This window comes from Nannobrachium achirus (assembly GCF_963921795.1).
Source record: "Nannobrachium achirus genome assembly, chromosome: 3".
Lineage (NCBI taxonomy): Eukaryota > Metazoa > Chordata > Actinopteri > Myctophiformes > Myctophidae > Nannobrachium > Nannobrachium achirus.
The window spans coordinates 8,269,200-8,341,288 of record NC_137812.1 but is presented as its reverse complement, the minus strand read 5'-3'; the positions used below and the strand labels follow the sequence as shown (position 1 = coordinate 8,341,288).

The following is a 72,089-nucleotide window of genomic DNA, read 5'->3' as shown; positions in this document are numbered from 1 at the left end:
GAGGCGGGGCTTAAGTAATAAGTCCCTATTGGCCATTTAAGTCCAGACACCAAGTTTCAAGACGGTACCATGCTGTGAACTGGAGTAGTGGCTGTTTAAAACCCAGCCAATAGGAATACAGAGGGGGCGGGGCTTAATCAATTACAGCTCATCCCTATTGGCCGGAAAAAGACCAAAGTATTGTGTGCATTTTTGTGCATAGTTTTTTACGAATTACAATGCCATGGTAAGGGTCGATCCATACCGTTATAAGGAGCCTAACTAATTTCGGTTCGGCAGTGTCCAGACCCAAATATGGGTTTCCCCTCCCGGCTCGGGGGGGCGTCAACCGACTTTAGTCGGCTCCACGGTGCTGCCAAAATGTTGTGACCTCCCGACTTAATTTCGGTACTTAGCGGTGTCTTCTCATTCATTCAGCCCGGCTTCAAGTGCATATTCTCGGCTGTGAATCCAAGGACACACACACACACACACACACACACACACACACACACACACACACACAGCTTTGGTGGATGTCTCGCTACTCACCGACCGTTTTAAAGAGAAAAGAAAAGCATAGACACAACTTTGCTAATGTTCCGTGTTGATAGGTTTTCCACGACGAGTTGTAACTGCGTGAGGATATGCATGCAGCAAATGAGGCGGCCGCGGAACGTCTATAATGTGAGCTTGTAGATTAAATGTTTTCGAGCGTTTGTGAGAGTCAGTGAGAGAGAGAGAAGAGACCTATGGAAGAGACCCCGTGTCCCCGTCACTGGTGCTGCTGCCTGCTGGTGCTGCTACTCAATGGACTTCCAGTCATTCAGCGCGAGGGTCAGTGAGATATGCCCTGCAACGCTCATCTATCGGCCACAAACGTCGTCATGCCATGGACCTCCAATATTTACAAGCGACTAAGGCATTAGCCGTTAAGAAAGTATGGATGAACTCCCCCCGAACCTAAATAATTTTGGGTCGGGGAGCCCTCCCGAACCGAAATTAGTTAGGTTCCTTATTAGAGTGTGAAACGACCCTAACGCGGATCGGAAAGAAAAGTAATAGCACACCATTCCCGGCCGAGCCGCACATTTGGCGTAAATCGTGCGGCAGTTATTACGTGCCGAAATTTCCCCCATTCTAAGTCAATGGGGTTTTTTGGCATAGTTTTTTGCGAATTACGTCGCAATGGTAACGCGGATCGGAAAGAAAAGTAATAGCACCCCATTCCCGGCCGAGCCGCACATTTTGATGTATATATTGCGGCGGTGGTGTAAATCGTGCGGCAGTTATTACGCGCCGAAATTTGTGGCGAAACTAACGAATGACTTAACTAGAAAAGAAAATTTCTAAGAAATTTTAAGTGTGCCTGCAGCTCGCCAAGTGTGTGCAACCTTGTGTAGCGGTTGGTGTTAGCATTAGCATTTTTAGCATTAAAATTAACATCAGCATTAGCATTAGAATTTTTAACATTAGCATTGTTAGCCTTAGCTTTAACATTAGCATTTTTAGCATTAGCATTTTTAGCATTAGCATTATTTACATTAGCATTAGCATTTTTAACTTTTAGCCGTTGGGACTGTGGATCACCCACCGAGTTTGAGACCAGTAAAGTGTTGGGAAGTGGAGTTATGGCTGTTTAAAGCCCAGCCAATAGGAAGGCAGAGGGGGCGGGGCTTAAGAAATTACAGATCATTCCTATTGGCCGTGTAAGTCCAGACACCAAGTTTCAAGACGGTACCATGCTGTGAACTGGAGTTATGTCTGTTTACAGCCCAGCCAATAGGAATACAGAGGGGGCGGGGCTTAATCAATTACAGCTCGTCCCTATTGGCCGGAAAAAGTCCAAAGACTTGTGAGCGTTTTAAAGTTTAAATCACGTTGCTAGGCAAAAGTATGCCAGATTAATGTGGCGCCAAAGTTTCTGGTTTTCTTTTTTGGGGGCCCCCATTCAAAGTCAATGGGGTTTTTGGGCGTCGTTTTTTGCGAATAACATCGCCATGGTAATGCGGATCGGCAAGAAAAGTAATAGCACCCCATTCCCGGCCGAGCCGCACGTTTTGATGTATATATTGCGGCGGTGGCGGAAATCGTGCGGCAGTTATTACGTGTCGAAATTTTGTGAAGTGATTATTATTAAGTGTGCCTGCCATGCAAAGCAATGGCAAAACACTTATTGTAATCCGCCATACTTATATAATAATAATAATAACTAGAAAAGAAAATTTCTAAGAAATTTTAAGTGTGCCTGCACTCGCTAAGTCTGTGCAACCTTGTGTAGCGGTTGGTGTTAGCATTAGCGTTATTAACATTAGCATTTTTTTGCATAAACGTTAACATTATTGTTCTTCATATGACACCACCCACATGTCTGTACGACAAACGGTTCACGAGAAAACGGGTCACTTCCTGTTTGGTGAGGGGCACTTCCTGTTTGGCGAAATAGGCCCCAATTAAGTTTAAGGACTCTTAATCTTGTCATTTGACGCAACCCGCGTGTCTGTATGACAAACGGTTCATTTTGAGAAAAAAACATTTTGAGAAAAAAAAAATTTTGAGAAAAAAAAATTGAGAAAAAAAATTTGAGAAAAAAAATTGAGAAAAAAAAAATTTTGAGAAAAAAAAATGTTGAGAAAAAAAAAATTTGAGAAAAAAAAAATTTTGAGAAAAAAAAAAATTTGAGAAAAAAAATTGAGAAAAAAAAATTTTGAGAAAAAAAAAATTTGAGAAAAAAAAAATTTTGAGAAAAAAAAATTTTGAGAAAAAAAAAATTTGAGAAAAAAAATTTTGAGAAAAAAAAAATTGAGAAAAAAAAAAATTTGAGAAAAAAAAATGTGAGAAAAAAAAATTTGAGAAAAAAAAATTGAGAAAAAAAATTTTTGAGAAAAAAAAATTTTTGAGAAAAAAAAAATTTGAGAAAAAAAAAAAATTATGACACCAGCCGCGAGTCTGTACGACAAACGGTTCATGAGTTATAGAGGCACTTCCTGTTACAGAGGGGGTGGGGCTTAATCAATTACAGCTCATCCCTATTGGCCGGAAAAAGACCAAAGTTGTGTGTGCATTTTAAAGTTTAAATCACGTTGCTAGGCAAAAGTATGGCAGAGTTATGTGGCGCCAAAGTTTCTGGGTTTTTTTCGGAGTCCCCCATTCTAAGTCAATGGGGTTTTTGGGCGTAGTTTTTTGCGAATTACGTCGCAATCGTATCGCGGATCGGAAAGAAAAGTAATAGCACACCATTCCCGGCCGAGCCGCACATTTTGAGATATATATTGCGGGGGTGGCGTAAATTGTGCGGCAGTTATTACGTGCCGAAGTTTCCCCCATTCTAAGTCAATGGGGTTTTTTGGCGTCGTTTTTTGCGAATTACGTCGCAATGGTAACGCGGATCGGAAAGAAAAGTAATAGCACACCATTCCCGGCCGAGCCGCACGTTTTGATGTATATATTGCGGCGGTGGCGTAAATTGTGCGGCAGTTATTACGAGCAGAAATTTTGAGAAAAAAAATTTTGAGAAAAAAAAAATTGAGAAAAAAAATTTTGAGAAAAAAAATTTTGAGAAAAAAAAATTTGAGAAAAAAAAATTTTGAGAAAAAAAAAATTTGAGAAAAAAAAAATTTGAGAAAAAAATTGAGAAAAAAAATTTTGAGAAAAAAAAAATTTGAGAAAAAAATTGAGAAAAAAATTTTTGAGAAAAAAAAAATGAGAAAAAAAAATTTTGAGAAAAAAAAAATTTGAGAAAAAAAAATTTGAGAAAAAAAATTTTTGAGAAAAAATTTTGAGAAAAAATTTTTTTGAGAAAAAAAAAATTGAGAAAAAAAAAAATTTGAGAAAAAAAGAAAAGGTATGACACCAGCCGCGAGTCTGTACGACAAACGGTTCATGAGTTATAGAGGCACTTCCTGTTTGGTGAAGGGCACTTCCTGTTATAGAGGGGGCGGGGCTTAATCAATTACAGCTCATCCCTATTGGTCGGAAAAAAGACCAAAGTTGTGTGAGCATTTTACATTTTAAATGACGTTGCTAGGCAAAAGTATGGCAGAGTTATGTGGCGCCAAAGTTTCTGGTTTTTTTTCGGAGTCCCCCATTCAAAGTCAATGGGGTTTTTTGAGCGTAGTTTTTTACGAATTTTGTCGCAATGGTAACGCAGATCGGAAAGAAAAGTAATAGCACACCATTCCCGGCCGAGCCGCACATTTTGATGTATATATTGCGGGGGTGGCGTAAATCGTGCGGCAGTTATTAAGTGCCGAAATTTCCCCCATTCTAAGTCAATGGGGTTTTTGGGCGTCGTTTTTTGCGAATTACGTCGCAATGGTAACGCGGATCGGAAAGAAAAGTAATAGCAACCTATTCCCGGCCGAGCCGCACGTTTTGATGTATATATTGCGTGGGTGGCGTAAATTGTGCGGCAGTTATTACGTGCAGAAATTTGTGGCGAAACTATGGACTTAATTAATTAAGTATGGCGGATTACAATAAGTGTTTTGCCATTGCGTTGCATGGCAGGCACACTTAATTAAAAAGTCAAGGAATAATAAAAAATAAAAAAAGGTTTTGAGCTTGCAGATCGGCAATAAACCTATGCCATCAACACAACAGCACTAGAGTTGTGTTTTAAGCTCTCCTTTTCTCTTTCTCCCCGACGAGTGACGGGGTCTGTTTTGTAAAATCCATCGCTCTCTCTCTGTCAGTGCAGCGTTTCCTGGACAGATGCATGCATGGATGTTACACAGATATTGGTGTCGGGCAGAGCCTACAGAAATGTGTGACCGGCGACCCCATCGCCTAGTAGTTGCATGGCTGTTACACACAGACAAAGGAGTCCAGGGCTTTAGTGAATAAACTTTACACCTGCTATAGGCCTACTTATTTTAGTATTTTGCTATTTTAATTCGCCTTATATTATTTAGTTACTTTATTTATTTTAGAGATATTATTTCGTTGTTGTTATTGCTGTAGGACTATTATTCTGATTACTATTCTTATAAGGCCATGATAATAAACCATAAAAGTCAAGAAGACATGCTATTTAAACTAGAAGAGAAAATTTCTAAGAAATTTTAAGTGTGCCTGCAGCTCGCTAAGTCTGTGCAACCTTGTGTAGCGGTTGGTGTTAGCATTAGCGTTATTTCATTTGACGCAACCCGCGTGTCTGTATGACAAACGGTTCACGAGATCAAGGGTCACTTCCTGTTTGGTGAGGGGCACTTCCTGTTTGGCGAAATAGGCCCCAATTAAGGTCATGGACGATTAATGAATTAAAGCTGCAAGCAGCGATGACCGGGCCCTCGCAGCTCTACCCACGTCACAAGGCCAGCAGCCAATCAGAAACCAAACAGGAAGTCAGCCATTTCGACTAATTAGTGGCGTTTTGGAGCATTTTTGGCCGTTATCACGGGTCGCACTTTAACGACAGTTTTTTGAGAAAAAATTGTTTTGTGAGAAAAAAAAAATTGAGAAAAAAAAAATTAGAGAAAAAAAAATGTTTGAGAAAAAAAAATTGAGAAAAAAAAAATTTGAGAAAAAGAAATTTGAGAAAAAAAAATTTTGAGAAAAAAAAATTTTGAGAAAAAAAAGTTTTTGAGAAAAAAAAAATTTGAGAAAAAAAAATTTGAGAAAAAAAAAATTTGAGAAAAAAAAATTTGAGAAAAAAAAAATTTTGAGAAAAAAAAATTTGAGAAAAAAAAATTTGAGAAAAAAATTTTTTGTGAGAAAAATTTTTTTTGAGAAAAAAATAAATGTATGACACCAGCCGCGAGTCTGTACGACAAACGGTTCATGAGTTATAGAGGCACTTCCTGTTTGGTGAAGGGCACTTCCTGTTATAGAGGGGGCGGGGCTTAATCAATTACAGCTCATCCCTATTGGTCGGAAAAAGACCAAAGTTGTGTGAGCATTTTACATTTTAAATGATGTTGCTAGGCAAAAGTATGGCAGAGTTATGTGGCGCCAAAGTTTCTGTTTTTTTTTCGGTGTCCCCCATTCAAAGTCAATGGAGTTTTTGGGCGTCGTTTTTTGCGAATTACGTCGCAATGGTAACGCGGATCGGAAAGAAAAGTAATAGCACACCATTCCCGGCCGAGCCGCACGTTTTGATGTATATATTGCGGGGGTGGCGTAAATCGTGCGGCAGTTATTAAGTGCCGAAATTTCCCCCATTCTAAGTCAATGGGGTTTTTGGGCGTCGTTTTTTGCGAATTACGTCGCAATGGTAACGCGGATCGGAAAGAAAAGTAATAGCAACCTATTCCCGGCCGAGCCGCACGTTTTGATGTATATATTGTGTGGGTGGCGTAAATTGTGCGGCAGTTATTACGTGCAGAAATTTGTGGCGAAACTATGGACTTAATTAATTAACTAGAAGAGAAAATGTCTAAGAAATTTTAAGTGTGCCTGCAGCTCGCTAAGTCTGTGCAACCTTGTGTAGCGGTTGGTGTTAGCATTAGCGTTATTTCATTTGACGCAACCCGCGTGTCTGTATGACAAACGGTTCACGAGATCAAGGGTCACTTCCTGTTTGGTGAGGGGCACTTCCTGTTTGGCGAAATAGGCCCCAATTAAGGTCATGGACGATTAATGAATTAAAGCTGCAAGCAGCGATGACCAGGCCCTCGCAGCTCTACCCACGTCACAAGGCCAGCAGCCAATCAGAAACCAAACAGGAAGTCAGCCATTTCGACTAATTAGTGGCGTTTTGGAGCATTTTTGGCCGTTATCACGGGTCGCACTTTAACGACAGTTTTTTGAGAAAAAATTGTTTTGTGAGAAAAAAAATTTGAGAAAAAAACTTTTTTGAGAAAAAGACATTTTGAAAAAAAATTGTGAGAAAAAAAAATGTTGAGAAAAAAAAGTGAGAAAAAAAAATGTTGAGAAAAAAATAATTTTGAGAAAACAATTTTGAGAAAAAATTTTTTTGAGAAATAAAGATTTGAGAAAAAAAAAATTGAGAAAAAAAAATTGAGAAAAAAATGTTGAGAAAAATTTTGAGAAAAAAAAATTTTGAGAAAAAAAAATTTTGAGAAAAAAAAATTGAGAAAAAAAAAATTTTGAGAAAAAAATGTTGAGAAAAAAAAATTTTTAGAAAAAAAATTTGAGAAAAAAAAAATTGAGAAAAAAAAATTGAGAAAAAAAAATTTTTGAGAAAAAAAAATTTTTGAGAAAAAAAATTTGAGAAAAAAAAATTTGAGAAAAAAAAATTTTGAGAAAAAAAAAATTTTGAGAAAAAAAAAATTGAGAAAAAAAAAATTGAGAAAAAAAAATTTGAGAAAAAAAAAATTGAGAAAAAAAAAATTGAGAAAAAAAGAAAAGGTATGACACCAGCCGCAAGTCTGTACGACAAACGGTTCATGAGTTATAGAGGCACTTCCTGTTTGGTGAAGGGCACTTCCTGTTAAAGAGGGGGCGAGGCTTAATCAATTCCAGCTCATCCCTATTGGTCGGAAAAAGACCAAAGTTGTGTGAGCATTTTACATTTTAAATGACGTTGCTAGGCAAAAATATGGCAGAGTTATGTGGCGCCAAAGTTTCTGGTTTTTTTTCGGAGTCCCCCATTCAAAGTCAATGGAGTTTTTGGGCGTTGTTTTTTGCGAATTACATCGCAATCGTAAAGCGGATCGGAAAGAAAAGTAATAGCACACCATTCCCGGCCGAGCCGCACATTTTGATGTATATATTGCGGGGGTGGCGTAAATCGTGCGGCAGTTATTACGTGCCGAAGTTTCCCCCATTCTAAGTCAATGGGGTTTTTGGGCGTCGTTTTTTGCGAATTACGTCGCAATGGTAACGCGGATCGGAAAGAAAAGTAATAGCAACCTATTCCCGGCCGAGCCGCACGTTTTGATGTATATATTGCGTGGGTGGCGTAAATTGTGCGGCAGTTATTACGTGCAGAAATTTGTGGCGAAACTATGGACTTAATTAATTAATTAAGTATGGCGGATTACAATAAGTGTTTTGCCATTGCGTTGCATGGCAGGCACACTTAATTAAGTATGGCGGATTACAATAAGTGTTTTGCCATTGCGTTGCATGGCAGGCACACTTAATGAATGTTTCACTTCTGTTGTTTATACGCCATTGTAAAAGAAAGGGGTAAAACTATTTTTTTTTTAAAAGAAAAAAAAAACGGGCCATTCGACTACCATTCGACTATCAACACAATGACTAAAATCATAGTCGACTATACAAATCCTTAGTCGGGGACAGCCCTACCTCAACCTGGTATGGAGCTAGCCTGGCGGGCCAGCCTCTCCACACAACACCACCCCCTGGCGGTGGTAAATGATGTGTGTGATAGAGGCTGGCCCGCCAGGCTAGTTTGGAACAGGGTAGCCATTTTGCCACGGCAGGCTAAACAAAATTTCAGATTTCAAAATAAAGTGCTTACTGAAGGCTCACGGGTCTCACTATACGTGTCGCTCAACCAGAATTACTGGCTGCTACGGTATTTAATAAAAACACATTTTAATCCGATCGTTTTCAGTTTGTCTTGTTTTTTCCTGATTTTCCAAAGACCTCTCAGACAAGCAAGTAAAACTAAGCACGTTACAACCGAAAGATGGGGTTGATGTGCATGAGGAAAACCAAGAAATACAAAGAAAAACAGATTAAAATGCTTTTTATTAAACAATACTGTAGTGGCCAATAATTTTGGTTGAGCGGCACGTATTTTGACACCCTTGAGCCTTTAGAAATCTGAACTTTTGTTTAGCCTGCTGTGGCAAATTGGCTACCCGCTCCAAACCAGGTTGAGGTGGAAGCATGACGGTCGTGTCATATGACCGTCATGTTTCAGGGCAAGTACACTTTGTACTTATTGTTACAAGTAACTGACCTCTGTAAGTATACTTTTATGAATATTGTGCTGTACTCTCAAATTCTCACAGTCACAGCATCCTGTACTTCAGCCTTAGCTTTATATAATTGGTCCTAGTGACTGATCATTGGATTACGTTGAAATTGTTTGTAACTGAAGCTGTAGGTTGAAACCATTTTGTCCACTGGGTGTCTCTCGAATATGTAGCAGATCTACACATCACCAACACCAACATTTGGAGTCTCTGTGGTCTGTTAAATCAGAGATATGGAGTGTGTATATCAACCTTTGAACAAATCCACTTTTACATAAAATTGAATTAATACAGACTACAACAAAATGATCAAATCCAATATATCTTTGTGTCTCCATAGCAGGGACGTGCTTGGCCCCTGATTCAGCCCGGGAAAAAGAGTTGGAGAAGCCCTCATTGCGCGCTATAGAGAGAGATCTCTCTCTATAGCGCTGCTGCTACTCAAAGATTTGACAAGCCAGTGGGCCAATTGAGTTATAATTCGTCGTTGTCGGGTGGAAACCTTGTATGTCCAAAACCGTTTGTTTTGTATTTATTATTTAAAAAATCGCACACGTGCGAAGTGAGCGGTGCAAAGGCATGATCCTGAATAGCGTAACGAAAAAATAAATATAGATTTTCATATATGTATGTTCATTATTAATACTGTAATGGGGGATGCTGTAAAACAGCATGCGCAAATCTTCATTGCAACCAGTCATGTTTATATGTTACGTCAGACCAGAACCCCTGGACAGTATATAAAATGTGAAAATGTAGGTTATATTATTCCACTTACAAGACAGAGACATATTATAGAAGAAGTGCAACTGAAGAGAGGGTTATAAAGCAATTAGGAGACAGAGGGAAAACAGACAGGAGGTCAGACAAACAACTGTGCCTGTTTAGCGTTCAGATAAACAGCCTGGCCATTACACACAACAAACTGATGAGAATAAGCTTTACCGAGAATATGGAACCCAGATGCAGGAAAACTCCTAAATGCCGCATACAAACTGTCTTAAATCCTGGTTGGTGTCAGATCTCTGCCTGTTTAAGGTTCAGACAAACAGCCTGGCCATAATCTGCAAGTGTAATGTAGTGTGGCCGCTGTCTTGAATGAGTTTGTATGCATAGAGCCAAATAAAGCTTCTTGAGGGTTATAAAGCAATTAGGAGACAGAGGGAAAACTGACAGGAGGGCAACCCAGCACTTCTTGGCATTGTCCGTCAGTCAAAGTTAGAGAGAAGAGAAAGTCTGACAAACCCAATATCCTGGACCTTTCCTAAACCTTAAACTGGCAGATTGAACAACACACAGGATTTGAAACAGTAATCATAGCCTGCAAGGGTAATGTAGCGTGGTTGCTGTTTCAAATCCTGTGTGGTGTTCAATCTGTTAGTTTAAGGTCTAGGAGAGGTCCAGGATATGAAACAACCTGGCCATTAGGCCTGGACCTTTCATGAACTTTAAACCGGTCTCAAGTGCAAGTGTAATGGCCAAGACAGATCTAAATTAACATGAACAACACAGCATTTGATTGGTCTGTTCTGTTTGGCTAACACATGTCGTCATGAGTAGAACGGTTTCTGATTGGTCAATTCTAATGTTTAGTTACTCAACTAGCCAATCGATGAAGAATGAAAGAATCGTCCCGTGCTAATATGTTTTAACTAAATAACCCGAAAGTGAAACATAGGAGCGGTTTGCACCGCTCAAAAATGAATTAAACTATTGAAAACAGCCGATCTACAAGCACACAACGCCTCGCACCGCGAGGCGTTGTGTGCTTGTAGATCTGCTGTTTTCACTACTTTTGTGCGACGGCCTTGTATGATGAAGCAGGGCTTTGCTTTGCGAAAACATTTACACATTTGAAACTTGGAGATCCGAGGTTTCTGCCCGACAGTGACGATTTACTTTGTTGGCCGCCCAGCCCCCAAAATGGAACGAAGGCCAACATTTTATTTTTTTCCTAATGGCCGGCCTGGACCGGCCGGGAATGAACCGGACGTTCGGGAGTTGTCCCGCTTTTCCCAATGGCCAGCACGTCCCTGCTCCATAGGGAACCACTCATCAAATTATTGGCTTAGGAATGCGACAAAAACAAAACAAATATCCATGAATTCAAGTCTCCATGGGGTGAGTAATCGGAAGCAAAAAAGTCATTTTGGGGGTGAACTATCCCTGTCTATTTGTATCAAGAAATCATACCATTAGCAAATCAAGTGAAATCATGTGTCACACAGTACTCAAATGCTTGTCAAATATGTATTAGAAGTTTACAAAACTAATATCGATCCATCTCAGCAGACATTAATGACCAAAGAAATATATTCAATACAAATTGTATTTATAGTAAAGGAACATGATCTGTAAAAGAGTATAATGAAAATAATACATGCTTTACATGAGCAAATAATGCCATTAATTAAAATGATATATCATGGATGCATATCAAAGTTGATTAATATGGTAATGAATGAGTAATGAAGAAAGACATGGAAGTAAATGTTAAGTTATGGAGAATAGAACCTCAGTGAGAGGTTGTATTCCCGAGTACAACATTTGAACGAATCCACTTTTACATTTACATGACATTTTAGAGTACAACAAAATGATCAAATCCAATCGAAGGTAAAATATGAAGTGGAAAAAATATATAATTTTCAATTATAATAATAAAAACAGGGTTACATGAAGAAACAAACAATAAAAACAAACAATTACTTCAAGAGGTGAGTCTTACGGAGTGCTTTTCACATTGAATAAATGTTAATGTTAACAGCAAACAATTACACTAACGCTCCCCCATCCCCGACAGGATGATTTCACCCTTAAAATCTATTAAAGTTCCTCACCAGATTCAAATTCACCGCAACATATTTACACGAAACAGCAGATTATTCATTCAAAGCCAGGTCAGTGTGAGGTGTGTTCAATGCTCTGTCTAGAGAAGTAGTTGGTATCTGGGCACTGAACCTCTGAGTTTCTTATCATTAAACTATTTGGGTCACTTGGCAAAAAATAGTGCATCAATCGTAACTATAGGTTATTAATTTCCCGGTCAGTGTGAGGTGTGTCCAGAGCTCTGCGTAGGTTCTGCCAGAACAGTCCAGGGTGCTGTCCAGCCTGGGTCCAGCTCAGGTAGGTGTGACTCTTCACCAGCCTCCTCATGTGATAGTGGGGAGACAACTGGTGGGCTGGAATGTCCTCCAGAAACACCAGGATCAATACGTCCTTCTGTTCATCAAACAGACGGTAGCTGCACACAGGAGACCAGAGGACAGTTACACTCAGTCAAGTTGAATTTACAAAGGGAATATATTGATTGGTTAAAGAGATGATTGAATATTTAACACCTAAATGGAAAATGTTTTTTCTTTTTTGATAAATACATCTGTGCATTTTCTGTTGTCAGGGTTAATTTCATAGGGGGTGCTGTGAAAAGATCAGTACAGTAAAAGTTCCAGTAAGTGATAGCTGGTAGAACAGTTCCAGGACATAAGACGGGCGTAATAGTGAATCGTAGTGACATTCGGGCAAGCGCTGCCCTGGCGCCCTCCCTGGCGCCCTCCCTGGCGCCCTCCCTGCGTTCTCATTGGCGGAATGCAAGACTGATAAAACTGAAGACACCGACATTACTTTTCCAGCAACTGCGACGGAGGCGTGCCCTCTGAAGCGACCTTGATCCACGTGAGACACTGCAGAGTGAGCTAAAGCGAGCAAAAACCAGCTAAAGTCGCCGTGTCGAGCGTTGCAAAGGTCACTTGAGCCGACTCAGCGCCGTTTGAGTTGTAAAGCAATGTTCGGGGGTGAACTGTCACTCAAAGTTCCTCTGGCCAATCACAGCGCGTCTTTTCCGGGACTTGACTGAACGTCGCTATCATCCACTATCACGCTGGAGACTGTGGGGGTTCCATTTTGGGAATGAAAGAATGTTTGTTGTGGTGGTTTGACAAAGAGGGCTCTATTTTGATTGTCTTAAGTACCAGCTCTTATGCCTTCAATGCCTGTCCATACTGTCTCCGACCACCGAACATTTCGGGGGGAAAGGTCTGGTTCAACTACAAAATGATGTCACTTGCATCTTCTGAAAAGCATTACCCTGAATTAGAGTTTGGAAAGCTGCACGTCGGGAAGTTGTAACTCTCAGATGAAAAGTTTGGTGGTGGGAGACAGTACAGGACTTTAAGTTAAGGCATAGGAGCTGGTACTTAAGACAATCAAAATACAGCCCAGAGACTCTTTTAAACGAAAGCCAAACCCAAATCAGAACTTCAAACCACTAAATATTGTAGTCTATAAACTTAGACGTGAATAAGGGGAGCTTGGTGCAAATGAAGAGGATATTCTGATGGTGGGTATCATCAACAAACACATTCACAGAAACAGAAAACACACATTCAATGAATGTTCAATTCCTCTATAGTGTAAGGCATAATGTTTTTTGCAAGGGTTATGTGACTTATGTCCGCTTCCCTGTGTTTGCTGGTCTGATTGAACGGTGGGGTTGTAGCGATCAGACTTTGAAGTTATGGAGATAACGTTCTCTGTCTGCAAGTTGTGTTGTATAAACAGAAAGCAAACGGCCCAAATAGAGGGTGGACCAAACCTGCTTCCGGTTTCTGCCTCCATGTTAATAGGTCCGTCCCCATAATGGGTCCGTGTTGAAACAATTCGCGGAGGATTAGTTCCAGGCTATTTTTGTTCCGCTGCGATAAAACATTTTTTTTTTAATTAAAGCTTATTAAATTCTCTGGTTCCTGGGGTTCTTCCTAGCTGAGAAGCAGTACAAAGGGTTTTTTTTATAAGCCACAATAGGCTGTGGTTTACCATGGAAATGAGAAATGAGACCAGTCACTGGGCAGAGTGCTTCAGATCCTCGTATAGCTGTTCTAACATCACAGTAAAACCACTGCCTTGAATTGCTTTTCTAAAATGGTTACTCATAATGCCAACGTGAAAATCGTAGACATATCTCAATTAAAGGATTTAATTGTTAAACAGTTTTTAACCATTTCAGTATCAGTCAGTTTCCAAGGATGTAAGGTTGAGGGAGAGGTTAGGGGGATGTGCTGAAGCTTTTGATTGGTTGACCGATAACTATTATTATTTTGTTGTTATTATTATTGTTGGTATTATTGTTGTTGTTGTTGTTGTTGTTGTTGTTGTTGTTATGTCAGCAAAATGGCACCCCCACCTGGCCATCTGGATCTCTCTAGAGCACCATTCACTCTCCAGGTAATGATGGCTGATCACACAGATGGTCTTTCTGCTGCCATAGATGGCATCTGCAATGTTCTCTATGATGGGTTTACCTGTAAACAAACATACCGTAGATACGTATATCATTGTCTCCGCCAAGCCGAAAGGCAAGACTATGTTTTGTACCCTGTTTGTCCGTTAGTCTGTCTGTTACCAGCTAATCTCCGGCACTGTTAGCCCGGTCGCTGCCAAATTGTTCACACACACTCCCTGGATGCCAATTCAGAACCTCTGCCACAGATTTTTCACATGATGGGCCCGTTATAGCGCCACCATGACGCAGATTTTTGCAAAACCTTTTATTACAGAACTCCTTCAGATTTTGTCAAAAGATCATGCAAATCAGTAGACTAGACAGCATCTCTATAGTCATGTGATCAAGACACATCTGTCATATATTTCATATTCCTTCCTAATTGGCTAACATTGGCTTCCAAAGTTTGCAGGATTGGACTGTTTTTAACAAAATGCCTCAAATCATGAACACAGTATGTGATTTCTGTGAGATTTTGCACGCACATTCCCGCTAGGTCGAGGAACAAATGCCACCCTTTTCACATTGGCCTGTTATAGCGCCACCACTAGGTCGACTTTTTCAAAACATATTTTTGGAACAAAATGCCTCAAATCATGAATGCAGTGTCAGATTGCCATGAAAGACCGAAGAAGACAGTGCCACCAGGAGGCCACAATAACCTACAGTACCTGCCCTGGCGGAGACCTGTGCTGGGAAGAACACTGGTTCTAGTTCATACTAGATTCAAGCTATTACACTTTTTGAGAGACAGAAAGATAGAAATGATTATTACCCGGCTAGTTTGAATGCTTGATTCTGATTGGTCAGTTGCTGAATTCAGCGGTCTGTTATTTCTGGATAGCAGGCCGCTCGGCTCAATAACAGACCGATGGCTAATCAAAGACTCAGAACATGTGCTGCAGTCAAGCTGCGCTGCATGAATTTAGTGCCGTATCCAACATGTCAGCCATGTAAACAACCACACAGCGACATTTAGAACTAAACGTTGATCTCAGGAATGTTTTTTTAAATATTTTAAGCGAGAAATAGACGACGTAGTATCAGAAAATGGATTCTATCTAATCAGCACTTCCTTGTTTTCCAAGGCGACCGTGTCGCGCTGGAGGGACGACCAGCGCAACACTTGTGGAACACTTCCAGCTGTCTGTAAACAAGGAAATACTTTGTTTTGTTTTTAGTTTTGAATCAAATTATTCATTTTATTTAGTAGCCGGGTAATAAGCGGGATAAATACTGGCTCCTTGGGGGTTGTCCATATATAACATCCCTTCGAACTGATAACTTCTAAGTTATCAGTCCGTCGGGATGTTATATATGGACAACCCCCAAGGAGCCAGTATTCATCCCTTACTTAGATAACATAATAACAATGCTACTAATACCATCGTTTTTCAAACAGAAAGAGGTTCCTACAGACATATTTAAATGAATACAGTATTATTTAGAGACTGAGGGGTTTGTACCTGGTAGGAAGTCTCTGTGGTGCAGACAGAGTCTCCAGCCCTGCTCTCCCTCCAGCACTGGAAGCATTTCTCTGACAACCCAGAGCTCATCGTGAACGTTGTAGGAGATGAAGGCATCGTAGCACTGAGGAGACCCTCTCTTTCTTCTCTTGGCATCATAAAGGAAGGCCAGGAAGAGGTAGTAGGCATAGAGAAGATGCAACCTCAGGAAGTGGTAGATGAAGGATGTGAGCAGAGTCAGCACAATCACACAAGTGGAGGAAATGTAGCAGATGAAGCTATTGTCCACAAAACAGGAATGATAGTCAAAGTCCAGAAACCTGGTTCCCTTTTTAGACAGAGGATAGGCACAAATGTAGCGATGAGCACCGACTACCAGTGTTTGGTTGTTGTTCTGCATCCACTGCTGAAAGTCAGCATTAGAACAATCACAAGCGAAAGGGTTGTCATTCATTTGAATATACCTGAGAGCTGGGAGAAACCTGAACACAGAGACATTGATCACTGTCAACTCATTCTGGCTCAGGTCCAGCCAGGAGAGTTGAGTCAGGTTGGCTTGTGCTAGGAAATCCAGGGACTTCAGATTATTACAGTTTATTAAGGAAAGAGTCTTCAGCTGTGGTGCACATTTAAATGAGTCTGGGTCTGGTTGTTCACCATAGACATCCAAATGTTCCAAAAGTTTCATACCAGAGAGCATGTCACATATACTTGGTACTAAGGATGGTGAACTGAATTGTATTGTTAAGCTTTTCAGGCTCTGCAGTAAGGTGGTATTACAGTTTTGCCATTGTAACTCATGGGGAGGAGACAATGTCATTTTTAAGGGGTCATTAAAATTTAGACAAAGTGTTTCAAGTTCACCTAGTCCCTCCAAATAGTTGTTGTTCCATGGATACCATTTATTGAAATCGGATTCTATGTCTAATTGCTTGAGTGATTTCAGATTTACGAATTCCCCTTTGCTGAGCTGGTAGACCATATTCTTATTTAAATTCAATAGTTCTAGTTTGTGTAGGCCAATCTTGAATGTGTCACCATACATCTCAATTAAATTTTGATTCAGAGTTAGAACCTTTAACTCATTAAGATGTTGAAAAACACAATGTTTGAGTTCATAGATGTTGTTGTGATCTAGATGAAGGTGTGTGAGTCTTGTTAAATTTAAGAAGTCTGAGCAGCTTAAATCGTCAATACGATTGCTACTCAGGTCGAGGATTTGAAGCATGGAGAGATTCTTAACATCGTCTGGTACTTTGTAAAGGTGGTTAAAGGCGAGGTTCAGGTGACTCAATTGTTTCATTTGTTTTATTGAATCCTTAGACAGTTCAGTCAGGTCATTGATTGATAGATCCAGACTGGTTAGCTGAGTACAATGTGGCAGTATTTGACTAAGGCTGTCATTTATGTAATGTTGCACTCTGAGTGTTCTCAGCGTGGGTATTTTGCAGACAATATTTAAGAGATCTCTATCTAACCACACATTGTACCACAGATGTAGAGCCTCAAGTGAATCAAGGCTCTGCAGAGCCTTTCTGTAGGTGTTAAAAAACCTATTAGAAATCTTCAAATACACCATAGTTATATTCCTTAAAAAATACTTGTCTGGTATGTCCCACTCCCATCCAGATTGATTACAACATCCTGACAGGTCGATTGTCTTAAGATGTGGAAATAAAGCTGTTGTGATGCTAAACATTTTTATCGACCATGACTTCACTTTCAACTTCCTGATCTCCGAGGTCATGTTTAATGGCAGATCTTTTGTCTGAAAAGACTCTAACCCATTAATTGTGATGTTCAGCACCTGTAAGCTTCGTAGTTGTAAGACGGTGATGATATCTTTCATTTGATTGGATGACATCAATCTCAGACTTAGTTCCTGTAAGCTGGTGAGTGACTGGAAGGCAGCAGTGTTGATGGATGTGATATAGTTATGATCCAAGCTCAGTATCAAGAGGTTAGACAGTCCCTGAAACATATTGTCTGTCAGTGTTGTTAGTTTGTTATTGTCCATATAGAGCACTTTAAGTTGCACCAAAGGGACAAAAGCCCCGTCATCTACATGAGTTATTAAATTAACACTCAAGTCCAAATCTGAGAGATTTGACAGATGGTAAAAATCTGTCTTGTGAATCTGTAGGATATTATTGCCCTTTAGTGTTAATGAGATAACGTTTCTGGGAATGTCGTCTGGTATGCTAATGAGATAAAAAGCAGAACAGTCCACTGAAACACCAGCAGAGACATTGTCAGAGTAAAGAACAGTGCAGTCTTTCAGGAAGTAAGCCAGTATAGGGCTAAGAGGAAGCATGAACAACAGAGATGAGAAGAAACAATGGCAGCTTCCTGTCTGTAGCATCATGGCTGTCTTCAGGGTCAACTGTCAGGTACTTTTGGTGGAGTACACAGAACACAGCGGTAAAACAGTTACACACAGTACACATGTAAACTTTTATTTGATCTGTCACTCAATAGATTATCTCTTAGTGATTGTCTCTATTGTCTATTCCATGTCTCATGTTCTCTTTAAAGTCATACTGTGTAACACTTGTAGCTATGTTGTTGTAACCCACATGAGTTGCACCAGCAACTATAGAGTTAATTTAGGATGACTAACACTGTTGTACATGTGGGGGGCGCTAAAGAGTCTAAGATCACTATTCCAGACAGAGAGGAAGAAGCAGCACAGAACAGCAGAGCAGAGCTTTCAACACAGACAGACACGACTCTGATACAGAGCTTTAATCATTTAAGTTGCTGAGTTCTTTCTAAGTTTTGAGTCAATAGTCTACTGATGAAGCAGAGATGCCCTAGTCGTTTTCTTTTTGTGTTTTTCACTTTGTGATCTCTGGTGAGTTTTGTTTTAAAGTTTCAATGTTAACCTGCTGCAGTGTGCACAGGTGCTTTCATGCCACTGATGAAAGGAGCAGCCAATTAAGGCCAGTGCAGGCTGCAGTGAAGAAAAGTAATCCACTGTGAAAAGTAATCTAAGAGTACTAAACATCATTTAAACCAATCAGAGATGAATGTAAAGAAATAATTTTACTTTGAGTAATGATTGTAAGCCAATTAGGGATTTTATTTTATTTTATTGATGAATACTACTGTGTGTGTGGATCTGTGTGCTGTTATGCTGTCTGCTATGCCTCATGTTTGAAGCCAGCCACTGAGTGCTAGGTGAAGAGAAATACTGACTGAGAATGAATTAGCAGTACATTTTGGGTTAAAGTCAACTAAATATGTGGTGATGATAATGCCTGCTGTGTATAATTAATACATTCCAGTTAATCTGAATTAAGTGTACACGTTATGCTAAAAGTGTACTTTGGCATATTTCAACTGACTGAGGTTTACATTATATCACCTGCTAATGTTACTATGGTCAGTGTGCACACAGAGTGAAATAATTTGAACTGAACAGTAACAGATTTATTCTGCTTTATGCAGATTGGTTTTTTTGAACAGTTGATTCTGTTGATCAACTGAACCGGATAGATCTACAGATTCCAATCAGCTGGTCATCTCTCAGCGGTGAGGAGCCGTTGAGGGGTCTGCATCTATTCTCAGTGGTGAGGAGCCACTGAGTCTTCATCTTCATCGTCAGCGAAGGAGCATCATCATTACATAATTGTAACACTTGTGACTTGTAGTGCTACATTCAAACATTTAGCATAAATGCAAATAATCAGAAGTCAAGGTTGGGCAAAGGAGTGAATGAAGCAACGGAATATGTTTTCAGCCAAGGGCAGTTCTCAGCACTTTTATTTAACTAACTAATGAAAGATGAAATGTGAAAACCCTATGCTAATAAAAATAAAATACATACAACACAAAAACAAAACCCCCCAAAATAACACTTGGTCAGTCAGTCAAAATGTTCAATGGTTTTAGTCAGTCAGTTGTTTTGAGCTCAGTTCTGTTTTCTACCCGGGTAGTATTTTATCAAAGGCCTTATTCAGATAATCCAAGCTTATCTGTCTCTTCTGATCCTGCACCGATGATGCTCCTTCGCTGACGATGAAGATGAAGACTCAGTGGCTCCTCACCACTGAGAATAGATGCAGACCCCTCAACGGCTCCTCGCCGCTGAGAGATGACCAGCTGATTGGAATCTGTAGATCTATCCGGTTCAGTTGATCAACAGAATCAACTGTTCAAAAAAACCAATCTGCATAAAGCAGAATAAATCTGTTACTGTTCAGTTCAAATTATTTCACTCTGTGTGCACACTGACCATAGTAACATTAGCAGGTGATATAATGTAAACCTCAGTCAGTTGAAATATGCCAAAGTACACTTTTAGCATAACGTGTACACTTAATTCAGATTAACTGGAATGTATTAATTATACACAGCAGGCATTATCATCACCACATATTTAGTTGACTTTAACCCAAAATGTACTGCTAATTCATTCTCAGTCAGTATTTCTCTTCACCTAGCACTCAGAGTGGCTGGCTTCAAACATGAGGCATAGCAGACAGCATAACAGCACACAGATCCACACACACAGTAGTATTCATCAATAAAATAAAAAGAAATCCCTAATTGGCTTACAATCATTACTCAAAGTAAAATTATTTCTTTACATTCATCTCTGATTGGTTTAAATGATGTTTAGTACTCTTAGATTACTTTTCACAGTGGATTACTTTTCTTCACTGCAGCCTGCACTGGCCTTAATTGGCTGCTCCTTTCATCAGTGGCATGAAAGCACCTGTGCACACTGCAGCAGGTTAACATTGAAACTTTAAAACAAAACTCACCAGAGATCACAAAGTGAAAAACACAAAAAGAAAACGACTAGGGCATCTCTGCTTCATCAGTAGACTATTGACTCAAAACTTAGAAAGAACTCAGCAACTTAAATGATTAAAGCTCTGTATCAGAGTGGTGTCTGTCTGTGTTGAAAGCTCTGCTCTGCTGTTCTGTGCTGCTTCTTCCTCTCTGTCTGGAATAGTGATCTTAGACTCTTTAGCGCCCCCCACATGTACAACAGTGTTAGTCATCCTAAATTAACTCTATAGTTGCTGGTGCAACTCATGTGGGTTACATTGTCATTACAGTGTTTTCTGTAGATACTGTAGGAACGCTGAAAAAATAATCTTACGGATTATTTGTGCCAGAGGATATTTTGTAAAGCATTAACACTTGGTCAGAAATGGAAACTATAAAATACACAAGTAAATAGATTTCTGGTACTTTTCCAGTGCCTACGTCATATTGAATAAGAATTTTGAATAGTGTTTACAGAAGATGTAAAGATTATATCAACATGAGTTTTGTTTAATTGTAAACAGTTTAGCATTATGTTTGGACAGACTTGTCCAATGTCATTCTCGTCCTGTAAGTATGTCGTTTGAACTGGTCTAGACGTATTAAGATGGCGCAGCTGGTTTGAAGCAGAGGAGAGCGTTTTCTGAGAGAAGTTTAATACGTTTGAAGGATAGTGGCCACTTAAATAAATGTAAACAAGGCGAATCGAAGGTTAAACGACCGTTTTTTGCGAGAAAGAATTGTGGAGAGTTACGACAACAGACAGGGTGCACATGCAAAGACCAGACCTGTTTGTGGAAGCGGTGACCGACTGTGGAAGTATGGCTCACGCGTCACGCTGGGCTAAACCACACCGTGATAATCCAAGAATCACCACTATGAGACAGAGAGAAAACAAGGGGGCGGCGGGGAAAGTGGCCACGGCTAAAGAGAACGGCAAGGCCGGGACAACGAAAAGTTCGGGCCGAGAGGAGGTGTGCGACGCCCGCGCTGGCACCGAGGAACACGGCGGCGGCTCGGAGGAGCGCGGCGGCGGCTCGGAGGAGCGCGGTGGCTCGGAGGAGCGCGGCGGCAGCCCGGTGCAGCTTGTCGGCGGCTCGGGGGAGCACGGTTCCTGATTGGATACGAGGATGTGGATTACAAAGACTTTGGCATCGATGTATAGGACAGACCAGAGTGACTTGAGAGAGAGAGTGGTGTCACCGAGGGGTCAGAAAATGAACTGGTCACGTGACCCATGTTTCAGCTCTAAAGTGACAAGCGGGCGATTTAAATAACATTGGTTTCAATAGCAGTGTCGCGAATATCTGCATTTTTAGGTAAATACACAACATGAGTTTTAAAGTATTTTACAGTGACAACTAAAGTCTCTGTAATATTTACTTTATACTATTGCCAAAAAAACGATGTAAAATAACATGGTTTAAGAGTATTAAAGTCGGGCTGTTACCTTGTCGTCAACGCTAATCACTGCATCATCATAATGTTCTTAACATGCACAATAGTACCTCCAAGTGGCAGGTTAAAGTAAGGCAATGAAAGGCATGTACTCTGTTATCGTGAGACATCAATATAATTATATCGTTTGCAAATCAGAAAATAAGATATCAGGAAATAACCTGTGATATGTTTTCTTGCATTTGTCTGAATCGATTATTTTTATAAAGGTCACAGTTGTTAGAAAATTATGTTTTGAGCAGCTGCTCTCATTCATTTAGCAGACTTCCGGTTCTGAGATTTGTCACTATAGAAGCTCCTCCCGAGCCGCCAATGGACTCGCCCCATGAAGTGAACGTAGGTGACTTAACTCTCCATAAAGGGCTCTGGGACAGACATGGACAGAAGAGGCCATGGGGGGAGGAGGACCGACCCCTTGGGTCTACGGATTCTTACCTTGAATGTCTGTGGGATACGAAGTAAGTTGGATACACCGGATTTCATTGAAAAATGTAAAAACTATGATGTAACCGTCAATGTCGATACACCTGAGTTGCTGGACAAATTTAAATCCATGGGTTTCTCAATGACTGTTAGTAATAGACACAAGCTAACAAATTGGCGCTCTGGAGGCGTGATAATAGCTGTGAACTTGAAAATTGAAGATGCATTCGTGCAAAAATGTATAAATAGCGAGATAGGCATTTGCCTAAAATTCAATAAGAATGCACTTAACTATGACAAGGATTTTGTGATTTTAGCGGTTTATATCCCACCATACAACACTAGATATTCGAATGTAGGCATGTTCGACGAACTAATGCAAATAGTTGTTGACATTGGAGTAGAAAATAATTATTGCCTTATCTGTGAGGACATGAATGCCCATACACAAGAAAGAGATGATTTTGTGATTAAAGGGGAAGACCACCCATTTTCAATATTGAACTATATCATTAATATACCTTAGAGGAGTTGTGTGGAAATAGAAAAAAAGTTCCCCCTCTTCTGTGTTGCCTAGAACTGGAGGAACTCGGCACTATGGCAGAGGACTATGCCAAACGGCTAAAACGCGAAGCTCGCAACAATCGGCCAAAGGGTGGCTGAAGGAAGCCTTTGAAAAATGACAACTTTGAACAGATAAAGCTCATGCTCTGTTTCAGATCCAGCCATGAAACCTGTATACACTTATGCGTCTCCTCATGCCGAACAACTTTTACACTCTGACTTTTGACCTCTGACCTTTACTTCTCCCACAATTTTGAATTATATGAAAAACAGTCAAAATCTATCTCCTCCTGGGATTTTCGCATCACGTGCGCGAAACCTTTTTTACATGAACTTTGGACCAATACGGTCAGATCTGTCTCGGCGGATTTTTTTTTAAAGTGAAACATTATTTTTTAATAATTCACTGTATATTGCAGTTTCATGCAAATAATTCGTCTGCCTCTAAATCATACATGCAAAGTGACACGTTCATGGCATTTGGCAAATATGTAGAGGGTTAGTCCAAATATCACTGAAACCAATCTTACCCCAATTGGCCAAAGGGGGGCGCTATATCATTTTGAAAGAAGGCGTCAAGTACATTACATGAAACTTTTTTTTTTTTTTTAAATGACAGGTCCTTTATGTGTGACTGCCGTAGTGTAGTGGTCAGTGCCTGTGCCTGATATACGGATGGTTGTGAGTTCAAACCCCACATCGGGTTGAGTTGATGATAACATCCTTGATGCCCATGGCATGTGCGTATGTCAAACTCTTTAATGTTGACACGTCTGATCTAACTCCAGATCACGTTCATGTTTAAAATGAGCCCTTCTCTACCGGCCGTTTTTTTCTGTTCTGAGTAAAAGAAAATATGATCACTCGAAAATGTCAGAAATACTCAGATTACATTTACTCAGATTGATTTCACCCCAAGCCTCCACAATATAAAAAAGAAATCAATAAAATCAAGGCACTCAGCCTACATAGAACTTTTGTTTTTAAACAAACATGGTTAACAGCTCCTGTGGCTGCTTAGTGTAGTGGTCTGGGCATATGCCATTCATGCAGAAGGTCGTTGGATCGAATCCTGCCTGGGGTTTATATAAGCATAAAACCATGACATTTGGTAGACTTTACAGTTTGGTTCCTTGAACAATGTCTGATATGGAGCCTTCCTAAAAATGTCCCCCAACCCCCCTTGATGCGTATTTTAATATCCGCCATTACTAAATAATGTATTTTGCATCATAAATCCTGAAACAAGCATTATAATACAAACTGTCATGTCTACACCTATGTTGTGATTTCCAAGGATTCCAATGATAACATGTACCAGCTCAGTGGCCTAGTGGTTTGAGTGTCTGCCCTGAGACTGGGAGATCCGGGTTCAAACCCGGGTCGCGTCATACCAAAGATTCTAAAAAATGGGACCCAGTGCCTCCCTGCTTGAAACTCAGCATCAAGGGTTGGATTGGGGGTAACTCCCTGCGACATACTAGCGTCATGTCCAGGGGGTGTACTTGTACATCAAGCTGCCTTACGCTACAGAAACAGGAGATAGGCTCCTGCCCTATGAGATTCATGGCCCGGCCGATTCATATGGTCTTCATAGCTTAGCAAGGCTTACTATGTACATCATCAAACTGTCCAGGTGCATAGTATCACAGTTTTTATGACTGTTGCATATAGGCCTACAGTCTTTTGCATACATGTTGTGTAGAGGCCAATTTGTGCTTTTACCTATAACCACCGATTAGTGTAAAACTTTGTATGCACACTTCCCAGAGGCCAAGGAAAAACCTGTGCCCTGCATTTTTCACATCTGCCATTTATAGCACCACCAGAAGGCCGACTTACAGTATGTAAAACACATTCTTTGATATTACTCCTTCAGATTTTATCCGAAAATCACACAAATCAGTACACAGTATCTCTACAGTGATGTAATCATGACGGATTTGTCAGATATCATATTCTATCTAATTGGCTAACATTGAATTCCAAGGTTTGCAGGATTGCTACTTTTTGAACAAAATGTCTCAAACGCAGCCTGCTATGTGTGTGAGATTTTGCACACACATTCCCACTAGGCCAAGGAACAGATGCCACCCTCCTCACATTGGCCTGTTATAGCGCCACCAGCGGATCAATTTTTGCAAAACACATTTTTGGAACAAAATGCCTCAAATCCCGCATGCAGCGTCCGATTGCCGTGAAAGGCCCAAGAACACGTGGTACCCTTTTCACTTTGGCCTATTATAGAGTCACCACTAGGCAAAAAAACAAACAAAAAAAAAACACCTGACCTGCCGGAGACCTGCTCGGAAGAACACTGCTTCTAGTTTTTCTTTGATTTCTTCTTTGCTTTCCCTTGATGCTTTTTTGCTTTCCTGCTTTTTCTGCCTTGGCCACTTTATTGCTGCTTGCAGCTATATTTATTATTATTATTATAAGTGGGTAGTAGTATTGTAACAGGCTACAACCTAAGTTTCGAGAATCAGAATAATTAGAGTAAACAAGAACTCTAGTCAACCAACAAGGTCAATAGTCACATAAGTTCAGAGAGACCAATGTTTAGTATTAAAAAGAAGCCCAGCACTAGCACTTGTAAAGGATGTGCGCATCACCTTGTTCTTAAATTTAAAACAATGTTTAGTGCCAAAAAGAAAAAAAAAATAGATTTTTTTTTAACAAATCAATTCAGTATATAAAACAGAAAAGTCACAAGCAGTTTCCAGGAATTGAAACATTGAATCCTACCTGAACTCCTAAAACTCAGTGACAATCATCATTCCAATGTGTTAATCAAAGGAGAATGAAGGATCATTTGAGAGTTCATCTGTCATGGAAGTCCATTTGACCACAGCTCAGCCGGTATCTCAGATGACAATATAGTGGAAGTTCAAAACAAAGCACTGTACAAATGCAGAAGTAATGCAATGGAGGATGGTACCAAATGGTGTAAACAACAAAACACAGCTAGGCACTATCTTATGCCCCATGTTCTGCTCTGTGAGGACAGACACTATACATTCCAGATATTAAAGGAATTCACATTTCTACCTCTGCTATTTGTCTTCCACCCAGCACTGTTACAATAGACATCTGAACTGTAGGTTCACACTCTATAACATCTGTAGAATCAGAGCCTTCCTCACCCAGGAGTCAGCCCAGCTCCTCATCCAGACCTGTCATATCAAAACTTGACTATTGTAACTCTCTCCTCACTGGCCTCCTGGCAAGTGCACTTAAGCCTCTCTACTGATCCAAAATGCCGCGGCACGACTGGTCTTCAACCACCCAAAATTCTCACGTCTCCCCCCTTCTCCGCTCCCTCCACTGGCTCCCGGTTGCGGCCCGCACTGAATACAAAACACTGATGCTGACCTTCAAAGCCAAAGGTACAGCTCCTCCATTCCTCCAAAACCTGATCAACCCCTACAACTGCTCCTTCTGGACCTGTGGAATAAACTACAGACTCGCTCCCTAGCTTCCACCATGGACTGAAGACTCACCTCTTCAGACTCCACCTAAACCCATAGCACTACTGTAACACTCCCCTTCCATCAATGACTAAGCTAGATAGCATTTTTAGGTTTTAGAAACGTTTTTTCTCTTTTTTTTCTTTTTTACTGATTAGGTGCGTGGTCTACCTATGTTATTGTTTTTCTAGATTGATATTCCTATGGATTGTTATATTGTTGTTGATGTACTGACATATTATCTTGCTTATTATATTGATGTATTGCCTGCTTATTGTAAGTCGCTTTGGATTAAAAGCTAATAAATGCCTAAATTGTAAATTGTCACCGGAGCATGTTATCATAACGTCATCATGACGTCATTTGGCTTGCATGCATGGTTGCAAATAAAAACGCTTGAGAACCACTGTCCTAGTGGACTCCTAATGTGCCATACATAGTGTCATAGTAAATCACTGTCATACATACTCTGAGGAGAATCTGGCATTCGAAATAAGAACCCCGGTAGAGCTGAGTGAGCTGCGATCCAGCATCATCAACCTCCTGCATCCATCGCCAGAGTACTCTGCACTTGTAAAGGATGTGCGCATCACCTTGTTCTTAAATTTAAACCAATGTTTAGTGCCAAAAAAAATAAAATAAAAAATAGAAAAATAGAAATGATTTTCTTTTTTTTTTACAAATCAATTCAGTATATAAAACAGAAAAGTCACAAGCAGTTTCCAGGAATTGAAACATTGAATCCTACCTGAACTCCTAAAACTCAGTGACAATCATCATTCCAATGTGTTAATCAAAGGAGAATGAAGGATCATTTGAGAGTTCATCTGTCATGGAAGTCCATTTGACCACAGCTCAGCCGGTATCTCAGATGACAATATAGTGGAAGTTCAAAACAAAGCACTGTACAAATGCAGAAGTAATGCAATGGAGGATGGTACCAAATGGTGTAAACAACAAAACACAGCTAGGCACTATCTTATGCCCCATGTTCTGCTCTGTGAGGACAGACACTATACATTCCAGATATTAAAGGAATTCACATTTCTACCTCTGCTATTTGTCTTCCACCCAGCACTGTTACAATAGACATCTGAACTGTAGGTTCACACTCTATAACATCTGTAGAATCAGAGCCTTCCTCACCCAGGAGTCAGCCCAGCTCCTCATCCAGACCTGTCATATCAAAACTTGACTATTGTAAACTCCTCACTGGCCTCCTGGCAAGTGCACTTAAGCCTCTCCAACTGATCCAAAATGCTGCGGCACGACTGGTCTTCAACCATCCAAAATTCTCACGTATCCCCCCTTCTCCCCTCCCTCCACTGGCTCCCGGTTGCGGCCCGCACTGAATACAAAACACTGATGCTGACCTTCAAAGCCAAAGGTACAGCTCCTCCATTCCTCCAAAGCCTGATCAACCCCTACAACTGCTCCTTCTGGAACTGACTCGCTCCCTAGCTTCCACCATGGACTGAAGACTCACCTCTTCAGACTCCACCTAAACCCATAGCACTACTGTAACACTCCCCTTCCATCAATGACTATACATGAAGCTAGATAGCATTTTTTTTTTTTTTTTTTACTGATTAGGTGCATGGTCTACCTATGTTATTGTTTTTCTAGATTGACATTCCTATGGATTGTTATATTGTTGTTGATGTACTGACATATTATCTTGCTTATTATATTGTAACACGTCTTGTATGTATTGTATTACCTGCTTATTGTAAATCGCTTTGGATTAAAAGCGTCTGCTAAATGCCTAAATTGTAAATTGTCACCGGAGCATGTTATCATAACGTCATCATGACGTCATTTGGCTTGCATGCATGGTTGCAAATAAAAACGCTTGAGAACCACTGTCCTAGTGGACTCCTAATGTGCCATACATAGTGTCATAGTAAATCACTGTCATACATACTCTGAGGAGAATCTGGCATTCGAAATAAGAACCCCGGTAGAGCTGAGTGAGCTGCGATCCAGCATCATCAACCTCCTGCATCCATCGCCAGAGTACTCTGTGCTCATTAATAAGGTGGACTTTGCCATGTTCACGTACCTGCTGTCTGTCTACAGATTAGAATACATTAGGATATTGCATTCTAATGACCCTGAAAGGTGCCAAGTCATGTTCAGATACTTTGAAGACAAAGTCATTCAAAAAGACAAGTCTGGCATGTTGCAGTGTGTCATTTCTGTTGGGAATAAGATATTTGATGTATTTTTAAGACTAGACTAAAAACGTTTCTTTATGATAAAGCCTATAATATACATAATTAAGGCAACAAAGGCCTATAACTAGATTACCTCTCTCAGGCTGTCCGGATTCACATTGGGCTGTCCAGTCACTCCGGCCCTATTATGATCAGGTCTTATGCCTTATGTCTTAACTTCTTTACCTTTTTTCCACTATTTTGAAAACATTTTTAAATACTTCAAATGCTGATCTACATCTGCACGTTGTGAACTTGCAGATCAGCTATTTGAAATATTTAAAAAACAAAAACAAAATAGTAAAAAAAGGCACAGAAGTTAAGGCATAAGGCATAAGAACTGGATCATAATAGGGCCCTTAGTCTCAACCTACAAAGTTAAAAGGGTTGGGCTGAGTAATGGGTTAGAGTTTTCTGCCCGACAATGATTATGTTGCGAGGAAAACGTTGGGATAATAGCCATTTTGTTTAGAATTGACTGAAAATAAATTCCAAATATTATCAAATTATCTCGCCGCACGCCTGGACTGCCGTCACAGCACCCCAAGGTGCCCCGTCACCCACTTTGAAAACCCCTGCTCTAAGTTATACTAAATAGCGAACACAGCCAATCTACAAACCCCACATTGAATCATGTTTTCCCTAGTCTATGTGCAGCTGCCCCTATAGGCATGCCCATGTCCTACTTTTCTGGGTTTTGCAGTTTCTTCCAAAAATACATTACTTTTACAGACTTTGTCCAAAAAGGAACACAAATTGTTTAAATAGCCATTATCTCTGGAGTCACGTGATGAACATATATCATTCAGATTTATCATATTCCATTCTGACTGGCTTTAACGCTTCCAGTGCCAGCCCCTAGATGGCGCCGTTGGAATGCCAGACTTTCTCCCATAGGCGAGCGCTTCAGCATCCAGGGGCTCACGTTGCAGTGACGCGCGTGCTCACGTTCGTGCACATCATGGAAAGGTCCCGGATGTTAATGCTTCCCATCTAGTCATTTTAAAGATCATTTTAGGCGATTTCGCCGTAAATAAACCTCGCGCCACATCCCTAAAACACAATCCAGAGATATGGGCCTCCAAAGATGTGGTTTTTCATTGGATTCGGCGGCGATTTGCGGCTACGTTCGCGGCTCACGGCCGGCATGGCTTCCCCAGGATTTGGACCACTGGATTTTACATTTAGGCCCAGGCTTCAGAAGGCCTCGGATCATTTTATTCATTTCATTAAATATCCCGAACATGTTCGGGATAGGCACACTGGACTACGTTCCGGAAGCGGCGCTGAACATTTGGTGAACATTGGGGGTCTCAAAAATGTATTTTAAACCATTTTTAATGGAATATATCGTCGGACCATGTAAAATGGCTAGCTGGCTAGCGTAGGACGAGCCAGGACCACCCACGACTATACAAGCAGCTCAGGGTAAGTCAATTAATAAAAAAAAATTGTTTTGGATTGAACATATCCCGAACATGTTCGGGATAGGCACAGAATGAGTTAAGTGCATTCCAAAATGTGGCCGAGGGGCTTATTTGACGACAATAGGGGATGACGCAAATTAAAAAGTTGCCCCGTCTGTCATAGAAATGCAAATTCCCCCTGCAACCCATGACTTACTGACTAGTGGAGATATGCACTCTGTGGAGCACCCCTTTAGTAACGATTACGTTTATACCTAAATGTATTTGTTAACTGGCTTGGAAATCCTTTTAAGGCATTGGTCAGTTCTATGTATTACTGTGACCTGTAGGCCTAATGCAGACATTTTACTACCTTTACCAGTAAAGGTAGTAAAATGTCTGCATTAGGGCTTATTAATGAGCCCTCCTAACTTCATCGATAAAAATGTCACCTCTCAAACAGCTTGCATGTTCACTTGATTTTGCCTTCATTCTCCATCTGCAGACTGGGCCACCAGTGGCTCTGTTGAATTCCCCCCTGCATGACTTCCATCAGGAGTGTCACAGCAAATTCTGGACCCTGGGTACAAGGATTCACTCACATTTTGTGCTTTAACTATTGAAAGATAGCAGACATACAAGCTCACAGCGCGCTGCGAGCTTGTAGATCTGCTATTTTTTGAAAAATCGTGAACATTTGTGTGGAGTCTGAATATTTATCCTTCTAAGGTTTTTTGAAACCCCCCCAGAAGCAAAATTTGAGTCACAAATGTTCGCTTAAAAAGCACACATATTCAAAGATTTGCACACATTTTCACGACTTTTCAAAAATAGCAGATCTACAAGCTTGCAGTGCGGCACTCGGTGCTGCACTGTGAGCTTGTATATCTGCTATTTTTCAATAGCTAAAGTATAAAATAATGAAGGCCCCTTCACCTTGGGCCCTAGTAACTCAGTCCCGCTTCTGGGCCCTTGTGACGCCCCTGCTTCCATCTTCATCAGCAATTCACACTTTTGGGGCAGACAGGTCCTGTCTGTCTGTGATGTGTTCTTCTCTCTCATTTCATACCTCCCTGCGTCTGTGTCACTGAGGATATGTCTCCTATGCTGTTTGTTTCTGACAACAGCACAACAGAAAAGCGGTACAATTACAAAGGCTCTCATTCTCTATTTTGTTCTGTCTGGCCCTTGCTGTCAATACTGGCCCTGTTTCAAACTGGTATGAGTCATACCATATGACGCAGACCCACTATAACCACGTGACAGCTGAACAGTTTTTTGTGTTTGTTGTTGGTCTTGTTTTTTTGTGTGTGAAAGGCCAGTGTTTGATCAAATTAGCTGTAGCCAACAACTAATATCGTCACTGTCTGGCCAAAACCTCTTAACTCCATTGTTGAGGGTTTTAATTTTTTGTCATAAATCAGGGCTATTGAACACCCTTTACATCTGAGTGTTGGTTAAAATAATATTGAACCAATGGAAAGTGGTACACAGTGCTTGGGACAAAACCTCCTGCCAAACCAGCTATACCTCCACCCGATTGGCCCTCTCTTTTTTTCATGAATATGTGCTATTGAACACCCTTTACGTCTGTGTGTTGGTTAAAATAATATTGAACCAATGAAAAGTAGTAAAAAGACCTTTGGTCAAAACCTTCTAACCACTTGAGCTTTTTGGAGTTAGGTTTCGGCCCGACAGCAGAGATGTGTTGTAATAGCTCAACTTGCTTTTCATTCAAGAGATAAGAACACCAGGAAACATACAGGTAAGTGAACAGAAACACTTTACAAATGAAAACACATTCTTGAGCAATCAATCAATAGAAAATAAAATGCTTATGGTGAGAAATACTGTACTTAAGAATAAGACACTTTATTAATCTACATGAAACATGGTGATAAAACGGAACAGATCGTTTAAACGTAGTGTAAGTGATATTTTGGGTTAAAACAAAAGGTTATTGCTAACATGTTCAATCTCTTTACTATGATAGTAAATATTGCTATAGAGTGTTTGTTCTCAGCTCTTTAATACAGTGGTTATCAACCTTTTCAGGCCCCCAAAATAATCATATTTGAACTGGGGACTTGTTTATCGGATTAAAACGGTATCCTGACCAGATGTCAAATGTAATTTTACTAACGAGACGGATAGATTTGGAGACCCCTGTTACTGAGCAAACATGCAGCAATTTCTACGGTCCCCGCAGAATATGGTTCAAGTGCTTAATACTGTACATAAAAAAAACTGTTCCTATCACACTTTTAGATTTAGGGACTCCCTAGGGGTCCGGGACCCCCTGTTGATGACCCATGCACTAGATAACTCTTTCACAGATCCAAGGGTTTGTTGGGTGAATACATGATGCGTCGTGCCATCCTCTGCCATCCTCCCTGCGCGCAGCATTAAGAAAAGTAACACAGTCTCCATCTCCAAAGTTATCAGGCTCACCAGGGGCCCAGTACCTGGAGAAGTAGCAACATTTAATTCATTATAACAGATTATATAACAGAAACTACTATTATAAACTAGAGATACTGTTCCTCCGTAACAGTGTGGGCTCGCTAGTGACTATATTCTACAGTGTGCTAACTGTCATTACATGTGAAGCTCAACCAATACTCCAGCTAACACCACTCCCAGATGTTCCACACCTCATTGGCTAAGGGCCATGCCTTTGTACTGTCTGCGACGGAACTCACGCGACGTAACTCACGCGACAACTCACGCGACCGAACTCACTCTATAAATAATGAACATAGTGTTCTCGCCTTTCAGGCGAGCCCACAACTATTATATCCATAGCTAATGTTCTGGACACTTTATTTTATGTTGTGAAAACGGCCATAGACATTCTAACTGGAAATACCAGTTGTTTGTTTGTGTAACGCCCAGGATTTGAACCCGCGTCTCCCACGTGAAAGTCCAATATCTTAACCATTGAACCAAAAGGATATCACTATGGACACAGAGGGAGATACTAGACTTTTGAGGCCATCAGGCTGAGGCGGTGATTCACTCTGCTACACATGGTCACTTCTGATCTGGTCTATATAACCTTACATGGATGGTTCACTGTTCATATTTATTCATGACCTAAAATGATAATGAAATTAATTGCAAAGTAACATCGCAAAACAAGTATACTGAAGCAATAATCCACAAGAGGCACGTGGTTACCTGGTATTTTATAAAGGCTGAGAGACGTCCAACCCTCTCAGCCGTTATAAAATACAGGTAACCACATGCCTCGCGTGGCTTATTGCTTTTCTAAAACGGTTACAATATAGTTCCTAGCTTTTTTGCCAACAACACAGGTGCAGATAATTGGTGCACTGTGGAACACTGTGGAAAGAAATAACCTGGGTTTGATATAAACTGATTCAAGGTGTGGGTTATAGTCTCATATACCACAGCAATTAAGGGAAACCAGCCAGTCAGTTTCAAGGAATGGAACTAGCCGTTTTAGAAATATAATTTATTGTCTCTGTCGGGTGGTCATTATGTCCAAAACTGTTACCTTTCAAGATTTAACATGCAAACTCAAGCTGCAAAAGTAGCAGATCTACAGGCACATCTGTATGCCCAAAAAACGTTTACTTAGGAGACGATGGAAGAAGATAAAGTCGGAGAAGTACTATAGTGTGGTTGCCCTGCAGGGACAACCACACTAATGAAGGTGCAGTCTTACGTCGGGGAGGTCAGTGGTGTTCCATCCACCCACTTAAATGAGCCTTCTTCCTCTCTGTCACTCAAACCCAGCCACACCCTCTGGTCGATACGCTCAACAAAGTCCTGGATGGAAATGGTGATTGTTAGCTTCTAGGTTACACCACACACACACACACACACACACACACACACACACACACACACACACACACACACACACACACACACAAATGCGAGGAGTGGATCCGACCCGGGTTAGTGTAAAACGTTCACGCCCCTTGCAGCTTGGGAGGGGGTTAGGGTTAGGGGTTAAGTTTAGGGATAGAGGTTAAGCCCTTTGCACACAGGACAGTTGCGTTTTTTTCGTTTGCGGCATGAATAAAATGCATCGGATTTGGTGTGCAAGGCTGTGCGGAATCGGCGCTGCGGATCCAAAAAGGAGTCATAAAAGGAGTGATGAGTTTTTTACCGCATGCGACAAGACGCACAAATCGAACTGGGTTCGATCGAGAAAAAAACGCACGGCGGCAGCCACTCGTCGCACGGCTAATTCGGAGCCGGTGTGCATGAGGTCATAGAGAATCATTGTTTTCTTTTCAAAAAATTATATTGTCCGTTTTATCCGTGCGGTTAAACGCGCCTGTGTGCAAAGGACTTGCATAAAAATGAATGGAAGTCTATGTAATATCCCCACAAGTGATGTATATAGTGTGTGTGTGTGTGTGTGTGCGTGCGTGCGTGTGTGTGACGCAACAGCACCACTAGGTCACCGGCGGTATTTCAGCTCTTAGGAGCGGTTGACCACCACTCAAATATATAAATTGTCGCGCGCTGACAGTTTACTCACGCAGCCCACGCGCAGCGGCAGCCTGGGATCCGGCACCTATTAATTGACACATTAAGCACTGGTTTCACATACCGGGTCGGATCCACTACTCGCCACAGCACACACACACGCATGCATGCACCTGTTTTTCTTTGCTGTTTATGACCATCAGGTTTGATTGTCTGTCTCTGCAGTATTGTCTGCTCTCCTCCCAGGTTTTCTTCTCAGTAGAGATGTAGTAACACTGATCGCCATCGAGTTTAAAGCCGTCTGATTCTGAACAACAACAAAAAAAGTGTATTGTTAGCAACTGTTTTCATTTTTAATTTGCTCAAAATGAATAAACCAGGGGTCTTCAACAGGGGGTCTGGGAACCCTAGAGGGTCCTCAGAGTAACTACATGGCGTCCTCCAAATCTTTGTGTTTTTTTTTCTCCTTTTTTACATTCACCACTTGAACCCTAGAGTCCATATTCTAAGAACTTTAGTCAAAAATAGCAGCTCTACAAGCTCACAACGCCTCGTGCTGCGAGGTGTTGTGAGCTTGTAGAGCTGCTATTTTTGGCAAAGAGGTTTGGTGTAGAGGGGGAGAAGAACAGACAGAGTGAAAGGTCAAGTTTATTAACTATTGACGGTTCAGGTGGTTAACTATCTGAAATTGACATGAATCCAAAATACACTGATGATTGTGCTGTCAAACAATGAAACTATAGGGAATCTCTGAAAAGGTTGTGGGGGTCCCTGGTTCATCACTCTCTCAACTAAGGGGTCCTTGGCCTGAAAACGTTGAAGACCCCTGTAATAAATGCATGATATGACAATGAAAACCAGCAATGTTTCACTGACCACAAAGCCTCCTCTTCAGGTTATCCCTCTCTTCAGTTATACGGTCACATCTCTTCTGCAGCTGGTCAAAGCTGGTCCTCAGCTGGTCACGCTCTTCAGCTATGGTGTTGTATCGGGTCTGTAACTGGTCTCGGTCTACGGTGCGGTTGTTGTAGCTGGTCTGAAGGTCATCAAATCTGCTCTGTAACCTGGTCTGCTGGCGCTCTTCCGTCGGTTTCTGGTCTGCATGGAAATATTTCCAAAATGGGAGATAAAAACATTTATTTACAAAACATTTTGGCTTTGAGCACACGTGCGTGCCAGTGAATTATTAAAGAACTAAAAGTAAAAGTACAAAATGTTTGGAAATAGCAGATCTACAAGCTCAGAACGCGTCGCATCTTGTAGATCAGCTATTTTCAAATAGCCAAGATATAAAATGGTTTATGTATGTTTTAAACAACACAATTTAAATCTTCAAAGTAACTAGTAACTATAGTTTTCAAATAGATGTAGTGGAGTAAAAGTACAATATTTGGATCCCAAATGTAGTGGAGTAGAAGTAAAAGTATTAGAAATACTCAAGTAAAGTACAAATACCTCAAAATTGTACTTAAGTACAGTACTTAAGTAAAAGTACCTTACACCACTGACACACACACACACACACACACACACACACACACACACACACACACACACACACACACACACACACACCTCCCCAAATGTTCTAGTTTTAATAATGTCTCATAAATCTTAATGTATGTAAATGTTTGCAACAATCATGATATTGATATGAAGTAATCTCCTGGCCAAGACCAAAGAGGCGTCCTCAGCTGCATTAAACTCTGCAGGGAACACTGGACCTTGCCTTCAACACAGACAAACACAAACATTTTCAGCAACATTGGCACCTATTATTACTGTCCAAACACCGGTTTGACCATGACAACTGTGTGTGTGTGTGTGTGTGTGTGTGTGTGTGTGTGTGTGTGTGTGTGTGTGCGTGCGTGCGTGCGTGCGTGCGTGCGTGCGTGCGTGCGTGCGTGCGTGCGTGCGTGCGTGCGTGCGTGCGTGTGTGTCTGTGTGTGTGTGTGCGTCAACAGGTCTACAATCCTCATTTGAACCAAACAGCAAGGTAAAGTTTCAGCACCACTGACACTGTGGATTGAAACGTGATTGGAATTACTCTGTTGTGGTTAATGATTTCCATGTACCGGTATAAATGCTCAAATGTGTTACATGTGACTGTATACTGTATTTGACCATTTCTAAACAAACAGTGTATGTATTTGACCTATGATGCAAATGTAACCGCGGTAACAGCGTATGCATGTTCACAAACATGTTAGAAACAAGAATCAAGAAGCTTTGATCTGTCACCAATATGCATACAGGAACACGAAGCAACATGCAATGTATGGACTCACAGGTTGAAAACCATTGCTCTAAAAAAAAAAAAAGTGCTCGTCGGAGCACAGGTCCCTGCCAGGTCAGGTAGGTTATTGTGGGCCAGAAATGTTCAGCAAATATCCACAACATCATACAGTAACATAGCCTAATAATTAAGACAAAAAAAGTGTATAACACAAAAGGCAGAAAACCTACTGTGATATTCGTCATCTAAAGCAGTGGTTCTCAACCTTTTCAGGACGTGACCCCCAACATAATCATATTTGAACTTGGGACCCCCCACCCTGCACAAGCCCTTGGAATTGGCATTACATTTAGTTTGACTCGATCTTATTACATTTGCGAGGCGTTGTGGCATGTAGATCAGCTATTTTCACAATTTCTGCTTCTAATATTTGACAATTTGACCAATGTTTGACCAGAGGTACTAAAAAGTTCTTTCAAGTCCTTAAAGTATACTGTATGTTGGTCTGTTTACTGTTGAGTGAGACAATGTTAACATTTACCTGGGGACCCCCCACATGACTACTAACACAAGACATATAGACTATACAGAAAAACGACAGTTTCCCTGCATTTATACTATAGTAGTGGTAGTAACATCAACTTGTATGTTGTGGCTTTACCTCCATTCCCCGTCTGTAGAATGGACACCTGCTGCTCTGTAGTCTTCAGCCTGGCTTCTATGCCTCCAATCCTCTTCAGCAGTTCGCACATATCAGGCTGACAGCTCTCGTCTGTGATCACCTCGCTCATTTCACAGCAGCAAAACAGAAACATCGCCACGAGTAGAAAGGCCTTCATTCTCTTATTTAGTTCTGTCTGTCCGTGTCAACAACACTGGTCCCGTTTCAAACCTTATACTTGCCGTTGAGAGTCCTCCTGGTATTATCCAAACCCCCAGCATAACCAACTGAACAACTGACAACTGCACAGAGCTGTTTCTTAAGCGTGAAAAGGCCAGTGGTTGACCTAGTTTTAAGTCCAACGCGTGCTGTGCTGCACACTGACAAGTCTCATGGCAGTGCCCTGAACAGTGTTTGTGCCAAGTTTGGTGCTGATCAGAACAATGGTGTGCCTTGCAAGTCCGGATTTTACATTTGTGACGTCCACTGTGGATCCACTCTCTAGGCAATTTTAATATAGTCAGAAATTACAACAGACAGAGAAGAGAGAGATTTAAAATCCTCTGAGTATAACCCTAACCCTTTATCCATTTGTAACTCTCTGACTGTAACCAAATTGATACATAACGTCACTTGCCTGATGTCAGACAGTCCACTCAGAGAGTGGGCGGGTCTATGGGCTGGAGCCAGGCAATAACGTCACAGGTCTATTGGTTACATTTGTAAACTCTCACACTCTCACAGTTAAATTAACAGTCATGGTCTCATGCCATGTGACCGGAGGTGGGTAGAGTAGCCAGCATCTGTGCTCAAGTAAAATACTGTTACTTTCAAATAACAATATTGTCTCAAGTAGAGTAAAAGTATTATGAAGCAAGACAGAATAAAACAAACAATCTTCTTCTTTTCCTTTCGGCTGTTCCCTTCAGGGGTCACCATCTCTCCAACCTTGTCCTCTGCCATGTGTAGGGGCGTCACAAGGGGGAGTGGGACTGGGTTACTAGGGCCCAAGGTGGAGGGGCCTTAATTATTTTATACTTTAGCTATTGGAAAATAGCAGATATGCAAGCTCACAGCGCAACACAGAGTGCCACGCCGAGCTTGTAGATCTGCTATCTTTTTAAAGTGTGTGTGTTTGTGTGTGTGGGGGGGGGGGGGGGGGGGGGGGGGAACTAAATATTTTGAGATGGGGGTACATATCATTTTGGGGGTCATGAAAAAGTGTGAGCACGACTGACATAGAAACAGGTTTTTCAAAAAAGATTTCAAATATTCAAAGACTTGACACAAATTATCAAGATTTTTCTCTTGTATATCTGCTATTTTTCAATAGTTAAAGCACTAAATAATGCCTAATAATGCGTTCCCAGTTTAAATGGGTTTAACCCCCTCCCCCTATGAAGAACATTCATGGGGGGTCCGCAGTGAATCCTTGTACACAGGGCCCAGAATTTGGTGCGAACAAAGTACATATACTCAAGTAGGCTACTGTATTTTTTAGGTTAGTTACTAGGGCCCAAGATGGAGGGGCCCAAGTAACTTTACATAATATAACAATATTGTCTCAAGTAGAGTAAAAGTATGATGAAGCAAGACAGAATAAAACAAACAATCTTCTTCTTTTCCTTTCGGCTGTTCCCTTCAGGGGTCACCATCTCTCCAACCTTGTCCTCTGCCATGTGCAGGGGTGTCACAGGGGGGAGTGGGACTGGGTTACTAGGGCCCAAGGTGGAGGGGCCTTAATTATTTTATACTTTAGCTATTGAAAAATAGCAGATATACAAGCTCACAGTGCGGCACCGAGTGCCGCGCTGCAAGCTTGTATATCTGCTATTTTTGAAAAGTCGTTAAAATGTGTGCAAATCTTTGAATATGTATTTTTTAAGCGAACATTTGTAACTCAAATTTTGCTTCTGGGGGGGGGGGGGGTCCCTGGAACTAAATATTTTGAGATGGGGCTCCCTGGCCAAATACATATCATTTTGGGGGTCCTTCACATGAAACAGTTGGAAACACATGGAAAGATAGGCTTCTTGCACACATTTTCACAATTTTTCAAAAATAGCAGATCTACAAGTTCGCAGCGCGGCACACGGTGCTGCGCTGTGAGCTTGTAGATATGCTATTTTTCAATAGTTAACATTCATGGGGGGCCTACAGTGAATCCTTGTACCCAGGGCCCAGAATGTGGTGTGACGCCCCTGCCTGTAACATTCTACATTGTGGTACTGAAGTAAAACATGTTCTTCTTCCACATTGCCATCCACCACTTTGATCTGGAGGGGGGGGGGCACTCTCCATTCCGACATTCCATTCTAATTGTCGGCGTGGCGACAATTCCATAGAGGTTAGGGACAGGGTTAGGTATTGGGTTAGTGTCGGAAAGGGGGGATGTCTGATTGGTAGCATGTCGGAATGTGGGGATGCCCCCGATTGGGACTGCAACAACTGTATGACATGTTGGAGGTGAGACGCACTGCTTATTTATATGAACACACAAAATCCAATCAATGGCAAATTGGAATCGCAGGTTGCAGGGCCTCTGTAGAGCAGGCGTTCCCAAACTTTGTTTGTCTCAGGGCACCCCATAAATATTTTTTTAATCCGAGGCACCCCAACATTATAATCTTCACTCCCAGCACCTTATATTTATAACATATCGTCGTTGTCGGGTGGAAACCTTGTATGTCCAAAACTGTTCGTTTTGTATTTATCCTCTATAAAATGTACTAAACTAGTGAAAACAGCCGATCTGCAATAAGCACACAACGCCTTGCATCGCGAGGCGTTGTGTGCTTGTAGATCGGCTGTTTTCACTAGTTTTGTGCGACAGTCTTGTATGATGAAGCAGGGCTTTGCTTTACCAAAAGACGTACACATTTGAAACTTGGAGATACGAGCTTTCTGCCCGACAGTAACGATATTTTAGTGATTATGTTGCGAGGAGAACGTTGAGATAATAGCCATTTTGGTTAGAACTGACTGAAAATAACTTTGTACTTCAAGTTTAAAAGGATACTAAAAAAAAATTCAAGAGTCCAAATAAATTCCAAATATTATCAAATTATCTCGCGGCACCCCTGGACTGCCATCGTGGCACCCCAGGGTGCCCCGTCACCCACTTTGAAAACCCCTGCTGTAGAGGACTCTCACCTCTTTCTGCTCATAGCGCCATGAATGTGAAAAGTCGCTCGGTATATGTCATACAAAGGCAGCTTCCTTCCTCTGGTCGTGAGAGCTGTAACCCATGACTTCCACACCCCAGGGTAGGCCTCTGAATGATGACAACGACCATTATTACCAATGACCACTTATCCTTTCTCTTTTCTCCTGCTCTTATCTCGTAGCCTCTCTCTGTCTCTCTCCTGACAGAGACAGACGGTTGTGTAATTTCTCCTCAGTGGTGAGGATGGAAGCATTTCTCATTTTGTTTCCCCACAGCTTCCTGCTTGACGTTGCTGCATGCACACACACACGCACGCACGCACGCACGCACGCACGCACGCACGCACGCACGCACGCACGCACGCACGCACACACACACACACACACACACACACACACACACACACACACACACACACATTGATTCATCGATTGATTGAAGAGTACTTTATTAGAGGTTTGCATAGGAAAAGGTACAGTTCACTGGTACATGCAACTAAAATGATTAACACCACAAGAAAGCCTTTGGCTTGTTTCAATTGGGGTCCTTTTTTATTAATCATTTAACATATTGAATGACAGACAAATAAAACACAGTACTATGCAGAAAATATCATACAAACATAAAAGGTATTTACTGTAGAAAGGTCAGGCTCAAGCTCACGCACAGACAGGGACAGAACATGGAGGACAAAGCAGCAGCAAGATTGCTTTATCACACTATATGACCCAGGGACGTGCTGGGCCCCTGATTCAGCCCGGGAAAAAGAGTTGGAGAGGCCCTCATTGCGCGCTATAGAGAGAGATATCGCTCTCTATAGCGCTGCTGCTACTCAAAGATTTGTGACAAAGTGACAAGCCAGTGGGCCAATTACATGAGTTATATTTCGGAAACCGTGTATGTCCAAAACCGTTTGTTTTGTATTTATCATTTTAAAAATTAATTAAACTAGTGAAAACAGCCGATCTACAAGCACACAACGTCTCGCACCGCGAGGCGCTGTGTGCTTGTAGATCTACTGTTTTCACTACTTTTGTGCGACGGCCTTGTATGATGAAGCAGGGCTTTACTTTGCGAAAAAATGTACACATTTGAAACTTGGAGATACGAGGTTTCTGCCCGACAGTGACGATTTAATTTGTTGGCCGGCCTGGACCGGCCGGGAATGAACCGGACGTTCGGGAGTTGTCCCGCTTTTCCCAATGGCCAGCACGTCCCTGATTATGACCCACAACAATCGTAGTAATTACATGCATACAACGCCAGGAGATACAATGTAATAGGCTAGTGTGTGTGCGCGCGTGTGTGCGTGTGTGCTTTTTCCACCGCTGATTATTGGCAATCAATATTTAACATGTAAGAACCTGATTATTTTGACTCCATTTGTTCTAATAGCTCAACATGCTTTTAAAAATAGGCAAGAACACCCGGAAATATGCAAATAAGTGAACAGAAACACAGAAAACACAGCTGAAATTATTGATGGATGGATACATGGATAGATTTGGAGACCCCAGTTACTGAACAAACACTCGGCAATTTCTACGGTCCCCGCAGAATAGTGATGCTAGGGTTCAAGTGCTTAAAGGAGAATTTGACCTTATAACAGTATCCTTTCAGAAGCTCCCGGGATGTTCCAGCAGTTATTTGTTCCAAAGAAGCAATATATCCATTTTTGTTTAAAAAATAAAAAATAAAATCTCGCTTCAAAGTACATTTTCTCGCTACACATCAGTCGCCAACACAGTTAGCAATACATACAAGCTATTACCTCTCCAGGGGCGCGCCATTGTTGTTGTTAAAATGCTGAACTCTGAACTCAGTTGAAATCCCTCCCTCCCTCATCTCCAATGCAAGTGGGAAAAAAAAAAATCAGATTAACAATTGATCCAGTAGTTCCCGTTTTAAGCCCTGTTTGGGTAGGACGGCTCGAACAAAAATGGATATATTGCTTCTTTGGAACAAACGACTGCATGCTGGAACATCCTGGAAGCTTTTAAAAAGATACTTTTAAAAGGTAAGAACGTCATTTCCCCCAAAAATTATCCTTTAATACTGAAAAACTGTTCCTATCACACTTTTAGATTTAGATAGATAGATAGATACCTTTATTATCCCAAGGGGGAAATTCAGTAAATTTAGAGACTCCCTAGGGCAGTGGTTTTCAAAGTGGGTGACGGGGCACCCTGGGGTGCCGCGACGGCAGTCAAGGGGTGCCGCAAGATAATTTGATAATATTTAGTATCATTTTAAACTTGAAGTACAAAGTTATTTTCAGTCAGTTCTAACCAAAATGGCTATTATGACAACGTTTTCCTCGCAACATAATCACTAAAATATCGTCACTGGCGGGCAGAAACCTTGTATCTCCAAGTTTCAAATGTGTACATCTTTTGTCAAAGCAAAGCCCTGCTTCGTCATACAAGACTGTCGCACAAAACTAGTGAAAACAGCCGATCTACAAGCACACAACGCCTCGCGATTGTGTGCTTGTAGATCTGCTGTTTTCACTAGTTTTGTACATTTTATAGATGATAAATACAAAACAAACGGTTTTGGACATACAAGGTTTCCACCCGACAACGACGATATGCTATAAATATAAGGTGCTGGGAGTGAAAATTATAATGTAGGGGTGCCTCGGATTAAAAAAAAAATATTTATGGGGTGCCCTGAGTCAAAAAAGTTTGGGAACCCCTGCCCTAGGGGTCCGGGACCCCCTGTTGTAGACCCATGCACTACTAGATTTTTCTTTCACAGATGAAAGCGTTAAGAGGACGCTGACAATCTGCGTCGTGCCATCCTCTGGCCTCAAAGCCATGCTGGTTAGCCGAATTAAGAAAAACAACACAGTCTGCATCTCCAAGTAGTTTATCTGGCTGGCCTGGGGTCCAGTACCTGGAGAAGTAACAACATTTGATTCATTATATAAGACAGAACTATACTACTACTATAAGTAAGGGAGAACATATCGCTCAGTGGTCGTTATAGTGATAGGAGCCCGACAGGTTGATATGCCACCTCCGCGTCGGTGGCATACAGGGACGTGCTGGGCCCCTGATCCAGCCCGGGAAAAAGAGTTGTAGAGGCCCTCATTGCGCGCTATAGAGGGAGATCTCTCTCTATAGCGCTGCTGCTACTCAAAGATTTGTGACAAAGTGACAAGCCAGTGGGCCAATTACATGAGTTATATTTCATCGTTGTCAGGTGGAAACCTTGTATGTCCAAAACCGTTTGTTTTGTATTTATCATTTTGAAAATGATTTAAACTAGTGAAAACAGCCGATCTACAAGCACACAACGCCTCGCACCGTGAGGCGTTGTGTGCTTGTAGATCTGCTGTTTTCACTACTTTTGTGCGACGGCCTTGTATGATGAAGCGGGGCTTTGCTTTACGAAAAAACTTACATATTTGAAACTTGGAGATACAAGGTTTCTGCCCGACAGTGACGATTTACTACCACCCAGCCCCCAAAATGGAACAAAGGCCGACATTTTATTTAAATTTTTGTCCTAATGGCCGGCCTGGACAGGCCGGGAATGAACCGGCCGTTCGGGAGTTGTCCCGCTTTTCCCAATGGCCAGCACGTCCCTGGTGGCATATCAACCTGTCAGGCTCCTATCACTATAAAGACCACTGAGCAATATGTTATCCCGCTTATTGCACGGTTACTAAATAAATTAATACATTGACCCAAGTAAATATATATATATATATATATATATATATATATATATATTTCCTTGCACTGGCCGTCCACAGAGCGCAACGTCGCCATGACGCAAAAAAAGGAAGTGTTGATCAAATTGAATCCATATTTGGTTAGTGCATTGTCTATTTCTCGCTTCAAATGTTTTCAAAAACATTCTTGAGAGCAACGTTTAGTTTTAAATGTCGCTGTGTGTTTGTTTACATGGCTGACATGTTGGATACGGCACAAGATTCACAGAGTGCAGCCTCAGGTCAGGTGTTCTGAGCCTTTGATTAGACATCGGCCTGTTATAGAGCAGTATGTTATCCATAAATATCAGACCTCTGATTTCAGCGACTGACCAATCAGAATCAAGCGTTCAAACGAGCCGTGCAGTAATCTACAATAGCTAATGTTCTGGACATTTTATTACTTGCGCCGGCAGTGTGCGCAAGTAGGGTGATGCCAGCTGTTTGTGGGCATGTGGGTATGTACTGTGTGGGTATGTATCATTGGCTGGCCCCATAGCCTTATATGGGGAGAAAGTAACGTGAAAGGCGATGACTATATAGATAGATGAGGGATGGGACATTAATCGTTATTATCGTTTATCGTGATACAAAAAAAGAAACACTCACAATAATCGTATATATATCGGGAAATTGTCCTTTGTCATGCACTGGGATCAATTCAGCTTTTATTTGCCGAGCTGCATATGGTACCAGTCTTAAACCGACCAGTAAATAACATACTTTTTTCACTCTCTACCAAATCTGTTTGCCAAAAAAAAAAAATAGCTGATCTACAAGCTCACAATGCGTTGCGTTTGCGACACGTTGTGAGCTTGTAGATCATCAATTTTTTGGCAAATGTTCCAGGATAATGGATGTTTAGATTATCGCGATGATATCATAAATCGCAATTTCTTTTGTCACAATAATCGTGACATGACATATTCATATGGTCCCGTCCCTAGCCACGGCACCCATAGCCTTATGACCCACGGCACCAACGGCACATGCCATTGAAATGACTAAATTGGTGCAAGTTGGCACCTCGACAAAGGTGCCAGAGGTTTCTAGTTGTGACAACGTCCGTAGACATTCTAACCGGAAATACCAGTTGTTTGTACAAACAATCACTATACCTTTACATGGATGTCTTTCACTCTCAATATTTCAGTTTTTAGTGATTTGGTGATATTCTAGGCCAGATAAATATCATAACTAGTTAGATATGTCCCAGAATATAACCGTATATGCTCATATTTCAACTAACATTACAAACAAAGACAATAATCCTGTCAAACAAAAAAGTCCATATGACGTCGTGGTAATGACGCCAAGATCATCCCCATATGGCAGGGTTCCCCAATAGGCGACCCGCGGGCCATTTGCGGCCCGCAGGGGGCTACTGTCAGTCCCCCACCAACCCCAGTAATAATGGTGGTATAAGAGCAGCAACAACACTAGTATATCGTCGTTGTCAGGTGGAAACCTCGTATCTCCAAATGTGTACGTTCTTTCGCAAAGTAAAGCCCTGCTCCATCATTCAAGGCCGTCTCACAAAAGTAGTGAAAACAGCTGATCAACGCCTCGTGGTGCGAGGCGTTGTGTGCTTGTAGATCCGCTGTTTTCACTAGTTTAAATCATTTTTAAAATGATAAATGCAAAACGAACGGTTTTGGACAAAAAAGATTTTTCACCCGACAACAACGATATCTGAACTGTTGCTGGAGTAGCGGGAACGCCACCGTCGTCCCCTGCAATGTTGTGGCCCTCGGCTTGGTACCCTAGACATGATTCGGCCCTTGGGGAAAACTAATTGGGGAACCCTGCCATATGGGCTTTGATCTGGCCCCAATCGAGACGTCACTGATTGGTCCAGGTCCTGACGTGCTTCCTGGGAATGAACAAGAGAAGAAGGAAGGTAAAGTGAAGGTGCAGTCTTACGTGGGGTAGATCAGGGGTGTTCCATCCACCCACTGGAAGAATCCTTCTACCGCTCTGTCAGTCAAACCCAGCCACACCCTCCAGTTGATGCGCTCAACAAGGTTCTGGACAGAAATGGGGCTTGTTAGCTTCTCCGCACACACACACGCACGCACGCACACACACACACACACACCTGTAACATTTGAGTACTTTTTCCACCACTGCACGCACACACGCGCACGCACATACACATACACACATACACATGCACACGCACGCACGCACTCACGCACGCGCGCACGCACGCGCGCGCGCACGCACACACACCTGTTTTTCTTGGCTGTTTACGACGATCAGGTCTGACCGCCTGGTCAGACAGTATGCTCTGCTCTGGTCCCAGGTCATCCTCGCAGTAGAGAGGTAATAACAATGATTGCCATCAAGTCTAAAGCCGTCCGTTTCTATCAACAACCAAAATAATACGTTGTGAGCAACTGTTTTCATTTTTTATTCGCTCCAAATGAATAAATGCATGATATGACAATGAATAAAACCAGTAGTGTTTCACTGACCACACTTCCTCCTCTTCTGTTCTGCTAGCTCTTGTGCAGTCGGCGGCGGCTTTACCGTCGGCGGTGGCTTTACTGTCGGTTTCGGGACTGCATGGAAATAATATTTCCAAAATGGAAGATAAAACATTAATTTACATTATATTTATTTTGGCTTTGAGGTCACGCATACACACACCCCCACACAATTGCCCCCACATCCCCAAATGTTCTCGTTTAGATAATATTTCATAAATCGTATGTAAGTAAAAGTTTGATATAATCGTGTTATTGATATGAAGTAATCTCCTGGCCAAGACTAAAGAGGCATCCTCAGCTGGACTGAAGTATGCAGGGAACACTGGACCCTTCAACACAGACAAACACAAACGTTTTCACCCACAACTGTGTGTGTGTGTGTGTGTGAGAGTGTGAGTGTGTGTGTGTGTGTGTGTGTGTGTGTGTGTGTGTGTGTGTGTGTGTGTGTGTGTGTGTGTGTGTGTGTGTGTGTGTGCGCGCGTGCGTGCGTGTGTGCGTGTATCAACATGTCTGTCCTTTGAATCCTCCATATTGCCCCAGACAGCAAGGTAAACAAAGGTTTAGCCCCACTGACACTGTGAAAGTGAAATGTGACTGGAATTACTAGGTTTTGGTTAATGATTTCCATTTAGAAATGCTACAAAACACACACAGTATATTTGACCATTTCTAAACAAACAGTGTATGTATTTGACCTACGAGGCAATCATTTTCAGTAACTTCTCTTTTGTACTGAAGTGCAGTCACATAAAAAAATGTAACTGCTGTAACTGCTTATGCATGTTCACAAACATGTTAGAAACAACAATCAAGAAGCTTTTATCACTATGCCTGGTGGAGATTTTAATAAGAAGCCTTCAGCAAATAGCCACATCAACATACAGTAACATAGCCTAATAATAATTAAGACAAAACACTGTATAACAGTGTTCATTTTAAAAGACTAAAAGACTAAAAGATTTCGATATTTTGTCGATAAGACTACTAGACTAGACGAAAACAATTTCAGAAGAATGCTGCATTCACACTGAGAGAAGCCGAGCTGATGGTTGTCTTGGTAATTCAATGTAATCTCTATGCAAACCAGCTTTAAAAATGTCCAAGCTTTTAAAATGTCCAAGCTTTTTTTCCAGCTTGGACATTTTTAAAGCTGGTTTGCATTGAGATTACATTGAATTACCAAGCCAACCATTAGCTTGGCTTCTCTGTATGTGAATGTGGCATAAGACTATTATTTGTGTTATTCAAAAGACTAAGACTAAGACTAAATCTAAGTCAAATAACATTGATATAACTGCAATGAAATTAAAGCCACATACATCTTTTATGTATGGTTTATTTTGACCAAGTAATAGGCAGTAGAAGACAATGACTTGTTCAGAGTTATGTGGTTACATTTAGCCCAAAAGACGAAGACCAAAAGACTAAGACTAAGATATTTTGATATTTAGTCGACTAAGACTAGACTAGATTAAAACAAGTTCAGAAGACTAAGACAGGACTAAGACTAAATGGTGTGTTATTCAAAAGACTAAGTCTAAGACTAAATCAAAATTTGCTGAACAAATTAGCACTTCTGTATAAGTGTATAACAACACATAAGGCAGAAAACAATAGTAACAGCAGTAGTCACAGAAGTAGTCAAACTTCAATACTATAGTAGTGGTATAGTAACATTATATATATGTTGAATTAACCTCTCCCACCCTGTAAAATGGCCAACTGCCGCTTTGCCTCATTCAGACTTGCTTCCAAGGCTCCGATCTTCGTCAGCAGATTACACATATCAGGCTGACAGGTCTGTTTCACCTGACTGCATTTCACAAAACAAAACAGAAACATCGGCACATTAGTAAGGCTTCCATTCTCTTATTTAGTTCTGTCTTTCCATTAGACTGTCAACACTCAGGGGTGTCTCAGTGGGACTGAGTTACTAGGGCCCAAGGTGGAGGGGGTAATTACTTTAGATATTGAAAAATAGCAGATGTACAAGCTCAGCGCGGCACCGAGTGCCGCGCTGCAAGCTTGTAGATCTGCCATTTTTGAAAAGTTGTGAAAATGTGTTTGTATTTTTTTAAGTGAACATTTGTAACTCAAATTTTGCTTCTGGGGAGTCCCTGGAACAAAATATTTTGAGATGGGGGTCCGTGGCCAAATTCATATCCTGGTATTACCCAAACCCCCACCGACTGAACAACTGACAACTGGACAGAGCTGTTTTTTTAAGCGTGAAAGGCCAATGTTTGACCTATGGTAGTTTTATGGTAGTATGCTAGTGCTGTACACTGACAAGTGTCATGTCAGTGAACAGGGTTTGTGCCAAGTTTGGTACTGATCAAAACAATGGCGTGCTTCGCAATTCTGGATTTTACATTTTGTTTTTGTCGGGTGGAAACCTTATATGTCCAAAACCTTCCTTTTTCTTTGCAATTGTTTTAAAGGCGATTTAAAATAGTGAAAATAGCCGATCTACAAGCACACACCGCCTCGCATCGCAAGGCATTGTGTGCTTGTAGAGCTGCTATTTTCACTACTTTTGTAGACTTATGAATGATGAAGTAATTTATAAAAAAAAAAATCTGAAACTTGGAGATACAAGGTTTCTGCCCGACAGTGACGATTTGCGACGTCCAATTTTAATATATAGAGATCTTAAAGGAATTCGCAAATGTCAGCAAACCACTCCATTCCAATTGAATTGCATCGGCAGAATCCAACCTCATACAGTACCGTAGTTAGAATAAAAGTGCGGTGTAAGGGTGCCTTAACATAGTATTTCTACATTGTGATACTTTTATGTAAAAAACGATAGGCTATACTTCTTCCACCTCACCATCCACCACATTGATTTGGACTACCACCGGGACTGCAACTAGTGCTGGAGGCGAGACCCAATGCTATAGACTGCATTACACGACCGCGTCACAGTCATCTGACAATGATTGAGGGTCAAACAGGGTTTTGATATGACATACTGCTTCCAAATGTAACGTTCAGAGGCTATACAGTATCTTACCAACAAATCATAAATAGCGTCACTGTCGGGCAGAAACCTCTTATCTCTGAGATTCAGATTTCTATGTTTTTAAAGCCCGCCCTGCTTCATCATACAAGTGAAAACAGCCGATCTACAAGCACACAACGCCTCGCACACTAGTTTAAATCGTTTTTTAAAATGATAAAACAAACAGCTTTGGACATACAAGGTTTCCACCCGACAACAACGACATACTGCATATCATGAACGAAACATCCAAATGATCCGGCAAATTGGAATCGCCGGTAGCAGGGCTTCTGTAGAGGACTTTCACCTCTTTCTGCTCATAGCTCCATGTGAAAAATCGCTCAGTATAAAGGCAGCTTCCTTCCTCTGGTTATGACAGCTGTAACAGGAAAAAAGGGAATATCCGCACTCTCTGGAGTAGTTTCTTGTAGATTTATTAAATCATTATTTCACAGCATCTCACCGAATAGACGGACCGGTTTCGGCCGTGTGGCCTTCCTCAGCGTCTCTAAACTGAACTTCCCTGGGCGGAAGTGACATATAAAGATGAGCTGCAATCAAGTGCAGCTGAGTCTCATCAGGAAATGACATCATGTGTTTACATTCTCTTTTTTTTAAAAGTTTTTAAACAGTGAGTAGAAAATAGAAAACATTACATCATGCAGTTTCCGCAAAGAATCCAATAATTTCAAAAAAATAAATAAACAAATTACAAAAAGCAGTTCAGTAATAATTCCTCATTCAATCCCTTAGGAAACTCAGTATTGAGTGTATGGATCCAAAAAGCTTCCCTTTGGAGCAGCAACTGGTCTCTATCCCCACCTCTTTTTAAAGGGCTAACTGTCTCTATACCTTGAAATCTGAGAGTACAAATGTCATGTTTAGTAGTATTAAAATGCCTGGCTATCGGAGACTTTTCATCCTTGTTTCTGATGTTGCTTTTATGTTCTATAATTCTTGTTTTCAGCTCTCTTTTAGTTTTGCCAACGTAACAGAAACCGCAAGGGCATTTCAATAGGTATACCACATATTTAGTCTTACAGGTTATTCTTCCTTTTACCTTGATTTTTTTACCTGTATGTGGATGTGTTATCGTCTCTCCAGTAATCATAGCATTACAGTTAGTGCAACTTTTACAAGGGAAATTTCCTGAAGGTAAAGTAGATAAAAAGTGTTTAGGTTGTATAGAGATGTCATTGTTTATTAATTTGTCACTTAGATTCTTAGCCCTCCTATTTGCAAAAATAGGGGGAGTCGGAAAAGCAGGTCCTACCTCAGGATCGCTCGACAGAATATGCCAGTGTTTCTTGACTATTTGTCTAATAGGCTGAGTCATAGGAGAAAACGTGGTAGTCATGACTATGGGCTGTTTTTTCAAAACGAAAGGTTTGGGGACAAGGAGACCTGTTCTCTCTAAGGGATTAACTTTTGACTTGCTTGTAGTTAAAATGTGTTCATTAAACCCTCTTTCTCTGAACCTACTGCACATCTCCGTAGCCTGACTTTCAAATTCAAATTCAGTGTTACAGATTCTCTTCAGTCTTAACAATTGGCTATACGGTAACCCTCTTTTCAAACCAGCAGGGTGATAACTGGAAAAGTGTAGATAGTTATTACGGTCAGTTTTCTTCCTGTACACCGTAGTTTGGATACCTGTAGTCGATTTTTTAACACACACATCTAGGAAAGGCACAGTTTCTTGACTGGCTTCCAGAGTAAATTTTATAGAAGGTAACCTTGAATTAATATAAACCATGAACTCGTTCAGCATCTCAGCTGAACCATCAAACACAAAGAAAATGTCATCAATGTACCTACACCAGCCTTTTATATGGGCTCTATAAGGGTTATCTTTATACACATAATCTTCTTCAAATTTCCCCATGAAAAGATTTGCATAATTGGGAGAAAACGGACTTCCCATTGAAACACCTTGTTGTTGGAGATAAAACTCATTCTCAAATTTAAAATAATTCTTTGTAAGGACCACATTGGCCAGGTCAATAATAAAATCAGTAGGTGGAGACTGAGTCTCTCGTTTCTCCATGTAATATCTGAGGGCTTCTAAACCTTCTTGATGAGGCACATTTGTATAAAGGCTGGTAACGTCCATCGTACATATAAACTCTGCATCTGAAATAGTTCCAATAGATTCCAATTTATTTAAAAAGTCAGAAGTATCTTTTGTGTAGGAGGGTAACTTGATCACTGAATCTTTGATATGAAAATCAATATACTGAGAAATAGGTTCAGTCAATGATCCGATCCCTGCCACTATGGGGCGCCCTGGGACCGGTGGCACACAGCTCTTGTGTATTTTGGGCAAAGTATATAAAATGGGTCGCACTGGGTGTTCCTTTAGCATAAATTTGTATTCATCTTTAGATATAATTTGGTCAGATAAAGCTTTGTCTAGCATGGTCTTAATTTCTTGAGAGAAACGCATAGTGGGATCACAGGTTAACATCATATAATGCACAGTATTGCTCAATTGTCTGTTTATTTCCACAATATAAGACGCTCGGTCTTGCAAAACAATTGCACCCCCTTTGTCTGCTTTACGAATCACTATGGATTGATCATTAGAAAGATCTTTTAAGGCTAACGTCTCTTGAGATGACAAGTTAGAATGACAGTGATTGGTAGAGTCTAAAGGCGAGAGTAAAGAAAACACATCTTGGTCAACCAACCTACAGAAAGTATTGACAGAAGCGTTAAATACATGGGGAACAAATTTACTCTTGGGTTTAAATGTCTTAATCACATCTCTGGTCGGTTCTTCTGTTCTCCCCAGTTGAGGAGAGAGAGGTGGGTTAGTAGTAGTATTACCCTTGTTGAAAAATGCTTTCAGTTTCAAAGTTCTGAAGAATTTAAACAGTTCCACCTTAGTATTGAAAGGATCCGCCTTTTTAGACGGCACGAATGATAAACCTTTAGAAAGGACTGTCAATTCATTAGGGTTCAACTGTCTACTAGACAAATTGATTACGTTGGAAAAGTCTTCTTCTGTGTTGGCTTTCTTGACCCGCGTACGTCCCTTACCTCCCCGTCGCGTTGGTCTCTTGTTCTGGACCTGGTTGGATAGCGTGGACCCAAAAAACGAGGTCGGCTGGATGCACCCTCGGTTCCTGATTCTTCTGAAGTCGTGCCGCTGGAAGGAAAGTTGGGTGCTCCTTGTTGTCTCCTGAATGGTCTCCGAGCCTCTCCACCGGATAGCCATTTGTACACTTTATCTTCTTTATAGTCTGCTGTATCTCGTCGATATTTATACAGTTTCATCTCCAGCAGCTCTTTGTGATAAGTGTCAATTAAAGCGTTATTCTGTTGTTCTATTTCTTTTAATTGTTGTTGACCAAATTTGGTTTTAATGTCTTTTTCCACCTGTGTGGTTTCAACACGGATGGTTTTCATTTCTTCCTTCACGTGTTCAATAATTAACAGCATCAGATCCAGCGAACACTTGTTCAGAATTTCACACCATTTTTGGCAAAAAGTCTTACTGTTTCGGCCCAGGGTAGGCTCTTTATCCATCCGCAATCCTTGCGGGATTCGTTTCGTTCTCCAATATTGCGATAGGGTGGACCCATGCAGCGTATATCGTGTCTCCTTCTTCTTCAGTGCTTCCAGTCGCTTGGCTAACGACTCGGCGGAGTCGAACAGCTGACTTGTGGATTCCTGCGGAAACAGAATGGACTCTGAGTCAGAGTCTGAAAAGGCGAAAGTCGAGGCCCGAGCCTCCGTGGCGTTGGCTATTTCGTCGAACGACATGCTGTGAGAAGTGAGGAGCAGCGTCCAAACAATTCAGGACAAATCTCCTAGTCGGTACAAAACCGTCTGGAGATGACGCGCTCTCTGCGAGAGTAATAAAGTCTTTTAGTTTACTGGGTGCAGGATTCAAGTCAGTAACAGGAAAAAAGGGAATATCCGCACTCTCTGGAGTAGTTTCTTGTAGATTTATTAAATCATTATTTCACAGCATCTCACCGAATAGACGGACCGGTTTCGGCCGTGTGGCCTTCCTCAGCGTCTCTAAACTGAACTTCCCTGGGCGGAAGTGACATATAAAGATGAGCTGCAATCAAGTGCAGCTGAGTCTCATCAGGAAATGACATCATGTGTTTACATTCTCTTTTTTTTAAAAGTTTTTAAACAGTGAGTAGAAAATAGAAAACATTACATCATGCAGTTTCCGCAAAGAATCCAATAATTTCAAAAAAATAAATAAACAAATTACAAAAAGCAGTTCAGTAATAATTCCTCATTCAATCCCTTAGGAAACTCAGTATTGAGTGTATGGATCCAAAAAGCTTCCCTTTGGAGCAGCAACTGGTCTCTATCCCCACCTCTTTTTAAAGGGCTAACTGTCTCTATACCTTGAAATCTGAGAGTACAAATGTCATGTTTAGTAGTATTAAAATGCCTGGCTATCGGAGACTTTTCATCCTTGTTTCTGATGTTGCTTTTATGTTCTATAATTCTTGTTTTCAGCTCTCTTTTAGTTTTGCCAACGTAACAGAAACCACAAGGGCATTTCAATAGGTATACCACATATTTAGTCTTACAGGTTATTCTTCCTTTTACCTTGATTTTTTTACCTGTATGTGGTTTAAATTCTTCAGAACTTTGAAACTGAAAGCATTTTTCAACAAGGGTAATACTACTACTAACCCACCTCTCTCTCCTCAACTGGGGAGAACAGAAGAACCGACCAGAGATGTGATTAAGACATTTAAACCCAAGAGTAAATTTGTTCCCCATGTATTTAACGCTTCTGTCAATACTTTCTGTAGGTTGGTTGACCAAGATGTGTTTTCTTTACTCTCGCCTTTAGACTCTACCAATCACTGTCATTCTAACTTGTCATCTCAAGAGACGTTAGCCTTAAAAGATCTTTCTAATGATCAATCCATAGTGATTCGTAAAGCAGACAAAGGGGGTGCAATTGTTTTGCAAGACCGAGCGTCTTATATTGTGGAAATAAACAGACAATTGAGCAATACGGTGCATTATATGATGTTAACCTGTGATCCCACTATTCGTTTCTCTCAAGAAATTAAGACCATGCTAGACAAAGCTTTATCTGACCAAATTATATCTAAAGATGAATACAAATTTATGCTAAAGGAACACCCAGTGCGACCCATTTTATATACTTTGCCCAAAATACACAAGAGCTGTGTGCCACCGGTCCCAGGGCGCCCCATAGTGGCAGGGATCGGATCATTGACTGAACCTATTTCTCAGTATATTGATTTTCATATCAAAGATTCAGTGATCAAGTTACCCTCCTACACAAAAGATACTTCTGACTTTTTAAATAAATTGGAATCTATTGGAACTATTTCAGATGCAGAGTTTATATGTACGATGGACGTTACCAGCCTTTATACAAATGTGCCTCATCAAGAAGGTTTAGAAGCCCTCAGATATTACATGGAGAAACGAGAGACTCAGTCTCCACCTACTGATTTTATTATTGACCTGGCCAATGTGGTCCTTACAAAGAATTATTTTAAATTTGAGAATGAGTTTTATCTCCAACAACAAGGTGTTTCAATGGGAAGTCCGTTTTCTCCCAATTATGCAAATCTTTTCATGGGGAAATTTGAAGAAGATTATGTGTATAAAGATAACCCTTATAGAGCCCATATAAAAGGCTGGTGTAGGTACATTGATGACATTTTCTTTGTGTTTGATGGTTCAGCTGAGATGCTGAACGAGTTCATGGTTTATATTAATTCAAGGTTACCTTCTATAAAATTTACTCTGGAAGCCAGTCAAGAAACTGTGCCTTTCCTAGATGTGTGTGTTAAAAAATCGACTACAGGTATCCAAACTACGGTGTACAGGAAGAAAACTGACCGTAATAACTATCTACACTTTTCCAGTTATCACCCTGCTGGTTTGAAAAGAGGGTTACCGTATAGCCAATTGTTAAGACTGAAGAGAATCTGTAACACTGAATTTGAATTTGAAAGTCAGGCTACGGAGATGTGCAGTAGGTTCAGAGAAAGAGGGTTTAATGAACACATTTTAACTACAAGCAAGTCAAAAGTTAATCCCTTAGAGAGAACAGGTCTCCTTGTCCCCAAACCTTTCGTTTTGAAAAAACAGCCCATAGTCATGACTACCACGTTTTCTCCTATGACTCAGCCTATTAGACAAATAGTCAAGAAACACTGGCATATTCTGTCGAGCGATCCTGAGGTAGGACCTGCTTTTCCGACTCCCCCTATTTTTGCAAATAGGAGGGCTAAGAATCTAAGTGACAAATTAATAAACAATGACATCTCTATACAACCTAAACACTTTTTATCTACTTTACCTTCAGGAAATTTCCCTTGTAAAAGTTGCACTAACTGTAATGCTATGATTACTGGAGAGACGATAACACATCCACATACAGGTAAAAAAAATCAAGGTAAAAGGAAGAATAACCTGTAAGACTAAATATGTGGTATACCTATTGAAATGCCCTTGTGGTTTCTGTTACGTTGGCAAAACTAAAAGAGAGCTGAAAACAAGAATTATAGAACATAAAAGCAACATCAGAAACAAGGATGAAAAGTCTCCGATAGCCAGGCATTTTAATACTACTAAACATGACATTTGTACTCTCAGATTTCAAGGTATAGAGACAGTTAGCCCTTTAAAAAGAGGTGGGGATAGAGACCAGTTGCTGCTCCAAAGGGAAGCTTTTTGGATCCATACACTCAATACTGAGTTTCCTAAGGGATTGAATGAGGAATTATTACTGAACTGCTTTTTGTAATTTGTTTATTTATTTTTTTGAAATTATTGGATTCTTTGCGGAAACTGCATGATGTAATGTTTTCTATTTTCTACTCACTGTTTAAAAACTTTAAAAAAAAAAGAGAATGTAAACACATGATGTCATTTCCTGATGAGACTCAGCTGCACTTGATTGCAGCTCATCTTTATATGTCACTTCCGCCCAGGGAAGTTCAGTTTAGAGACGCTGAGGAAGGCCACACGGCCGAAACCGGTCCGTCTATTCGGTGAGATGCTGTGAAATAATGATTTAATAAATCTACAAGAAACTACTCCAGAGAGTGCGGATATTCCCTTTTTTCCTGTTACTGACTTGAATCCTGCACCCAGTAAACTAAAAGACTTTATTACTCTCGCAGAGAGCGCGTCATCTCCAGACGGTTTTGTACCGACTAGGAGATTTGTCCTATGACAGCTGTAACCCATGACTTCCACACCCCAGGGTAGGCCTCTGAATGATGACAATGACCATTATTACCAATGACCACTTATCCTTTCTCTTTTCTCCTGCTCTTATCTCGTAGCTTCACATTGCTTCTCTTCTTCCCTCCCTCTCTCTCTCTCTCTCTCTCTCTCTCTCTCTCTCTCTCTCTCTCTCTCTCTCTCTCTCTCTCTCTCTCTCTCCTGACAGAGATAGACGGTGGTGTAATGTCTCCTCAGAGGTGAGGATGGAAGCTTCTGTCATTTCTCATAATTACAGTGGGAGTGATTTTTTTCTACCACAGCTTCCTGCTTGACGTTGCTACTGTACACGTAATGCTCACACACACGCACGCTCATGCATGTGCACACGCACGGACGGAACAGAACATAGAGTACAAAGCAGCAGCACAATTGCTTTATCACACTACAGTAACAATTTTAGTAATTGCATGCATACAATGACAGGAGGAGAAGTGGTAAAGGAGGTTAAACAAGAAAACAAGAAAAATATATATATATATGGGTCAGTGACGTGACGCCCCAAAAAATGTGTTTTTAAAAAAACTTTAAATTGCAGGCATAAAAGTTATTTACTTTTGTTCTACTCACTCTCAACCTTATGGAAATACATTTTGTTTTTAGATATTTTATTGGAATCAGACTTTATTCAGCAGTTTGTTGTACTTGTGCCTAAAATCGTCATATGGTGTGACATGAAAATAATTGTTCATAAAATGAAAATGGAGTACATCTTTCTTAAGTTACTCACTTTATCAAAGTCCTTTATCATAACTAACCAGTGATCCACTATAGTTTTTTGAAAATTAATTATATCTGTATATTTTTTTCATAATCGACACTCTGTGTGAAGCCCATGTTCATGATCTTACAACATATTTTAAATGTATTCTGTCAAAACTTTCTCTAAAATTACACAAATATTTGTGACTCTTCCTGATAATATTCTCTATGTAATCCATAAACATTTTTTTGGTTTAATCATTAAGAAAGGTATGATTTCTCACTATTTGGAATGTCACACCAAATGATTTAGTGTCACACCGTATGATCATATCTTCATGTGTCAAAGCAAACTGTGTTTTAACCTACCTATTAGTGAGTACTGAACTGAACTACTGATTGATTAAACAATTACCCAGGATAACATGGCCTTAATATTTCTGAACAGGATATTATTGTAGGGCTTTAACATGGGATAAGAAAGAATTGTAGTAGTAGATGGATGATGAGGATGTGCACAGGAATGCTACGCACACCTAAGTCTTCTGCCGGCCCACAGCAGAAGGATCCTAAAGGGACAATAAGGCGCATAGCCACACTTGGAGCCAAGGCATTGAAGGCAACATTTTATTAACACCAATTAGTGGAAACAGAACTCAGCATTCAGGTAAATTGCTTTTTTCCGAAGTCTCCTGAACTTGAACACAGCATTTTGTGTTGAACAAATGTAATTAGGAATCATGACATTACACCACATCTCCACTAGCTAAAGAGTGCTGGGTTGCGCAACTCCGAAAATAGCTGATCTACAAGCTCTCGCAGCACAACGTGTTGAGAGCTTGTAGATCAGCTATTTTCGCTAGTTTTGTCTCGGGTCCTACCTTAACACTGTCCACTGTCCAGTCCAGTGAGTGAAAGTACAAAAGTATTAGATCAGATTAGATTATACATTTAGACTGTATTGTACATCAGCCAGTCGTATTTGGTGAGGGTAGCAAACCGGCTGCCTTGTTGCGGTTCTGCTATGCCACAGACAACCTCCTGCTCTTCGTAGAAAATGCAGTCTCGCCCCTTTGGCTCCTCTCTCCTTGCTGGGTCATTGTTTAGTTTCTCCCTGTACTTTCTCGTTCTCTCAGCACTTGTCATTTTCCAGCTGACAAAAGAAAATGCAATGTATAGTTTAAGACAAAGAGAAAATATTGTTTAGATTGAAACAATATGTTAAGGTTTCTGTGAAGGGGTTTCTGCTCTGTCTGATGAATTTGAAGTATCACTGAATGAAGCTAAATTACATTTTATGTAAAAATGTTTAAAACAAATGTTTAAATGTACAAAAGAAACATGGAACTTTGTTATTTGTTGTTATATCTGTAGTTAAATACAGTATAAATCATATGGTGTGACAGTCAAGTCATATGGTGTGACAAGCAGACATGTCACACCATATGATTAAGTGTCACACCATATTACTGTTTTCTCCATTTAGGTTTACCTTGAGGCTACTATGTACACATTAGCATGCTAACAGCATGCTAGCTATAACAAAGCAGCCTAGATCTACATGGAAATATGACCAAAACTTCAAATAACTTAAGCTTTTTTTAAAGAAAAGGTGTCACACCAAAAGACATCCAGAATGGTGAGTTTGTCAACGTTTCAACAAGATGGCATTTCATGAAAATGTTAAAATCATAACTCACCTCAGACACCTGTCTTGCAGTTGTGCTGGGAGTGCTGAATAGCCTTACAGAAGAAGGACCTCTCTAGCCAATAGGTGTCCAAATAATTGCCTGTTTAATTTTTCCAAACTAGTGTCACACCAAATGATTTTGGGTTGGGGGACAAAATGTTTTTGATCAGAAATGACTGAAAACATTATGCTTTGACTTTGAAAAGATATAGGCTCAAAATAGACATTTTTTTTTAGCCTAAATTCATTTTCAAATGATTTTTAGCAATTCTTTTTCTTAGTTTTATTCAAGTTCCCACTTTGAGAAACAAGGTCAGGACAGTCACACCATATGAGTTTTGCCATGTTTGGTTGAAGATTCTGAAGAAATGAGGAATGAAATGTTTTAATCTTGAGTAAGTTCACATAAAGCTTAATGTCCTGCACAATATTCAGAAGGTTTTTGACAAATATATTTTTTATTTATACATGTTTGACACCGAGGACAGCGAAAACGTTACGTCACGTCACCCACCCATATATCTGCATAGGCCTATTTAAACATAGTAGGCTACCTGAGATAAGATATGATGGTGTATACAGCAGCAGATGTGTACTGTGCATGATATACTTATGGACATTAGTTTAAGAGTTCATATTTTAGATTGTAATTAGAGAAAAGAAAAGATGGGTGTTAAAATGTTTTCATTTACTGCTTTCTATCGTTTTAGCGATTTTAGTTATTTTGATTTCAGTGGGTACAAGTGTCTAAATATGTCTTTTTAGACACAATACGCTGTCAATTTCTTTATTACTATTCATAACACTAGCACCCATAAGTCACATCTGCCCATGAAAGATTGCGGTGCATCTTGGGAATGGGCTTATTGTGCTCAATTCATCAATCTGGTTGTAAATATAGTGTAAATAAAGTGACTAAAATCTGGCCAATATTTCTGTCTTACCTTCTAAATCCCTTCTAAACCCCTGACAAAAAACATTGCTGAATCTGACCCCTAACTTGGAAATTGTCCTAAATGCCGGTAAGATCAAAATATGGGTGTAATTTGGCCGTAAAGTGCTTGATGAATCGGGCCTATTGTGTCTAAAAATACACATTTAGCCTCTTGTACTCAGCCCCCACCCACTGAAATCAAAATAGTTAAAATCAATAAAACGACAGAAAGCAGTAAATTAAAACATTTTAACAATCATATTTTCTTTTCTATGAACCCTTGTTGTAAAAAAAAAAACAGGTGCTAGAGAATACCAACCTGTCCAGTCTGGTTTGGAGAGCGTTCACCTGATTCTGGAGGGCATTCAACTTGGCATTCATTGCTGAGGAGAGAAAATGAACGAATGAATGAATGAATGAATGAATGAATGAATGAATGAATGGATGGATGGATGGATGGATGGATGGATGGATGGATAAATGAATTAGCCTGGCGTTGTTAATACTAATTCCTCACTGCATGTCAGATATTAGTCTGGACTCACAAGCAATGAGTTTTCATTTCATTTAAAAAAATGTCAAGGTGACATGCTCTTAACTCATATGCTGCCATTTAACAATACCTTCGTACTCTTTAACTGCCATTCGTCTCCATAGACTTCCATGTAATTCATAGTGCACGGATCATGCACACCCATGCCTAGATAATGCACCACGTGTGTCCACATTGCTCACAGCTTTCAAACAAAAAAATCCGAATGGAAATCCGTTCAGGCATTCATGAGATAGCAGCCATTATGTTTTACACTGTTGTGAGCTTGGAGGTCTGCTACCTGAGTTGTATGGGGGTTGTATGGGGGTTAAACAAGCAATTTCGCGATCGCTATCATGCCTACTAACGTTTTTGGGGTCCAAAAAATTTTTTTTGAAAAAAAAAATTTTTTAATTTTTTTTTTTTTTTTTTTTTTTTTTTTTTTAATTCACGGGATTCACGGGCGTGGCAGGGTGGTACAACGGGATTTTTAAGGGATTCACGTTTTTGGCAGTTAATGAGTTGCTCCCTTTGAACTTCAAAGGGGTTGTGAACTGCGGTAATTGATTGAGCCATACACGTTTCAATAGCTTGTTAGTGATCTCTCTTATCAATGAAATCATCAAAGACTACGACCTGTTTGATGTCTGTAATAGAGTGGAGGGGGGAATGTGTTTATTTACAAACAGACTCGCCTGATTGGCTGAATGGTTCTGAACCTGGCCACCACCCACCACGTGCCCCACGCCTACAGCCCTGATTGGCTAACCCTTTCTGGTGGCTGGTGGAAATAGAATCTCAATCGATGGGTTCCAGACCACACTACACCGCCACTACCGCCAGGGGGTGGTGTTGTGCGGTCTGGTTTATTAACCAGGCAATAAATGAATATCACAGAAAAACAGTTTTAAACCAACCAACCTGTGTTGTCTCTCTGAAGGTCGTCCACCTGCTGCTGGCTGGCATTCAACTTGGCATTCAATGCTGAGGAGGTAAAATGAATGAATGAATGAATGAATGAATGAATGAACTAGACCATGGGTCTTCAACAGGGGGTCCGGGACCCCTAGGGGGTCCTCAGAGTTACTACAGGGGGTTCTCCAAATCTTTGAATGATAGAAACTTTTTTCTTCTTCTTTTTTATATTAACCACTTGAACCCTAGTGACCATATCCTGAGAACTTTAGCTAAAAATAGCCGATCTGCAAGCTCACAACGCCTCGCAGCGCTACATCAAACAGAGGACGTGACAGACGACGTGACAGAAACACCGCACGCAGTGCGCTGCGACCCGTTGTGGGCTTGTAGATCGGTATTTTCAAATAGCCTATAGGTATAAAATAGGGCTAAAGTGGTTAATGTATGTTTTGTAATATTATAATTTATATCTGCAAAGTAGCTAAAGTTTCAAATTAGTGGTGTAAAATACGTGCGCACTCTGCTGGCGCAAGTAATTGATTGATTGATTGATTAATTGATTGATTGATTGATTGGGGTCGGCATAGCTCAGGGGTAGAGAAACCGTTATTAGAGCACGAAGGGTTCCCGAAGGGTTCCCAGTTCGAATCCGGGCTCCCCCTGAGTTAATGTCGAAGTTAATGTTAATGTCGAAGAGAGTCCTTGAGCAAGACTCTGAACCCCTAATTGCTCCCGGTGAGCAGGTTGGTGCCTTGCATTGGTTTCCTCCGCCACCGGTGTATGAATGTATGCGTGAATGGGTGAATGTAATGCACAATCTATGTAAAGCGCCTTGGATAAAAGTGCTATATGAATGCACCATTTACCATTTGATTGATTGAATGATTGAGTGATTGATTGATTGATTGATTGATTGATTGATTGATTGATTGATTGATTGATTGATTGATTGATTGATTGATTGAGTGATTGAGTGATTGATTGATATCACATCACAAAGAAACAGTTTTAAACCAACCTGTGTTGTCTCTCTGCAGATTGTCCACTTGTGTCTGGCTGGATGTCAACTTGGCATTCATTACTGAGGAGAGAAAATGAATGAATGAATGAATTAACGAATTAATTAATTAATGCATTTGAAAAAGCAGAAAGTGGAGACGACAGCCCGTGGATCTAGGACACCAGCGTGTGATTCACAGCCCAATTCTGAGGTAAGTTGCGCTAAAATAAAAATGTATCATTCAGTCCACACCAGCTAACTATAGTTGACTCAACATATATACAGCCACGTAGATTACATTTGACCTCACTATTTTGGCCATGGAGATATTTGGCAATGTCTGTCTGTGACTTCTTCTTTCGTGTATCATCGTCCTTGATGATTGGTTGAAGACATTTTATTTCACAAGATTTTCTTGTTACTAAGGGGAAGCCGTCAGGTGGCTGTCGTCTTCTCCCCCTTGCTGACGTCGGCTTAGGCAGGGTTTGAACCGCTCACCTTCCGCATGGAGGGCATACTGTATGCACCAGGCACGTGCACACATAGACATCGAAGGGGGCTTGAGCCCCGGCCCTTTTACCCATCTGTACAAAAGTGCCCTTTCCAGTCCATGAATGTAGTGAAAGAAATGCAAATGCCCTCTTTCCATGCCTTATACCTGAAGTGAAGGTATAGCATTCAAGAGAATTGCGTAGTTATATGACGTTTTCGGTGTGAGAACGTGTTGCCTTAACTTGAATGCAGCATCTTATGTTGAAAGAATTGCCCTTTCTGTGTAGAAATCCATGCCGTTATACCACTCTATTATTGAATTAATTATGTTTAGTTCAGTGTGGTAGGCTATATGACGACCTCCAAGCTCACAACGCGTCGCAGCGTATCCACCAAAGGCCCTTTTAGATCAAGCACATCCCAGGTGCCTGGTACTATTTCATTTGAGGTGGCAACTATCAGGCTCACCAAGTTTCTCCATGTGTCATCACTAAACATAACAGTTTTCCCCTTCCTAATTCAATGGTTTTTAATACTATTAATAATAATATAATATATAATAATATCAGTATGATTTTTAATGTCTTTTTGGGGGGGCATTTTCGCGTACCCCCTGCAGTACCTCCGCGTACCCCTAGGGGTACACGCACCCCCATTTGAGAAACACTGATCTAATAGGGTATATGCATATACGCCATTTTGTTCTATTCCGGGTGTCTTTCGACTTCCTTCACAGGTGTTACCGATGATACTAATGAAGGGTCTGTTCCATTCTGGTCAAACAGAGTCAGGGTGCTGATATTGTGCATGTTGGCTCACTGGAAAGTGAAACACTCTGCTACACCAGTGGGTCTCAAAGTGTCCTTGAGTGGGTTCCAAATGTCCCCATACAGGTGTGTAACTCAGAGTGTACAAATGGAAGCAAATGGACCTGCAAGGGTACATTTGCTTCCATTTGTTGATTCCATTTGTACAGAGTTATGGGGGTTCTTGGCTCCTTGAAATGAAAGCACCACTGTACAATAAATCAAACAGAGCCTTAATAAGTATCATCAGTAACACCTGTGAAGGAAGTCGCAAGACACCCGGAAGTAGAACAAAATGGCGTATGTGCATATAGAAACATATATATTTTTTACATCATTAGAAATGCATTCAGTCCAAAAAGGGGTTAAACCAACCTCTGATGTCTCCATGTCCAAAACCGTTCGTTTTGCATTTATCATTTTAAAAATGATTGAAAACAGCCGATCTACACGCACACAACGCCTCGCACCGCGAGGCGTTGTGTGCTTGTAGATCTGCAGTTTTCACTACTTTTGTGCGACGCGACGGCCTCGTACGATAAAGCAGGGCTTTACTTTGCGAAAGAACGTACACATTTGAAACTTGGAGATACGAGGTTTCGGCCCGACAACGACGATATGTTTTTACATCATTAGATATTCATTCAGTCCAAAAAAGGGGTTAAACCAACCTCTGTTGTCTCCTCTCAGGTCCACGACCATGCCTCTCAGTACCGTGACCTCCCTCTGCACGTCGGCCACTGTGGGGGTCTGCTGAGCCCCCCCCAGCCCCACCTCACACGCACACAACAGCACGACGAGCAAAGCCGGAGCAGCCCTCATGTTGACACACTATAGACTGATGACTCTCGACTGTTGTGTGTCATTCAGCTCAATCATTTATATGTTGTTGCTACAAAGACTGTCTTGTTCTGATTGGACGCTGGGGTAAGGCGGTATGTTTACACTGATTGGTTGGATTATCCCGCTATACTCTCTCTGACCTGGTTGAACGCCATGTCCAGGGGCGTCACAAGGAGAGGGGGGGAAGTGGTACTGACCCTTACCAAAAAGTAGTATACTTACGTATACTCTGAGTATACTTGTTATGAACTAAGTATACTTTGTCTAAACTAATACTTTGGTAAGTATACTTTTCTGTTTACTTAAAATGTACTATCAGGAATATACTTAACAAAAGTATACTTAGTTTATACTGACGAGTACACAGCAAAAGTTTAAGTATACCTTTCCTTCATTTCAAGTGCAGCCTATATTCTATAGTACTGTGTTCTTATACAGTATCTGGCTTGTGGGTGTATACTTGTATATTTCTCACACTGGCTGCTTGAGGTAGTTGCCCTACACTGTGCACCTGTAGTGCTTATGCTTGAGGTATACTAGATTTATACTTGAACTGCACTATTTTCATACATGAAGTATACCATTTATATACTCCAAACATACTATGCGTGAACTTAATGTACACTACTCTTTTACTTGCAGTGTACTTGAATTGCACTTTTCTTATACTTGAGGGGTACCATATTTATTTACACAAAATGTATATACTACAAACATACTATGCGTGAACTTAATGTACACTACTCTTTTATTTGCAGTGTACTTGAATTGCACTTTTCTTATACTTGAGGTATACTATGGTCATACTTCAACTGCACTACTTTTAAACTTGCACCATACCGGTTATATACTCTAAACATACTGTGCGTGAACTTAATGGATACTACTCTTTTACCTGCTGTGTACTTGAATTGCACTTTTCTTATACTTGAAGAATACCAGTTATAGACACAAACCATACTGTGCGTGAACTTAATGGACACTACTCTTTTACTTGCAGTGTACTTGAATTGCACTTTTCTTATACTTGAGGTGTACCATGTATTTTCACAAAACATACTATGTGTGAACGTAATGTACACTACTCTTTTACTTGCAGGGTACTTGAATTGCACTTTAATTATGCATGACGTATACTACGATTGTACTTGAAATGCACTATTATATACTCCAAACATACTATGCGTGAACTTAATGTACACTTGCAGTGTAATTGAATTGCACTTTTATTATACTAGAGGTATACCATTTATACACAAAACATATTATGTGTGAACTTAATGTACACTACTCTTTTACTTACAGGGTACTTAAATTGCACTTTTCTTATACTTGACGTATACTACATTTATACTTGAATTTCACTACTTTTAAACTTGAATTGCACTTTTCTTATACATGAGGTATACTATGGTCATACTTCAACTGCACTACTTTTAAACTTGCAACATACCAGTTATATACTCTAAACATACTGTGCGTGAACTTAATGGACACTACTCTTTTACCTGCAGTGTACTTGAATTGCACTTTTCTTATACTTGAAGAATACCAGTTATATACTCAAACCATACTGTGCGTGAACTTAATGGACACTACTCTTTTACTTGCATTGTACTTGAATTGCACGTTTCTTATACTTGACGTATACTACGTTTATATTTGAACTGCACTATTTTCATACTTGAGGTATACCATTTATATACTACAAACATACTATGCTTGAACTTAATGTACACTACTCTTGTATTTGCAGTGTACTTGAATTGCACTTGTCTTATACGTGAGGTATACTATGGTCATACTTCAACTGCACTACTTTTAAACTTGCAACATACCAGTTATATACTCTAAACATACTGTGGGTGAACTTAATGGACACTACTCTTTTACCTGCAGTGTACTTGAATTGCACTTTTCTTATACTTGAAGAATATCAGTTATATACTCAAACCATACTGTGCGTGAACTTAATGGACACTACTCTTTTACTTGCATTGTACTTGAATTGCACGTTTCTTATACTTGACGTATACTACGTTTATATTTGAACTGCACTATTTTCATACTTGAGGTATACCATTTATATACTACAAACATACTATGCTTGAACTTAATGTACACTACTCTTGTATTTGCAGTGTACTTGAATTGCACTTTTCTTATAATTGAAGTATACTATGGTCATACTTCAACTGCACTACTTTTAAACTTTCACCATACCGGTTATATACTCTAAACATACTGTGCGTGAACTTACTGGACACTACTCTTTTACCTGCAGTGTACTTGAATTGCACTTTTCTTATACTTAAAGAATACCAGTTATATACTCAAACCATACTGTGCGTGAACTTAATGGACACTACTCTTTTACTTGCATTGTACTTGAATTGCACGTTTCTTATACTTGACGTATACTACGTTTATATTTGAACTGCACTATTTTCAGACTTGAGGTATACCATTTATATACTCCAAACATACTATGCGTGAACTTAATGTACACTACTCTTTTATTTGCAGTGTACTTGAATTGCACTTTTCTTATACTTGAAGAATACCAGTTATATACTCAAACCATACTGTGCGTGAACTTAATGGACACTACTCTTTTACTTGCATTGTACTTGAATTGCATGTTTCTTATACTTGTTGTATACTACGTTTATATTTGAACTGCACTATTTTCATACTTGAGGTATACCATTTATATACTACAAACATACTATGCGTGAACTTAATGGACACTACTCTTTTACTTGCATTGTACTTGAATTGCACGTTTCTTATACTTGACGTATACTACGTTTATATTTGAACTGCACTATTTTCAGACTTGAGGTATACCATTTATATACTCCAAACATACTATGCGTGAACTTAATGTACACTACTCTTTTATTTGCAGTGTACTTGAATTGCACTTTTCTTATACTTGAAGAATACCAGTTATATACTCAAACCATACTGTGCGTGAACTTAATGGACACTACTCTTTTACTTGCATTGTACTTGAATTGCACGTTTCTTATACTTGTTGTATACTACGTTTATATTTGAACTGCACTATTTTCAGACTTGAGGTATACCATTTATATACTCTAAACATACTATGCATGAACTTAATGTACACTAGTCTTTTACTAGCAGTGTACTTGAATTGCACTTTTCTTATACTTGAGGTATACTACGTTTATACTTGAACTGTACTATTTTCTTACTTGAAGTATACCATTTAAATACTCCTAACATACTCTACGTTAACTTACTGTACAGAACTCTTTTACTTGCAGTGCACTTGAATTGCACTTTTCTTATACTTGAAGTATACCATTTATATACTCAAAACATACTGTGCGTGAACTTAATGTACACTACTCTTTTACTTGCAGGGTACTTGAATTGCACTTTTCTTATACTTGACGTATACTACGTTTATACTTGACCTGCACTATTATATACTCCAAACATACTATGCGTGAACTTAATGTACACTACTCTTTTACTTGCAGTGTACTTGAATTGCACTTTTCTTATACTTTAGGTATACCATTTATATACACAAAACACACTATGTGTGAACTTAATGTACACTACTCTCTTACTTGCAGTGTACTTGAATTGCATGTTTTTTATAGTTGACGTATACTATGTTTATACTTGAACTGCCCTATTTTCATACTTGAAGTATAGCATTTATATACTGAAAATATACTATGTGTGAACGTAATGTACACTACTCTTTTACTTTGAATGTACTTAAATTGCACTTTTATTATACTTGAGGTATACTACGTTTATACTTTAACGTACTATGCGTGAACTTAATGGACACTAATGTACACTACTCTCTTACTTGCAGTGTACTTGAATTGCATGTTTTTTATAGTTGACGTATACTATGTTTATACTTGAACTGCCCTATTTTCATACTTGAAGTATAGCATTCATATACTGAAAATATACTATGTGTGAACGTAATGTACACTACTCTTTTACTTTGAATGTACTTAAATTGCACTTTTATTATACTTGAGGTATACTACGTTTATACTTTAACGTACTATGCGTGAACTTAATGGACACTACTCTTTTACTTGAATTGCACTTTTCTTATACATGACGTATACTACGTTTATATTTGAATTGCACTACTTTTAACCTTGAAGTATACCATTTATATACTCAAACTATACTATGCATCAACTTAATGTGCACTACTCATTTACCTCTAGTGTACTTGAATTGCACTTTTCTTATACATGAGGTATACTACGTTTATATTTGAGCAGCACTTTTTTCATACTTGAAGTATATCATTTATATGCTCGGAACATACTATGCATGAACTTGATGGACACTACTCTTTTACTTGAATTGCACTATTCTTATACTTGACGTATACTACGTTTATATTTGAATTGCATTAATTTTAAACTTGAAGTATACCATTTATATACTCAAAACATACTATGCGTGAATTTAATGTACACTACTCTTTTACTTGCAGTGCACTTGAATTGCACTCTTCTTTTACTTGAGGTATACTATGGTCATACTTGAACTGCACTACTTTTAAACTTGAACCATACCAGTTATATACTCAAAACATACTATACGTCAACTTAATGGTCACTACTCTTTTACTTGCAGTGTACTTGAATTGCACGTTTTTTTATACTTTACGTATACTACCTTTATACTTGAACTGCACTATTTTCATACTTGAAGTATACCATTTATATACTCAAAACATACTTGAATTGCACTTTTCTTATACTGTCTTGAGGTATACTATGTTTATACTTGAACTGCACTATTTCCATTGTAGCGACGGGGTGCAACTAATTAATAAGTATTGTAATGGTTAAAGAAAGACAGAGTGTGAAATATTATAGCTTTGGAAATGGAGGACTGTATACTCTGGAGTTGAGGTTATGCCCACCACAGGGCTCCAGTCAAAGAGCAGTAATCAATGATGACACTTGATGGCGTTTTATGTGTTTTTTATAAAGGAGGTAGTTGGTGGACACAAACATACACAATGATGAATGGTATCTGAAAATATAGAAATACTACATAAGGATAAGGAGACAATAAACAATATGCAGTAGTAACCTACACAAATGTAGCATATTACTGAAATGAGCCATGCACTCATGTGCCAGCTTAGACCCAGCATGCACTCACACACAGGTTAGACTAGGGCCTGTTAGCTTAGCCACTGAAGTTTAGCTAGCAAACACAATTACAAAAACAAACTTTTTAAACCACACAGATCAATTCTGATACAATGACCTGTTACCACATGAACCATTATTGTTCTGCAGGACAGAAAACAACTCACTTTGTCAAGAACGCATTCTTATGTGCATATGTTTGTTTGTGGCTGCACTCATGCATGTAAACAGTTGGGGTCCTCTGTTCTAGTGGTGCCCAAACAACTGCCTCAACTAAAGTGTCACCTGGGTCCTGATCAGAGGGTACCTGAGGCATGCCTGCTCTAAATGGGGACAATAAAGGTGGTGATGGGGTTTGGTGTTGCTGAACTGTCTGTAGATTTCACTCTGAATGTGTAGACTTGCCGGTCCCATTATACACCTACAAATGAACAGATAAAGCACATTAGTTATGGGAGTCAACAGTAGTAATATACTTTGAATTGACAAGTAGAATGCCAAGATGTGTGATGATAATACCTTTGTCTGATGTTCTCCTCCTCCCAGGGTGGTGTTCGGGCAAAAGAGTTCCCTCCGGGAACACACACCCTATTTATAGTCCTGGGAGGGTGAAACCAAGTGGGAAGTGGATAGAGGGGAGATTGAGAATGATTCTAATGCATTTAATAATACAAAGGTACTTAAAATACTAGCACATGGATATGCTCCTTTAATTCATATCTCCAATTACCACTATGCCCACTAAATGTGTACACCCACCATACATTATTAAATGCAATAGTATCATTTTCAATCTCCCCTCTATCCACCCCCCACTTGGCTTCACCCTCCCAGGACTATAAATAGTGTGCGTGTTACCGGAGGGAACTCTTTTGCCCGAACACCACCCTGGGAGGAGGAGACAGACAAAGGTAAGGGTTTTACAAATAACAGCTTTACATTATCTTCACAAATCTTGAGTATTCTACTTGTCAATTCAAAGTATATTACTACTGTATATTACTAATGTGCTTTATCTGTTCATTTGTAGGTGTATAATGGGACCGGCAAGACTACACATTCAGAGTGAAATCTACAGACAGTTCAGCAACACCAAACATTCCCCCAACTGTTTACATGCATGAGTGCAGCCACACACAAACATATGCACATAAGAATGCGTTCTTGACAAAGTGAGTTCTGTCCTGCAGAGCAATAATGGTTCATGTGGTAACAGTTCATTGTGTCAGAATTGATCTGTGTGTGGTTTAAAAAGTTTGTTTTTGTAATTGTGTTTGCTAGCTAAACTTCAGTGGCTAAGCTAACAGGCCCTAGTCTAACCTGTGTGTGAGTGCATGCTGGGTCTAAGCTGGCACATGAGTGCATGGCATTTCAGTAATATGCTATGTTTGTGTAGGTTACTACTGCATATCGTTTATTGTCTCCTTAACCTTATGTATTATTTCTATATTTTCAGATACCATTCATCATTGTGTATGTTTGTGTCCGCCAACTACCTCCTTTATAAAAACCACATAAAACACCAAGTGTCATCATTGATTACTGCTCTTTGACTGGAGCCCTGTGGTGCGCATAACCTCAACTCCAGAATATACAGTCCTCCATTTCCAAAGCTATAATATTTCACACTCTGTCTTTCTTTAACCATTAAAATACCTATGCAGAACTGTGTTAGAATATTAATTAGTTGCACCCCGTCGCTACAATGAAAATAGTGCAGTTCAAGTATAAATATAGTATACCTCAAGTATAAGAAAAGTGCAATTCAATGTTTTGAGTATGTAAATGGTATACTTCAAGCATGAAAATAGTCTAGTTCAAGTATAAACGTAGTATACGTAAAGTATAAAAAACGTGCAATTCAAGTACACTGAAAGGTAAAGAGTAGTGTACATTAAGTGCATGCATAGTATGTTCTGAGTATATAAATGGTATACTTCAAGTAATAAAAGAGTGCATTTCAAGTATGAAAGTAGTATACCTCACGTATAAGAAAAGTGCAATTCAAGTACACAGCAAGTGTACATTAGGTTCACGCATAGTATGTTTTGAGTATATAACTGGTATACTTTGAGTATGAAAATAGTGCAGTTCAAG

General features: G+C 40.2%; 2 protein-coding genes across 2 annotated transcripts; both read right to left on the bottom strand.

Annotated features, from left to right (window-relative positions):
• Window positions 1-31,739: 31,739 nt before the first annotated feature.
• LOC308281030 (uncharacterized protein) lies at window positions 31,740-37,840 on the bottom strand. Its single transcript, XM_080721087.1, has 5 exons — window positions 37,256-37,840; window positions 35,235-35,456; window positions 34,532-34,665; window positions 33,583-33,686; window positions 31,740-32,356 (listed from the first exon to the last, which is right to left on the bottom strand). The coding sequence occupies exons 1-5, from the start codon at window positions 37,431-37,433 to the stop codon at window positions 32,209-32,211; spliced, it is 786 nt and encodes a 261-aa protein (XP_080577213.1). The 5' UTR covers window positions 37,434-37,840; the 3' UTR covers window positions 31,740-32,208.
• Window positions 37,841-40,852: 3,012 nt separating this feature from the next.
• On the bottom strand, window positions 40,853-64,797 carry LOC308281653 (uncharacterized protein). The gene is made up of 9 exons (XM_080721887.1): window positions 64,638-64,797; window positions 62,687-62,749; window positions 61,672-61,734; window positions 60,538-60,601; window positions 48,341-48,447; window positions 46,620-46,706; window positions 46,375-46,508; window positions 46,066-46,169; window positions 40,853-43,319 (listed from the first exon to the last, which is right to left on the bottom strand). The coding sequence occupies exons 1-9, from the start codon at window positions 64,786-64,788 to the stop codon at window positions 43,163-43,165; spliced, it is 930 nt and encodes a 309-aa protein (XP_080578013.1). The 5' UTR covers window positions 64,789-64,797; the 3' UTR covers window positions 40,853-43,162.
• Window positions 64,798-72,089: the final 7,292 nt, after the last annotated feature.

What these genes read in the sequence shown, in the direction of transcription:
- LOC308281030 (XM_080721087.1), bottom strand. Translation starts at nt 37,433, where the DNA reads ATGAAGGCCTTTCTACTCGTGGCGATGTTTCTGTTTTGCTGCTGTGAA. An exon ending in TAAACAGCAAAGAAAAACAG is followed by an intron (nt 33,687 to 34,531) that starts GTGCATGCATGC and finishes ATTTCCATCCAG; the next exon opens with GACTTTGTTGAGCGTATCGA. An exon ending in ACACCACTGACCTCCCCGAC is followed by an intron (nt 32,357 to 33,582) that starts GTAAGACTGCAC and finishes CTACTTCTCCAG; the next exon opens with GTACTGGGCCCCTGGTGAGC.
- LOC308281653 (XM_080721887.1), bottom strand. Translation starts at nt 64,788, where the DNA reads ATGAGGGCTGCTCCGGCTTTGCTCGTCGTGCTGTTGTGTGCGTGTGAG. An exon ending in CTCCAAACCAGACTGGACAG is followed by an intron (nt 48,448 to 60,537) that starts GTTGGTATTCTC and finishes TGTGAAATGCAG; the next exon opens with TCAGGTGAAACAGACCTGTC. An exon ending in GCAGTTGGCCATTTTACAGG is followed by an intron (nt 46,707 to 48,340) that starts GTGGGAGAGGTT and finishes ATTTCCATGCAG; the next exon opens with TCCCGAAACCGACAGTAAAG.